Raw genomic sequence first — 72,089 nt, 5'->3', positions numbered from 1 at the left:
TTGGCTCTTGAGAGAATAATGAAAAAAGAGAAATGTTATTGATAATCTGAAAAATCATAAAATTGATTCTTGAAGCAAGAAAAAGCAGTGAACAACACAAAGCTTGCGAGAAAAAAAGGGCGAAAAATAAAGAAAAAGAAAGAAAAAGAAAAAGCAAGCAGAGAAAGCCAATAGCTCTTTAAACCAAAAGGCAAGAGCAAAAAGCCAGTAACCCTTTAAACTAAAAGGCAAGGGTAAAATAGATCCAAGGCTTTGAGCATCAATGGATAAGAGGTCCCAAAAGGAATAAAATCCTGGCCTAAGCGGCTAAATCAAGCTATCCCTAACCATGTGCTTGTGTCATGAAGGTCCAAGTGAAAATCTTGGGACTGAGTGGTTAAAGTCGTGATCCAAAGCAAAAGAATGTGCTTAAGAACTCTGGGCACCTCTAACTAGGGACTCTAGCAAAGCTGAGTCACAATCTGAAAATGTTCACCTAGTTATGTGTCCGTGGCATTTATGTATCCGGTGGTAATACTGGAAAACAAAATGCTTAGGGTCACGACCAAGACTCATAAAGTAACTGTGTTCAAGAATCAACATACTAAACTAGGAAAATCAATAACACTATCTGAATTCCGATTTCCTATGGATGCCAATCATTCTGAACTTCAAAGGATAAAGTGAGATGCCAAAACTGTTCAGAAGCAAAAAGCTACTAGTCCCGCTCATCTAATTGGAACTAAGCTTCATTGATATTTTGAAATTTATTGTATTTTCTCTTCTTTTTATCTTATTTTATTTCTAGTTGCTTGGGGACAAGCAACAATTTAAGTTTGGTGTTGTGATGAGCGGATAATTTATACGCTTTTTGGCATTGTTTTTAGGTAGTTTTTAGCATGTTTTAGTTACTTTTTATTATATTTTTATTAGTTTTTATGAAAAAATCACATTTCCGAACTTTACTATGAGTTTGTGTGTTCTTCTGTAATTTCAGGTATTTTCTGGCTGAAATTGAGGGACCTGAGCAAAAGTCTGATTCAGAGGCTGAGAAAGGACTGCAGATGCTGTTGGATTCTGACCCTCCTGCACTCAAAGTGGATTTTCTGGAGCTATAGATGCCCAATTAGCGCGCTCTTAATTGCGTTGGAAAGTAGATATCTTGGGCTTTCCAGCAATGTGTAATAGTCTATACTTTGCTCGAGATTTGATGGCCTAAATTGGCATTTAAACACCAGCCAGAGACCCTTTTCTGGCGTAAAACGCCGAAACTGGCACCAGAACTGGAGTTAAACGCCCAAACTGGCGTTTAACTCTAGAAAAGGCCTATGCACGTGTAAAGCTCAATGCTCATCCCAAACACACACCAAGTGGGCCCCGGAAGTGGATTTCTGCACTATCTGCACTTAGTTACTTATTTTCTGTAATACTTAGTAACTAGTTTAGTATAAATACTAGTCTTTCCTATTGTATTCATACCTTTAGAATCTTTTGCCATTTTTCATATTTGGAGGCTGGCCACACGGCCATGCCAAGATATTTTTCTCTTATGTATTTTCTACGATGGAGTTTCTACACCTCATAGATTAAGGTGCAGAGCTCTGCTGTTCTTCATGAATTAATGCAAGTACTATTGTTTCTCTTTCAATTCACGCTTACTTCTTCTCCAAGATATACTCTCGTACTTAACTCAGTTAAGTCAGAATGAAGGGGTGACCCGTGACAATCACCCACTATTTTCGTTACTCGCTTAGCCAAGATCCGCGTGCCTGACAACCACAAGTGGTCTACATGATGTTCAACGTAGTCATTGGACGACAGCCGGAGTATAGTCTCTTGGGTCTCTGATCCACAGATTTGACTTGCCTCTCCTGACAACAGAGCATTTGAATCTGTGAGATTAGAACCTTCGTGGTAGAGGCTAGAACCAATTGGCAGCATTCCTGAGATCCGGAATGTCTAAACCTTGTCTGTGGTATTCCGAGTAGGATCTGGGATGGGATGACTGTGACGAGCTTCAAAATCACGAATATTGGGCGCAGTGACAGTGTGCAAAAGGATAGAGAGATCCTATTCCGACACAAGTGAGAACTGATAGATGATTAGCCGTGCGGTAGCTGTGCATGGTATTTTTCATCCGAGATGAGAGATCCGACAGTTGATTAGCCGTACAGAAACCGTACCTGGACCATTTTCACTGAGAGGACGGATGATAACCATTGACAACGGTGATCCACCAACATATAGCTTGCCATGGAAGGGAGAACGCATGACTAGATGAAGACGATAGGAAAGCAGAGGTTCAGAAGCAACAAAGCATCTCCAAACGGTTATCTAAAATTCCCACCAATGAATTACATAAGTATCTTTATTTTAATTTACGTTTTATTTATCTTTCAATTATCAAAACTCATAACCAATTGAATCTGCTTGACTAAGATTTACAAGATGACCATAGCTTGCTTCAAGCTGGCAATCTCCGTGGGATCGACCCTTACTCGCATAAGGTTTTATTACTTGGACGACCCAGTGCACTTGCTGGTTAGTTGTACCGGAGTTGTGAAAAGTGTGATCACAATTCCGTGCACCAATGTCCAACCATGTTTGATTATAGATGGTATAAAGATGTTTTTATGTCAAAAGTTATGATAAGAGATGATGCACATGCACCTTTATGGAAAGAAAGATTCGTATCAGCTCTGCAAAATTATTCTCTGAAAAAGTATTACAAAAATTACAAACACAGTTTGGAACCCATATTCCCTATAACTTATTAACTTTTGGACAATTGCATAACATAATAGTGCAAACACGCATAGTAGTATGCACAGATACCAAGATACAAAAAAAAAAAAATAAAACAAGAAACTATCACGGGGAAAGGAGAACTTGGAACGTTTTGTTATCAATACGGAATAACTCCAGAGAAGGTACCCTGTAACACCCTACCACACAAAGTCTTATGCTTAAGTCATAAAACTGAGGTGTTGAGGTATTACGACCTCATAAAAAAATATAATATAGTTGAAAAAATTTTATATCTAGGAGCCTTTGAAGGAAAGTTTAAAACAAAATTCGTAATACTCACGTAAACGAAAACTTGCATATGAAGAAACGTAAGATATTTGTGTATGAATAATAAAAAGGGAGTGTCAAAGGTATAATTAACAAAGCTTCCAACTCGGTTCGCAAAGATAAATCGGCCAGAACATACAAGTATATATATATATATATATATATATATATATATATATATATATATATATATTCTAAAATGACCCAAAGCAGAAAACGACAACCTGTTTCTCCGAGTCAACTTCTAAGAGGGACAAACATAAAATACAAGGTGGAGAATCTATATACATTCATAAATATAAACAAAGATACGACCCTGAATCCCAAGAGTTCTTCGCTTCGTCAGTGTCTCCAGAATACAGAGTGGTGCTTCTCAACCTGCATCTGAAGAACAACAATATTGTATGGGATGAGAATCGGAGGTTCTCAGTATAGTTAATGTGCCCACATATATAATAAGCAAGGTCCCGGGAAAGCCAAAGGCAATCCTAGAACGCCGACAATCGGATTATAAATCTTAAGGAACTAAAGCTAAAACCATAAACGAGGGTAGGTCTCTAAGGTTCTAAACTTGATCAGCATCTAATCAAAATCCTCAATCTCTTCGCCTTTCCTCCGTTTCTCCAACTCCGATAAAATTGCATAGACAGACAAAACAGACAAGTCAAACACATACAGAAAGCATATATAACAAGTAGGCAATTAGCAATTAACGTGAATAAACAATTAAGCAAGCCAAGACAATGCACGCTCAAACAAAATATACAAATGTACATGATGCATGCCTTTCCTAGCGCAGGCCATGAGCTCATGCGTCGGTTGTCTACCCGCAACCCGACGTTACTTGGAGTGAAACCCGAATATGGTACCTTTACTGTGTCAATTAGACACTTTGGCATCACGGTTACCCGTGTCAGTTAGGCCTCATCATAATAAAATTTTAATGTGTATCACAATAAGGAACAGTGCTATCAGTTAGGCGAACATTCCCGCATTAGCAATCTCAGGCTATCCGTTAGGCGGGCACTTTCACATTAGTAGTTTGGCACAAGACCCATTCAACATACACTTTTCATAATTTACTTATTCGTTTCAATTATCTCTTTCATACATGGTTTCTCATTTACTTTCTCTTTATCATGCCTCCGCATCACCAACATTATAAAACATACCTCCGCATCACCGCCTAGATAAACATACCTCCGCACCACCGTCTAATTATACATACCTCCGCATCACCCATTAACCTTAAACCTTCTTGGGGACAACTTACACATTTTCATTTAACTAAGTCCCTAAACTTTTATAGAAATTTGGACATAATCTCCTCTAAAATAGCACTAAAACCACCCTTACGGGTTCCCTCAACTTTAACAACGTTCAAACTTTCCTTAACAATTTACCAGGTAAACATTCTTAATTAGTCATTATACTCTCATTAATCCCTTTAGTTATTGTAAAATCATGGGTTTAGAAAATAAAACTTGGTTCTGGGACATTCCGACCATAATTGAAACTTGTACAAATCTTTTAAAATTTTGCTATCATTGCAGAAAAACAGCAGTAAGCAGTAAATTTGTTAAATTCACTAAAAATCCAGTTCTTACCCATTGCCTTTCAAAATTCATGTACTTAAACAAGACTCTTCCTGATTTCCAGAAAATTAAATTTCAGATTATTACCATGTCACATAAAAAAGTTATGAGCTTAGGAACACAGCCTTGTCTTTTAGAATTCTGTTTTCAAAATCCAACGAGCTATCCTTACTCTTTGCAACATAACTAATTGGTTAAAAAGAGTTTTGACATGAAATTTAAACTGAAGATTTTAAACACTTAAAGCTTGAGACTGCCATTAGTTTCAGCCCAAATACTCATTATAATTGTAAATTAAGTGGATTGGAAGTTGTGCTTCTACAGTAGAGAAACAGAATTTCCTGCAGAAAGCATCAATCTTTAAAAATTCATTTCTTCCAAACCACTTATCAATAAATTCTGAATTTTTTATGAGACGCTCATAACACATTAAAATTTCATAGAAAAATAGTTTCATTCAAAAATAGGGCCTGGTCTGCTCCCAAAAACTGGTTTATTCCACTGTCAATTATGCAGAAAATTCTGCCTTGGACCTTTTCAACAACTTTACATGCCATAACTCACATTTGAACTTATATCCTTTTCCAAAGTCACATTTCCAACCTTTCCTCAGTTATCTAGGGTTGCTTTCACAGCCAACATAACCCAACAAGATCATCAATAATTCATTACATATATATATATATATATATATATATATATATATATATATATATATATTCATTCTCATCATCCTCATCATTCATCATTAAAATCATCATGTATCAATACATTCTCACTACAACATCAGTTGCCAAAATTCATATTCAACCCAAATCAACAATTTAATTCAGCAACCGACAATTAATTCAACTTATCCTATGGGTCAACTAGCCTAAGTTTTTACGATACATTACATATTATATACGAGAAACCAAAACTATACCTTGGCCGATTTCTCGATAACCCGGAACACCTCAAGCGTTTCTAAACCACAAGCTCCACAACTCCAATCCCCTCACCAATGATACCCAGCCTCCAAAGCTAATCCTCTAGCTTTCAATTTCTCAAATTGACTCCAATCCATAACCAATTTCAATCCAACATCATAATATTCACTACAATCAACATAGAATCCTCTGACTCAACATTTCATAAAGAAATTAAGGAAGCTTACCTTGTCCACAGCCCAAGTGAGCTAAACCCAACAAAACCCGCAAGCTAATTAGGTCCTAAGATACCAAAATCACAAAATTCTTAATACCCAAAATTCCTTAAATTCGAAACTGAAGAGGAAATATTCGGGTAAGAAAAAGTGAATTTCTTACCAAATTGATTAGTGGGCTTTGTAGAAAATTTTAAAACGAATGCGTGGCCACTGATGACTCGTCAATCGGAGCTCCGGATCAAAAGTTATAGGGAATGGAAGTTGGAGCCAAGGGTTGGAGATTTCTTCTCCCCCTTTCCCAATTTCAGCGTGATTTTGATGATGAATGAGGGGAAGAAGTGGCTGTGTCCCTCATTTAAATGGGTTTTGGGTTGGGCTTTGGGCCCAATACAGGCCCAGTTCGACCTAATCTTGGGCCAAATTCTTTAAAATTAGTATCAAAATTTTTATTTTAATTAGTTCTACCTTATTAAACCATAAAATTCTATTTTCTAATTTATTTGATTAATAATTAATTTATTAGCTAATTATTCACTAATTACTCGGAGTTTACATACCCGGTGGTCAACATAAAATTAGAAAGAAAAAGTTCTATAAAAACCCTAAATATAATATAGATAAACCCCTTTATTATGAACAGAAACATTATAAAAAATTCTATAAAACTCCTAAAGAAAAACCTAAATCTTCTAGTAAAAAAAAATAAGTAACATGTTGGAAATGTAAAAAATAAGGACATTACGCTAATAAGTGTACAACAGAACAAAAAATAAATAAATTAAACATGCTTTAACAGCCATATTAATCAACCCAGAATTAGAAAAAGAATTAATTTATGAGGACTCTTTTGAAACTGAAAATTATTTTATACAACAATTAGACCTTATGTCAGAAGAAGAAAGCACAAAAGAAAATGGTGAAAAAGATGAGCAGAATAATTGTTTAGGAATAGGATTATGTAACTGTAAAAATTGCGAAAAAAACTGTAAATGTTTTGACTAAAGAATAGACTTCTACACTAATAAAAATAATTGACAAGTTAGAAGATACCCCATTAAGAGGCGAATTCATAAATCAATTAGTTGAATTAGTTAAAAAAGAAGAAGAAAGTAAGTAGGAAATAAGACCAATAGAAATAAAGGAAATTTATAATCGGTTTAAGAACCCACAAGAAGAAGTCTCTTTTAATTCCTTTAAAGAGGAGATCAAAAAGTTAAAAAGAAAAGTTTCAAAATTAAAACAACAAAATATTAATATGAATTATAGACTACTAAAGATAGAAGGAGAAAATATAATAAAAATCCAAGAACAAACTTCGTAAAATAGTGCTAGTAAAACAAAAGGAACTAGTAATATAATAACACCAGAAAATTATATTAACATGGGTTCAGAAAATTACATAAATATACTAACTCTATTAGTAAACCAAAAATGGTTCACTACGATAACCTTAATTGTAGGAGAAGAAAATTTGATTTCATAGCTATGGTAGATTTAGGAGCTAATGTTAGTTGTATACAAGAGGGATTAATACCTACAAAATATTATGAAAAGACTACAAAAAAAGTTCTTAAAGCAGAAAATGACAGAATGACTATAGACTATAAACTATTCAAAGCAAAAATTTGTAAGAATCGAGTTTGTTTTTCCACTACATTCTTTTTAGCAAGAAATATATCTCATCAAGTCATATTAGGAAATCCGTTTACTATATTATTATATCTTTTTAATGTTGATATAGATGAAATTACTTGTTTACGTATTTTAAATTATCCTGTTCATTTTGAATTTTTCACTAAACCTAAACAACATGAACTCAATATTTTACAACATCTATCTACCCAAGTTAATGTTATAGAAAGGGAAACAAAACAAATTAACTATTTAAACCAGTAAAATATTTTACAACATCTACCTGCCCAAGTTAATGTTATAGAAAGAAAAATAAAACAAATCAATTATTTAAACCAAGAAATTATATATAAAAGAATAGAAGAACAATTACAAACTTCTGAAATACAAAATAAAATAAAAGGAATTAAAGAAAAATTAAGAAAGAATTATGCAGCCTAAACTCCAAATCTTTTCACCATAGAAAATTACATGAGATATCCTTACCATATGAAGATGGATTCAATGAAAAAGATATACCAATAAAAGCAAAACCAATACATATGAATAAAGAATATATGGAATATTGTAAAAAAAAAAAAACAAGAATATCTGGATAAAGGATTAATAAGGCCTTCAAAATCACCATGGAGATGTACATGCTTCTATGTGATGAAAGCATCTAAAATAGAAAGAGGTGCTCCGAGATTAGTCATCAATTATAAACCTTTTAACAAAGTACTAAAATAGATTAGGTATCCCTTACCAAATAAAAGCGATTTAATTAAAAGATTAAATAAAGCAAAAATCTTTTTAAAATTTGATCTAAAATCACGATATTATCAAATTGCAGTAAAAGAGGAAGATAGATATAAAACAACTTTTATAATGCTCTTTGGACATTATGAATGAAATGTAATGCCCCAACGATTAAAAAAATGCTCCAAGCGAGTTCCAAGAAATAATGAACAATATATTTTACCCGCATATAGAATTTACCATAGTATATCTTGATGACGTATTAGTATATTAGAAAGAAATAAATCAGCACATATATAATCTAAAAAAATTTATGAATATTATAAAAGAACAAGGATTAGTTTTATCAGAAAAGAAATGAAAATTTTTATAACTTAAGTAAGATTTTTAGGATATGAAATCTATCAAGGGACTATAGTACCTATTAAAAGAGCCATTAAATTTGCCGATAAATTTTCAAATGAAATAACTGACAAAAAATAACTACAAAGATTTTTAGGATGTTTAAATTATGTAGCAGAATTCTTAACGTGTGAATCTCTTTATAAGAGATTAAGAAAAAATCTACCTCCATGGACAGAAGAAATGACTTCTATAATAATAAAAATAAAGAACACGATAAAAGAAATACCCTGTATAAGTATACTAGATCCATTGGCTAAATTAATTGTAGAAACAGATGATCAGAATTAGGATACGGAGGAATTCTTAAACAAATACCTCCTAATAGCTCAAAGAACAAATAGTAAAATACCATTCAGGAATTTGGAACCAAGCTCAAAAGAATTATGCAACAGTTAAAAAAGAAATACTTGCCATAGTATTATGTGTTTCAAAATTTTAAGAAGATTTGTTTAATAAGACAATTATAATAAGAACTGATTGCAAAGCAGCCCCAAGCGTTTTGAAAATGATGTCAAAAATTTGGTTTCAAAATAAATATTTGCAAGATGGCAGGCTATTTTATCATGTTTCGATTTTACTATTGAACATATAAAAAGTGAACTAAATTCACTCCCTGACTTTCTTACTAGAGAATTTTTGCAGGGAAAGAATGGATCAAAAACCAGCCTCCAGTGAAGATTATGGTCAACCTTTTGACCAAATAAAAGAGAGAAAATTACCAATTACTCATGTACCAGCAAAAACATTATCATTAAGACCTATGACTATGTCACAGGTTGTAAAAGCATCATAATCATCATCATCTTCTAAGAGCTCTTTAATTACTACGAATAATAAATTCACATTACTACAACCATCTGACTTTTATAGCACTCAACCATTGAAAGAACAGTTTCTATATTATGAAAAATCAAATCCTATCAAAATATTAGCCATCCAAAAAGAGTGGTTCAAAAAAGATAGAAAAATCCTATACAAAACTATCTTCCCAAATACTTTTCATTATATTCCTGTTAACCCATAAAAAATCCAAAAATTTTATGAATTCATATTAGTAGATGTAACGACCCAATTCCCAGTACGTCATGATCATACTGGAAACCAAGTGTCACCAACTTGTTCTCCTAATAGCTAACTAAATATTTATCATTAAGCCTTTAATCGTATTAACGCGCGAATCGAATTTTTGGAGAAAAAATTTTATTTTATAAAAGGATTTGTGAGGATAGCTAATTAAACATACACAAGCCATAAAGGGAATCAAATAAAACATACACAAGGGCAACATCATATATAAACGTAACATATTGCATAGATCATACATACATATAAAGGTACTGTCATATATATATATATAAGGGGGGAGGGTATCTGTCGTTGGGGTTTGGGAGGGGGTCACAGGTGTGGGGTCTTGGGCAAGGGTGCAAGGGCTTGGGAATGGGGGTAGGATAAAGGTTGATTGGGAATATGTGGGGAATGGAATAAGGGAAAGGGAATCAAGAGGGGATTTGATTGGGACTATGTGGGATTTGGTTTAAATTTGGCCAAACTTGATAAGCTGGCGCCAAACTTGGGTGGATGGAAGGTTGGCGCTATGGCACCCGAACTGAGTATCCTCTCCTGGCGTCGAACTTGGTGGAGCACAAGTTTGGCGCCAACCCCAATTATTTTTTTTTACTTCCACGCCAAACGCCAAGGGAGCCAAGTTTGGCGTCCCCCTGGTAGTGTGCAATGCTCCATTGTATGCAACTCCCACGCCAAACTTGAAAAGTTCAAGTTTTGGCGTCAACTCTTCTCGCTGTGCTTCTTTATAAGGCGTCGTTCCTGGCGCCAGACTTAGAAAAGCCAAGGTCTGGCGCCAACCCTCCAGGGAGAAAACTCTATTGTGCACGCACACACAACGCTAAACTTGGATATCCCAAGTTTGGCGCCACCCAGTCCAAAACTTACATCTCCAGGGTGGCCAAAATTTTTCTAAGTATCTGGGTTCCTGTTTTTAACATTCTGCATGATCAAAATACATGTAAAATAAAGGAAAAATAGTAAAAACTCAATGAGATTCAAATAAATAATAAAATCAAAGCAACAAAAATTAAACTAAGGATACGAAATTATCGGGTTGCCTTCCGACAAGTGCTTCTTTACCGTCAAGAAGGAGGAGGACCATAGGGACTCAGTTCTTCACCCCTCACTGTGAATCTTCTCCCTATGTCCCCATAAAGTAACTCAATATGCTCCAGAGAGAGGATTCTGTTTACTGTATAAGTCCACACTGGATTGCAAGTCAACACCACCTTCATTTCTGGGGAGAAACCTTCAGGGGGGATCTTTTTGTTTCTCCATCCTATGGGTACTTTCTTTTTAGGACCCTCTCCCTTGGTGGATGATGCATTGTCAACACCAAACTTAGGTTTGATGTCAGAGGAAATTTTGTTGTTTGTCACCAAAAGAGGTTTGAGTTGTAGATCCTGTTGTGCATCATCAGGGGTTTTTGAAGATTTGGATCAATAAGCTTAGTCTGCATGCACCTCTCTTCTTCACCTGTTGAATGTATATCTTTGAAGACATGAAAGACCAGTTGCTTATTATGCACTCTAAGCACTAATTCACCTTCTTCCACATCAATCAGAGCTCTTCCAGTGGCTAGGAATGGTCTTTCTAGAATTATAGAGGCATTCTCATCCTCCCCTGTGTCAAGAATCACAAAATCACCTAGGAGGAAGAACTTACCCACTTTGACCAAGATATTCTCCACTAATCCATATGCGGGCTTTAGAGATTTGTCTGCCATCTGTAATGCTATCCTTGTGGATTGTGCCTCTTGGATTTGCAACATCTTCATCACAGACAAGGGCATTAAATTGATGCTTGCTCCCAGATCACATAACGCTTGCTTAAAGGTTGTGCTCCCAATGGTACATGGAATTTGAAAGCTCCCTGGATCTGGCATCTTCCTTTGCAAGTTATTCAGAATGATGGCACTACATTCTTGAGTCAGGACCACTGTCTCATCTCCCTTTAAAGGCTTCTTATTTGACAACAATTCCTTCATGAACTTAACATATAGAGGCATTTTCTCAAAAACCTCAGCAAAATGAATATTAATTTGTAACTTTCTGAAAACTTCCAAGAACTTTGAAAACTGCTTGTCCTTGGTCTCTTTTTGAAGTCTCCGAGGATATGACATCTTAGGCTTATACTCGGGAGCTTTAGGCAATATAGGATGAGTGTCAAGAGAGACTGAGGAGGGGTTGTCTGCACGCTTAAGAGGGGCATGTACTATTGTGTCTTTAGTCTGCTCTGGAGCTTCTTTTTCAACCGGCTCCTCGGTAACTTGTGCTTCCGTACTTGCCACTTGTCCACTTATCAAGGTGATAGCCTTACACTCCTCTCTTGAATTTGGAATTGTGTTACCAGGAAGGCTATTTGCAGTCCTCTGATCAATTTTATTAACTTTTGTGGCTAATTGACCCATCTGAATCTCCAAGTTCTTGATTAATGCTCTACTTTCATGTATAAAACTCGCCATTAGTGCTTCCAAATCAGTAGTATTCTGAGACTGAGGAGTTGCTTGCTGAGATGACTGAAACTGGTGGTTATTAAAATTCTGTTGAAAACCACCCTGAGAATTATTATTAAAATTCTATGGCCTCTGAGGTTGCTCTCTCCACCCAAAATTTGGATGATTTCTCCATCCCTGATTATAGGTCTTTTAGTATGGATCATTATTAGGGTGTCTAGGAGCACTCCCTATGTAATTGATCTGTTCAGAAGAAGACTGAGCATAATTATAATTCTCATTTTGCATAAAATTACCTGTCATGGCATAAGGGACCCCTTGAGGTGTATTCTGGGTGTTGACAGCTAAAACTTGCATTCTTCTCAACTGTTGAATAATTAGACTTATTTGCTGAGACAAAAATTTGTTCTGAGCAAGAAGAGCATCAACAGCTTCCACTTCTAAAACACCTTTCTTCTGAGGGGTTAGAGAGGCCACAGGGTTCCTGTTAGAGGAATATAAGTATTGGTTGTTAGCAACCAACTCAATAAGTTCAGTGGTCTCCTCTGGTGTCTTCTTCATGTGAAAAGAACCACTGCAGAATTATCTAAGTGCATCTTGGGCATTTCACATAAGTCCTCATAAAAGATATCCAGCTGAGTCCATCTAGAGAACATGTCCGGAGGGCATTGCCTAGTCAGTAGCTTGAATCTCTCCCAAGCTTCATAAAAAGTCTCAACATCTTTCTGTCTGAAAGTATGAACCTCCACCCTTAGCTTAGTCAGCTTTTGAGGTGGAAAAAGTTTAGTCAGAAATCCAGTGACAACCTTTTTCCAAGTATCCAGACTCTCCTTGGATTGAGAATCTAACCACAACTTTTCTCTATCCCTCATTAAATGGGAAGAGCATGAGTTTGTATACCTCAGGATTCACTCCATTGGTCTTCACAGCATCACAAATCTGCAGGAAATCAGAAATAAATTGATTCGGGTCTTCCTGAGGAAGTCCATGATACTGACAATTTTGTTGCACAAGAGTAACTAGCTGTGGCTTCAGTTCAAAGTTGTTTGTAGCTATAGGGGACACCACAATGCTTTTTCCATAAAGATCTGCATTGGGAACAGTGTATGAGCCAAGCACTCTTCTAGGTTGCTCATTCTCAATTGGATTTGCCACATTGGCATTAGCAGCATGATTATGATCTATGGTGGACTCTGCAGCCTTGTAAAGTCTTGCGTGTTGCAAACGCCGCCTCAAAGTCCTTTCAGGTTCAGGATCAAAGTCTAAAAGAGGTTCCTTGTCTCTGTTCCTGCTCATAAACAGACAGAAGACAAGAAAAGATGGGATTCTCTACGTCAGAGTGTAGAGAATTCCCAGTGAGGTAACCTGTGTAAAGAAATCAAATAAAATACTTACTACTTAATGCAAGAAAAATTCGAAAATAATGATCAAAAGAAAGCTAGAAAAATTCTAAATTTTCAGGGAAATTAAATAGAAAAATTAAAATAAAATTAACTAGGTAACACCAAACTTAATTTCAGAAATAAAGGAAAAATAAAGCTAGAGGAATTTGAAAATTAAGATACAAAAATTAAATAAATTTAAAGCTAAAACGTCTAATCTAAGCAATCAAACAACTAATAGTTGTCAATTATAGTCAATCCCCGGCAACGGCGCTAAAAACTTAGTACGGAATTTATAACCCACAAACTATTCGGCAAGTGCACCGGGTAGTACCAATTAGTACCTCAAGTGAATGAGGGTCGATCCTACGAGGATTGATGAATCAATCAACAATGATTGAGTGATTGGCTTAGTCAGACAAACAGAAAATAGTGATTGGGTCTCAATTGTATCAAACAGTAATTCAGAGAATCAGAAAAACAGGCAGTAAATAAGTTGTGAATAATATATGGAGAAACAGTTAAGGCTTCAGAGATATCTATCTTTCGGATTGACTTTTCTTATTAACTATTTTAATCATTCAAGATTCTATTCATGGCAAACTATATGTGACTAAACCCTAATTCTTTAGACCTTTTTAGTCTCTTCTAACCTTTATCAACCGCCAATTCCTTGGTCACTTAATTCATATTAGAGGGTGAAGTTCAATTCTAGTTTATATGCCACAGAAACCCTAATTACCCAAATATAAGAGGATTATATGTCACGTATCCCGTTAAGTCCAGATAATTAGAAGTTTAGGAGAAATTATTTTCAAGCTATTGTTCAGGTAAAGAGCTTTTCCAAGTTATACAAGAACTCAATTAGAACAAGGGTCATACTTCCATTCCACCCAAATTTATAAGATAAAGAACGAAAATAATTCTTGAAATAGAAATCAGTACATGAATTAAAATAGAAAAATAATAATATCAATCCATATAATAGACAGAGCTCCTAACCTTAACAGTGGATGTTTAGTTGCTCATGGTTCAGAGAGAAAACTAGGATTTAGAAAAACTGTAAATTGCAGAATAAGGTAGGAGAGAAGAGAAGAGCCTGAAAGGCTTATTCTTTTCCCTTTTATATCTAATCCTAATTAATGTAAAATAAATTTCCTAAAACTAAATAATATCTTTTCCTAATTATAAATAAAATAAAGTTTTAAATCAAAAGTTAAATAAACAATTTGTATGAGCCTATGGACGAATGAGGACCACTTGCGTTCTTAAGGTGTGGCACCAAACTTGGAAGGATCCAAGTTTGGCATGAAGTAGACAGAGTTGCTTCCATTAGAGATTCTTCATTGGCACCGAACTTGAGGTGCTGCAAGTTTGGCGTGGAGGTCACGCATTGCCTTTCTTGGAGTTCCTTAATGGCGCCAAACTTGGAAGGATCCAAGTTTGGCGTGGAGGTTGTACGCACATCCTTTCCTTGAAGGCTTTTGAGTTGGCGCCAAACTTGAGCTTTCTCAAGTTTGGCGTGAAGTGGTCTATATGAAATGGAAGAAAAGGGTATACTATTATATATTGGAAAGCTCTGGAAGTTATCTTTCTAATGCCACTAGAATCACGTCAATTGGACCTCTGTAGCTCAAGTTATTCCTGTTTGAGTGCAAGGAGGTCGGGGTTGACAGCATCATTTGCTTTCTTTCTTTTCTGCTACAAAACTCCGTCAAATCCATCCGAATGCTACTTGAAATAAACAAAAATTGCAAACAACTCAAAGTATCATTCATAGTGGCTAAAGGTAATTAAATCTTGATTAAACTCAATAATTTGAATGCAAATTCACTAGGGAAAGATAGAGAAGATGCTCACGCATCACAACACCAAACTTGAATTATTGCTTGTCCTCAAGCAACTAAAACTAATACATGATTAAGATGTGAATTTTCGGAGAAATGAGAGTTCAATTAGACTCATGTCTCTTCTTGAAGTGGGGTTTATCTATTACAATACTGAATAGTTTTGGCATCTCACTCTCCTTTGAATCAGAGGAATGTCACTGTCATTCGGAATTAGAATCCGGATAATATTATGAATTCTCTAATCTTTTATACTTCAGTTTAATCCTTGAACACAGCAAATATCCTTTAATTCTCTTCTCTCTGGTGCTTTGCACCTTGACCCTAGCCGTGACTTTAAATGTTTTGTCTCAAGCTTCACTTGACACAAAAACACCACAAGCACTTAACTGGGGAACTCTCTTGAAGTTATGATTTTTCTTTCAGTTACTCCCAAACAGTGGTGCCCAAAGCCTTTGGCATACACTGTTAACTGCATTTAATTTTGACTCTTAGTGTTCTGTCTCAAGGGTTAGTCGACACATCTACACCACAAGCATATGACTAGGGAAACAACTCTTTGAGATTTTAATCATGTCTGACCTCCCTAGTCATTGATGCTCAGAGCTTTGGACCTTGCCTTTATATATATATATATATATATATATATTCTTTTCTTTTGCTGTTTCTTTTGCTTCAAGTATTAAGCTCTCACTAACTTTAGAGAATTCATAATAGTTCTCTAAATTCCTATTCCTTATACATCAACATCCCTTGATTCAAATTCAAATATGCACGGTTCATGTCATGCATTCAGAATCACAAAAAATACCACCACATTTAAGTAATTAAGACTATTCTTTGTTATAAACCCTTTTTCTCATGCAATACATCTTTTTCTTCTTCCTTTTCTTTTGAATTCAAGCTCAGTGAGCAATACATGAGACATCTTTCAGAATTAAAAGGGTATACTATTATATATCGTTGGAAAGCTCTGAAAGTTAGCTTTCCAATGCCACTAGAATCATTTCAATTGGATTTCTGTAGCTCAATTTATTTCTGTTTGAGTGCAAGGAGGTTGGGGTTGATAGCATCATTCGCTTTCTTCTTTTTCTGCTACAAAACTCCGTCAAATCCATCTGAATGCTACCTGAAATAAACAAAAATTGCAAATAACTCAAAGTAGTATTCATAGTGGCTAAAGGTAATTAAATCTTGATTAAATTCAACAATTTGAATGCAAATTCACTAGGGAAAGATAGAGAAGATGCTCACGCATCAGATACCCAACCTCGTCCCTTGACACATCATCATCATTAACTTAAATAATCATCAAACCTTTCCTTCATCTTCAATTGAATCACCAAAGTCAAGAAAGAAAATAGAGTGAAAACCGAGAAAAGCCATGGAAGCCATAACCTTCGTAACTCCAACAAAAAATCTAATCCGATTAAAGTGTTCGTATCTCAAGCTTTTAAATATTTATTTTTTAAACCGACATTTTATAAAATTACTAATTTAACTTCATATTTATAAAATTACTAATTTAACTTCATGTTTTTAGAAATAACCCTGAACTTTTATAAAATATCCGGTTTATCCCGGAACTTTTACTTTTTGCTCAAAATACCCCCAAAACTTATTATATGATTACTATTTTTATCCCCGATCTTTTAGAACATTAAAAGTTTCTATTATTATATGTTCGTGAGTTTGGAGGGTTAGCTGGTGTCACGGTGTTTGTGGTAAAGATGGGGACCTGAACGTAAACTTTCGTTGGGAGGAGCTGCGTCTGTAATTCGTTGGTTGGTCAGCGGGTGGGGCCACCTGCAAGGACACTCTGATGCCAAAGTTAGAGTCTGTACAATAAGGCGGCTAGATTAGGGTTATGGTGACGTACCTCTGGAGAAGGGTAGGTCCCTCTCCTTTATTTCCATTCGTCAGGTGGACCCTCCTGCTTGGACCTAGCTTCCTAGAAGCTTCCACCAGCTGAACAGATCTCTGCTAAAAAGATCATGTCACGCGATGGACACTTTGTCGTGAGAACAGGTCATTGATCTTCCGGGTCGTGGATCCTCCTGGTGGACCTTTGGTTCCTGTTGGGCTGGGTCAAAATAGTGCCCCAATGCGTCAAGTCGTGGGATTCACGATTGGTGCATTAGCTTAGCCCGTGTTCTCGTGTGAAGTAATCTTCGTCCAACATGACTTCATTGGTGAGGCTCACGCCTCTAGTGTTTTCCTCGAGCTTGCGAGTTGCCCCTAATCGTTGCTCGAAGGCGTCACTTTGATTGCCATTCCCAAAGCATTAAATTCCCCTTAATTGATTTGAAAGATCATGGAAAAGTCCATTATACCCCTGACTTTTCATGCTTCTTCTTCCTTAACAACCGTTACCACCCCTGCATTACTTTCATTTTCTTCCTTCCTTATTCCCGCAACTGATATCATCATTAACCCCTTTTCCTTCTTACTAAAACTACCATCACTCTCCTTTCTTGCAAACTTCTTACCATTGCCGCGATGAGCCTGTCATTTCCAACTTTCAACACCTTTCTACACTGCAATTACTGGTAAGTGATCATGTATTTGTGTTATTTTACTTACTTTTCTCCATTACTACTTTGGCTTTCTTGTTGTTATTTCTTTTTACATCAAAATTGATGCTTGCTAGATAGTTGCTTAGGGGAGTGTCGTAGGTGTTCTTTTTGGTAGTTTAAACTAGGGTGATTTAGTGTAAACTGACTTAGTTTAAGGCTAGGATATTCCTTCCTCCCTGTGATTAACGTAAGTAGTGCCTCCAGTATAGGTATGGCGAGGGGACCTCCCGTAAACCATTACGTGTGGTGCACATTTGATGTGACAGGTACCTCCTTTAGGGTGACTGCAGAGGACTTGCAAGAGCTCCATTACTCGGGAGTAGTATGTGGATGTGGTCCCGAGGAGGCAAACTATGAGCTCCTAGTCCCAGGCCCCCAGGAACGCGTCTACCATCTCAACCTCAAAGCCCCCCATGTCCCGAACTGGATGTGGATATACAAGCCCATGTTTACTGTCTTGGGCATTCGGCTTCCCTTTTCTCCCTTTATCCTGGCTCTCTTAAATTGGTGTGACGTTGCTCCCTCGCAACTTCACCCTAATAGCTAGGCTGTCATCCGGTGCTTCGAGATGGTTTGCGAATATCTGGAGCTCCTGGCAACCGTTAGTCTTCCTCTTCTTCTTTCTGCTCACAAATCCTTCCCTAGAGGGTAAGCATAAAAAAGGGTACCTCTCTTTTCTAGGCCGTGCAAAGCTGGAGGATCTTCAGCCTCTTCGAAGATTCCTTTGACGAATTTAAAGAAACCTTCTTCAAAATAAGGACAGCGCGAGGTCGTCACCCTTTTCGGCTTACCGTCGAGGGCGAATGCGCATTCCAACCTACTGAAGCTTTGGCGCTGGCTCCAACTACCTAATTAAAGTGACCTATGATGGTTTAGGTAAGCAGAACTAGCAGATCACTGACGTTTTTCTGTCGTGTTCGACTCTAATCCCATTAACCCTCACCTTCTGATGGGTGATTGGGACTCTGGTTAAGGATTGCGTAGGTAAGTGTAGTGGGCTTGGTTCCTTTTATACTTCCATTTTCCCGACTTGTTAGCAACTTTATTTAACTTATTCAATTCTTTCTTGTAGTTGGGATGGCTGCCGGGAACACTACCCTCAATCGTTTAATGACTCACTTTTTCTCCGATGGGGATGACAACGCCTCTAACTCTCCCACCCTTATGCAGAGATCCCTTAGTCCGGGGAACTAGAGGTCCAATCTGTGCCTCAGCCAAATCCCCAACCTAGTCACAATGCAATCAACGAGGTTGACCATGGTAACAGAGCTGTGGTTGAGAACTCTCTGAGAGCTCGGGTTGAGGATGAAGACGTACTTGTGATCCCTAACCCAAAAAAAAAGGAAAACTGGCTCTAGCTCGGGACAGACTCTTTCCGTTATGTAGAAGCACTTCAACACTGGTGGCTTCACTGATTCCCAGATACTATCGGGTACCGAGAACTTCTTTTGCGAGGAGGATTTAGCTACCCAAGCTAAGTTGACATATCAGAGCCTCCTCCGAGCTGTTGCTATAGCAAGAAAAGTGGATCCAATCCTGTCCCAGTGTTAGGTTCTGGAGGGGAAGTAGAGGGTTGCCCAATGCGAAATTGCTAAGTTGAAGGCTGACGAAGAAACTATGGGGACCAATCTTGGTGGAGCCGAGAAAAAGCTAAAGGATGCTGGCAAGGAGATCCAGCGCTTCGTTGATCGGGATCTCTTTCCTGTTAAGCAGATCAACGATGCTCAAGGTTGAACCATCGCTACGGAGAACAAGGTAAAGAAGCTTGAGAGGGAGCTGGCTGAGGCCGTGAACTCGGAAGACATGGCTTGCCTTGAGGCCACTAACATGCGGAAGAAGAACAAGGAGGTCATCAAGGATGCTCGGGGTGCCATTACCGCTACCAAGGAGGCGATTGAGGCCCAAGTTCTTTTGGTGGCTCCCAATTTCGACACTTTTGCTATCGGCGCTTTCAAGAAGATCCAGGATGGTAAGATTGTGGACCTGCCAAGGCCATAGGTGCTCTCCTTCCGTCTTTATAACTTGGTTTACTTTTGTTGTATTTGAACTCTGTTTTTAGTTACTTATAATTTGAACTCTCTAGTAGCTATTCGAGTTGTTGGACCGATGTGTTACCTGATAAACCGCTATTTTATGGTTTATTTTGTTTTGAATTGAGTGGATTTTATCCATTATTCTCACACTTATTCATAGAATTCGTATGTTTTACATTTTCCTTCCTAATTTTATGCTATGATTGAAAACATACTTCTTTGGTCTTAAATTTGCTAATTTTTAATCCTCTCTTATTACCATTTGATGCTGTGATACATGTATTCAGTGTTTTCAGATTTTATAGGGGAGAAATGGCTTAGATGATGGAAAAGAAGCGTGGAAAAGTGGAAGGAACACAAGAGATTGAAGTTTGGAGAAGCTGGCAGTGACGCGTACGCGTGGTTGACGCTTACGCGTGACCAGCGCATCAGGCAATCGACGCGTTCGCGTGGATGACACGTACGTGTGACAAGGGATTTGAATAATTTGGAGACTCTTGAGTTGTCAAAGTCTCTTGTTGATTGGTGATTGAAAGTTGCTAGTTGGCTTGAGCTTCACTAACTCTAGTCTTTGATTAGGACTTGTGAACTCAAATTGAATTGCTCACTTGACTTACCTTTAATTGTTAGAGGTTAACTAAGTGAGAGCAAAAGGCAATTGCCATCACAAGTGACTATGATAATGGGGATAGGAATTCCAATTCTCAATCCTTGCTAGGACTTTTCTTAGTTGTTATTTTATTTCCTTGTTATTTACATTACTTGTCTCTTATCACAAAAACCCCAAAAATACTTTTTCGTAACCAATAATAACTACACTTCTTTGCAATTCTTTGAGAGACGATCCGAGGTTTAAATACTTCGGTTTATTTTTATTGAGTTTGTATTGTGACAAACAATTTAAAAGTTGGATGAGGATAATTTTTTGGTTTAGACTATACTTGCAACGCGATATTTTTTGTGAAAATCTTTACCGACATTTTTCCTCCGTCAATTTTTGGCGTCGTTGCCGGAGAATTGCAAACGTGTGCCTTATTATTGGTTATTGTATATGTTTACCTTTTGCTTGTTTATTAGTTTTTGTTAGTTTTAGGACTTTGTTGCTTATTTTTATTTGTTTCTATTTTATTTGCTACTATGAATTCTCATCCCTTTGGCTATGAGAGTGGTTACAACTATGTTGTAGGGAATGAAAGCTACAATGAGGATATGCACCAAGGATGGAACCATCAAAGGTGGGAGGAGCCTCGAGCATATGATCAACCTTTTTGGCAACAACCTCCACCAACGTACTATGAGCACGAGTCATTCCAGGATGCATATCAATCCAATAGCTGATACCAACAAGCCCCACCATATGCCTCTGAACCCCCTCCTCAACATAGTTTTGAACTACCATACTCACAAGTCACCTACAATCAAACACTTCCTTATGACCCAAACCCATATCCACCATACCAACCACCATATGAACCATATGAACCATACATAGAACCACCCACATTCCAACATAATTACCCCCAAGAACCACCACCTCAATATACACCATCTTCATATCTGTATCAAAATGAACCACCTTTCCGTTATGAGCCCTTTCTCCCAACAAATGAACCCTCCTATCCACCCCAAACTCCCATAGATGATACATTTAGTGTTATTCACCAAGGGCAACAGGAGCTTCAAACCGCACTTACCTCTACTCTCACCGGTCTCACCTCTACTCTCCAAGCTCTTATATCTCGTGTGGATCCATTCTCTACCCCCAATACTCAACCATCAAGCTCTAGTGCACTTCCTTTTCACCCATATCCATCAATCCAAGAGCAACATGATCCCAATTATGCTATTGACATGGAACAAGAGAGAAGGATCGTCTTAGGGACTTAATGGATTGGGTTCATGCATCCATACTTCAAGAAAAGCAAGAGGAGGCCCAAAAGGTGGAGGTAAGAGAGACCCTTGAGGAAAGTTGTCAAGAGGTAGAAGTCATCAAGGATGAGCTGAATTTTGTACTAGAGCAAGTAGAGAAAGCCAAAATTATCGAAGAAGAGGAAGTAGTTGAAGACTTAGGAGATGCGGAACCTCCATGGGAACTTCAAGTCATAGAGCATCCTTCCAAGACATTTGAATTTGATATTGAGGAGGGTGTACAACCTCCAAGGCATGTCATGGTTGAAGACTTGGAAGAGGTTGATCATGAGATGGATTTGATAATTGATCAGTTTTTATCGACAATCAAATCCTCTCACATTGGACTTAAAGAAGAGGTTAATGTTGAAGAAGCTTGTAAAGAGGTGGAGATCATCAAAGAGGAGTCCAAGAAAGTGAAGCATACATTGGCAAGGCCGCCATTGGAGACACCTCTCCCCAAGCCATTACCATCCAACACAACATTCAAGTGGGTAAAATTCTTATCCTTAAACTCTACTTTCCCACTTAAATATTGCTTGAGACAGATAGACAACTTAGAGCTCTTTGTGGTTTTAAGAGTAAAAGGGGGATGGTTAGTGGTTGGCAACATAATTCTAGGTTTGTTATGCTTGGATGTTCAAGTCTAAGTGCAATGGTTGATATAGTTCTCAATTGATTGGGTCTAGGAAGTTTTTGGGATACTTCAGTGAGAATTCGGATTACTTGCCACCTGGTTGGAACAATGATGATCAACTTCAAGACGGGTGTAGAAACAAGATTTGGGATCCCAGCATACAAGAGGATCAACTTTAGGAGCTCAAAGCTTATGGAGAATTTCATCAAAGCTTGGTGAATTCACTTGGAAGTGTTGGAGCTTATTGGAAGTCCAAGCATTGGTGGAAGTTTCAAGATGAGTTCAAGCACAAGCCACCATGACAAGGAGTTCACAAAATGTCCAACTTAAGGACCTTAACTAAAAGTGCTAGGTGGGAGACACCCCACCATGGTAAATTCTTTCATTTTTCCTCTTTTTATATTGGTAATAAGTTCAATTTTCATTTTTAGTTAGGTTTATTTAGTTTCCAGTGTGATTTTGCTTGTTTATTAATGTTTCACATTACTTTGGTAGCCTGTTAATTTAAAAAAAAAAAGCTGTCACGCGTGCGCATGACCGATGCGTACGCGTCGACGCCCAAATTTGGTTCGTGCCCAAACCGTGCTGGAACGGTGCGGCAGCGCGGCCTGGACAGAAAGTTATGCCAAGACCACGCTGGCACAGTGCTAGGCGCATAGCCAATCCCACGCGTACGCGTCACTGACACAGACATGTCATTTGTGATTTTCACTACCCACACGTAGTAGTGGACAACGCGTGCGCGTCGAATCAAAATTTTGCTTTTCAAGTACTTCAAACAGAGAGTTGGGCTGCCACTTTGCGAGTGTTGTGCGCGAAGCACAATTCACTTCCACGCGTACACGTGACTGATGCGTACACGTCACTTTTCATTTTGGGCGATCCACGCATTCGCGTGCACGACGCTCATGTGTCGCATGCATGTTTCTTTTTTTACGCGTACACGTGACCTATGCGCACGCGTCGCATTCACATCTTGTTTATGCCTTTCGTCTTCTTTCTTTCTCCTTTCTTCTTCTTTCTTCTTCCTTTCTTACATTCTTCTTCTCTCACTTTTCAAAAGTTCACTTATCATTTTTCTTATCCATCATTCTCTTTTACAAATTGCATTTGCATACTATCATTCATTGCATTTTTACTTTGTGTATATTTTTATTTTCTTTTCTAAGTTTGATATTATACTATTGGTGTTGACTGTTCTTACTCAACTGTTGCATATTTCTTGCATTGTTTTGGGTGCTTCTTGACTTGTCTGCTATTTACTTGAAATGCCCTTCGCTTCTATTGTTTTCTCACTTGCATGTTGTAGCTACCATGTAGTTGAGAACCTTATTATTATTTGGCATTAGCCCACCATATCTTATTTGTTTGCATATCTTTGTTTGTGGGTTATTCTTCTTCCTTTTTCTCTTCTTTCAGGATGGCCACCAAGAAGGGGAACGGAACACTTTTAAATGGGGGCAACAGACAAGTCCATCCGCACAATTTTTGGAGAAAGCACATCAGTTGTAGCCACCCGTCCACTTGTACATCTTTGCATGCATCGAGGATGGTGCAATCTTTAAGTGTGGGGAGGTCGATACCGACTTCCATGTGTTAGTTACTTTCTTTTCAACACCAATATTTAGTTCTCTTTATTACTGAGTTATTGCATTGCATGATAGATTGCATGTTCAGTTAGTTGCTTGCATTTAGCTACTACTTGGTTGAAGTGATGAATTCTTTTTTAAGAAATTTTTTAGAGTATTTCACTAGTTTGAATTAAAATTTGTATTGAACTTGCTTGAAGAAATTTATTTTAGAACTTGAACACACAAAACCAGTGAGATTTTGAGCCTATTTGATTGGTTGCATTTTATTAACCAATGTTTTATTTTGGTATCTGTTGTTCTCTTTAAAATTGTGATCTTTGTCTTGCTGGATTCTATATTTCCTTTGTTTGATGTATGCATATATTTATATGATTGAGGCCCTTGTTTTACTAAGCTTACATACCCATATGGCCTTACCCTTTCATTATCCTTTGCAAACCAATGTTGAGACTTTTTAACCCCATTTGTTCTTTACTTCAGCTTATCACTAACTCTAAGCAGAAAACAATAATGTCCTTAATTTGAATCCTTGGTTAGCTTAGACTAGTGAGAGTACTCATGAATTAAGTGTGGGGAAATTGGGTTTGGAAACGTTTGGTTTGGGAATTGGGTATTGTATATTTTTGGTGAATTTGTGAAAAAGATAGTTAAGCACATATTCTTGCATTCAATACCTTAATCATATGCATTAAGAAAAACAAAAGAAAAAAATATTTAAAAAAAAGAGAGAAAAAGAAAAAAAAAAGAAAAGAAAAAGAGCATATAATAAAAGGGGACAAAATGCCCTAAATTAAATGGTAGTAGCAATACATATGAGTTGTACTCAAATTCGGATGCATGAATATGTGATAAACATGGTTAATGGATAGTTAGATTTTGTATTTTGATTACATGGATTGTCTTAAGTTAGGTGGGAAGTTTAGGTTAATCAAGGATTCATATTTTAGTCCACTTGACCAAATACAATACTACCTTTGCCCTAACCCCATTACAACCCTTAAAAGACCTCTTGATATGTGTATTTGTGTATTAAATTTTTGTTGATTGGTAGAAGAAGAGCAAGACTTAGAAAGCAAGGTTAGTAGAGAATTGAGAGAATCGAACCTTAAACACTTGAGTGATTAGAGTGTATTCACTTCCGGTGAGGGTTCGAAGCTCGATTCTTTGTTCCTGGCTTTCACGAGCTTTCTCCTTGCAAGTTTATGTGTACTTCATTTTATGATTTAAATTAGTGAAATCCAGTTCATATTTGTTTTTGGAGAATTTGATTTACTTTTAACCAAGTGGGTAAAAAGTATTTTTCATTTAGTTGCATTCATATAGATAGGTTGAATTTCATAAAAGCTACCATTCCTCTTCACTCCTTTATAGTTTCTCTTGAGCTTAGCATGAGGACATGCTAATGTTCAAGTGTGAGGAGATTGATAAACCGCTATTTTACGGTTTATTTTGTCTTGAATTGAGTGAATTTTATCCATTATTCTCACACTTATTCATAGAATTCGCATGTTTTACATTTTCCTTCCTAATTTTATGCAATGATTGAAAACATGCTTCTTCGGCCTTAAATTTGCTAATTTTTAATCCTCTCTTATTACCATTCGATGCCGTAATACGTGTGTTCAATATTTTCAGATTTTATAGGGCAGGAATGACTTAGAAGATGGAAAAGAAGCGCGCAAAAGTGGAAGGAACACAAGAAATCAAAGTTTGGAGAAGCTGGCAGCGATGCACACGCGTGGTCGACGCGTACACGTGACCAGCATATCAGGCAATCGACGCGTACATGTGGCCGACGCGTACGCGTGACAAAGCGTAGGGGGAATCAATCATTCACACATTCATTCACATAATTTTAGGATTAGATGTAGTTGTCTAGAGAATGAGGCTCTCTCCTCTCTCTAGGTTTTAGGGTTTTAGTTTTATTTCTTCTCCAATTCAGAATTTTATCTTGCTTTAATTTAGTTTCTATTCTACATTCTATTATTCTAGCATCTTAGTTTATCTTCTCTTGTTGATTTCTCTATTTGTCCCAATTTAGTTTATGAACTCTTCATGTTAGATTTAATTCCATATTAGTGCAATTTATGTTTTCATGTTTATGATTGGTTTCTTTAATTTGTTGTTATTGTTCTCTTGCAATTGTTGGTCTTAGATTTTATATTCTCTTTTACTTTTCTTTTGCTCCTACCAAGTGTTTGATGAAATACTTGGTTGGATTTTAAATTAGCTTTTCATGTTCTTAGCTTGGATTGAATAATTTGGAGACTCTTGAGTTGTCAAAGTCTCTTGTTGATTGGTGATTGAAAGTTGCTAGTGGGCTTGAGCTTTACTAACTCTAGTCTTTGATTAGGACTTGTGAACTCAAGTTGAATTGCTCACTTGACTTACCTTCAATTGTTAGAGGTTAACTAAGTGAGAGCAAAAGGTAATTGCCATCACAAGTGACTATGATAATGGGGATAGGAATTTCAATTCTCAATCCTTGCTAGGACTTTTCTTAGTTGTTATTTTATTTCCTTGTTATTTAAATTACTTGTCTCTTATCACAAAAACCCCAAAAATACTTTTCCATAACCAATAATAACTACACTTCCCTGCAATTCCTTGAGAGACGATCCGAGGTTTAAATACTTCGGTTTATTTTTATTGGGTTTGTATTGTGACAAACAATTTAAACGTTGACTGAGGATAATTTGTTGGTTTAGACTATACTTGCAACGTGATATTTTTTGTAAAAACCTTTACCGACATTTTTCCTCCATCGTTGCCCCTGTAGTAGACTTTGAACTCGTGACTTGTGGGCTTTTGGACTTGTGGACTTATATGGTTTTAAACTTATATATTTGTTGTACGTGTAATCACTTTGGCTATTTAGCTGTGTGACGTTTATGCTAAGTTAGTCGCTTAGTCATTTTCCGATAGATATCTATTTTTCCGCGTAGGGGGTTCTCGAATTGACCAGTCCCGGAAAACCATAGCCATAACTTAGCGATAATGTTGATAAGAAAAATAATTTAAAAAATGGACCTCGTCAAAACCCCTTGCTACCGTTCCGTGCTGACGGCAAGGGAAAAGAGTACCCTTTCTTTTATAAACTACAACAGTATAAGCAGGCGTAATAAATGCAAAATTGAAACAAGATGGATAATAAAATAGACACAAGAAATAAAGAAGAAAAATAACCAAACAAGATCGGGAGGCCGACTGATCCTTAGAAGCGTTGTTCCTTAGGAGTAAAATCTCCTAAGATTTGCCACATTCCAAGTCCTTGGTATCTTCTTCCTATCTAATCGCTCCAGCCTATATGCATCTTTTCCCTACACATCTTTTACCCTGTAAGGTCCCTCCTAGTTAGGGGACAACTTTCTTTCTTCCGGGGTCGGTGGACCGATGTCGTTGTGGCGCAAGACCAGGTCTCCTTCCTCGAAACTTCTATTACGTACCCTACGATTGTAATGCAGTGTCAGCCTCTGCTTCAGAGCTGCTTTCGACAAGTGGACCATTGCCCTGGTCTCATCTAACAGGTTCTTTTCGCTCGTCTCGTTGCCTCCTCCTAACAGCAGTCTTGGGCTGGGTTCTCCTATCTCTACGGGGATAATGGCATCTACTCTATAGGTGAGTCAGAAAGGCGTCTCCCTAGTAGCATATTGTGGCGTTGTTCTGTAAGACCATATGACCAAGGCTAGCTCATTTACCTACAAGCCTTTCTTTTTCTCCAAGCACTTCTTCAATCCTTTTAGGATGACCTTATTTGCATACTTGGTAGCACGAATCCCCACACCTTTGTATTGTTGTACCGGCAAGTGCACTGTGTCGTCCAAGTAATACCTGAGTGAGTCACGGTTGATCCCACGAGGATTGTGGTTTGAAGAAAGTTATGGTTATCTTGTAGGTCTTAGTCAGGTAGATCAGAAGGTTGTTGGAAGAGTTGTTGAACTAAGATGATCATGAAACTATGAAGACATATAACTAATAAAGATACTCTGTAAATTAAATAGAAATCAGTGATAAGGATAAGGTAAAGGATTGGAGTTGCTTTGTCTTTCTGAATGAACTCTGGTATTACTGTCTTCTTTGCTTGTGAATGATCTTCTTCTATGGCAGGCTGTATGTGATCAACGCCATGGGCCATGGTCATTGATCTCCTCTGCTACAGATTGAACGCCATTGGCCGTGGTCATCCAATCTGACGAAGGGTGAAGCACATAGCAGTCCATTCTCTTGGCGATCCTACTTAAAACGCCACAGACAAGGTTGAATCTTCCGGATAAGAGGATGCTGCTTCTTAGGATTCTAGCCTATACCACAGAGACCCTAATCTCCCTGGAAATTGGCTGAACTGGTGTCTCGAGAAGTCCCCAACGAAGTCGTGGATTAGCCGTCTGAGAGATGTATAAACATAGCTGTTGGCTCGTGCTTTCCAGTCACGTATTCACATGAACCCAAATAGACGCGGGTGTTTGTCAGGCACGTTCGTCTTAATGTGATGAATAGAGCTAATTTGTCAGATCATCCTATTCACCACGATGAAGATTGGATATACATCTTAGAGATAAATCAAACACGGATCGAAGAAGAAACATTAATACTTTTATTAATTCATAGGACTCAGCAGGGCTCCTCCCCTCAACCTAAGAGGTTTAGAAACTCATACTGATACAAGTAAACCGTGAAAAAATGCTGAATGGTAAAAATATTGTTTCTTGTTCGAATAATTATGTAAAATACACTTTAAATACTAAACAGATGACTAGTAAGGGTAAAACAGTCTGTTTAGTGCTAAAATTCACTTCTGGGGCCCACTTTGTGAGTGTTTGGGCTGAGCTTTGATGAGACCCACGTGCTATGAGGTCTCTAAGGCATGGAACGCCAGCTAGGGGGTCCTCTTTGGGCATTTGTACATTGGTCTCTACTCTTTTGTGCGCTGGACGCCTGGAAGGGGGCAGGAAGCTGGCGTTAGATGCCAGTTTTGGGCCTTTTAATCCGAAGCAAAGTATGGACTATTATATATTGTTGGAAAGCTCTGACATTTTATAGCCGTTGAGAGCACTCCATTTGGACTTTTTTATCTCCAGAAAAGCTCTTTCAAATGCAGGTAGGTCAGATCCGGACAGCATCTGCAATACTTTCTCTGTCTCTGAATCAGACTCAATTTCAGCCAGAAAATACCTGAAATTGTCCAAAAACACAAAAACTTATAGTAGAATCTAAAAATGTGAATTTAACACTAAAACCTATAAAAACTTACTAAAAACTATATGAAAATGATGCCAAAAAGCGTATAAAATATCCGCTCATCAGTACTCTACTTGCCTGTTACTCCGAGGGTGTTCTATCAAGAAGAATCTTTGCTTGATACCGAGACCTTCTAGGAACTCTCCAAACTTCTTGTCAGAGAATTATGTCCCGTTATCCGATATCACGACTACAAGAATTTTAAATCTGGCGATTACCTGCTTCCATAAGAATTTTTGGCAGTTTGCTGATGATATTCTTGCCAACGGCTCTGCTTCTACCCACTTGGTATAGTAGTCAATGGCAACAATTAGGTACTTGACTTGTCCTAGGGCCATTGGGATAGTCCCAACAGGTCAACTCTCTACTGGGAGAAAGGTCAGGAGGCTATGATGGAACTCAGATCTTCTGCCGGTGTCTTATAAAAGTTTGCATTCTCCTGGCACCTGAGGCACTTCTTCACATACTTTCTAGTGTCAGTCATCATTGTAGGCCAATAATACCCATCCCTAATGAGCTTTCGGGCTAGGGATTTCTCCTCGATGTGATGCCCACAACATTCCTCGTGCACTTCTTTCTGGACGTACTTTGTTTGCTTGGGTTGCAAACATATCAACAAAGGTTGGTTGAGTCCTCTCTTGTACAGTTGGCACTGTACTACCTGTACTTGAAGACCTCTCTTTTCAAAAGCTTAGCTTCTTTCGTGCTTTTGGTAGGTCTCCTTCTTCTACGAATCGTTGGATCGGGTCTATCCAGGAAGGCGGTTCTATGTGACCCTGGGTCAAGCACAAGGCTACTGATGGCTCCGTTGGTGTCAGGGTGTTTGGGGTGAAGATGGGGACTCGAACGTGAACTTCCGTTTGAAGGAGCTGCGTCTACAATTTGTTGGTTGGTCGGTGGGTGGGGCCACCTGCAAGGACACTCCGATGCTAAAGCTAGTGTCCGTACGATAAGGTGGCTAAATTAGGATTATGGTGATGTACCTCTGGAGAAGGATATGCTCTTCTCTTTTATTCCCATTTGTCGGCTGGGCTCTCCTGTTTGGGCCTAGCTCCCTGGAAGCTTCCACCAGCTATCCAGATCTCTGCTGAAAAGATCGTGTCACGCGATGGACACTTTGTCGTGCGAATGGGTCGTTGATTCGTCTGGTGGACCTCTGGTTTCTGTTAGACTAGGCCAGAATATTATATTTTTAAAATGTTCCCTTAGGCACAAGTTAGTTAAATCAATTTTTTATTTTATAATTTTTTTTGTAAAGATTCACGGTTTGATGTGAAGTTAATAATTGAAAACTTTTAGATAATACTTTAATTTTGATGCACTCTCAATGTAAAGTTATTTTATAAGTGCACCCAATCATATATCGTCACATCAGAAAAAATAACTTCTTTTTACATTTTACTAGTTGAGTGCATCAAAATTAAACTCTTTAGATAATTTAACATACAAATAAATCCAGGCGTCCAAACTTTTTTAAACCAAGGATTTAACCAAGTCACATCGCGCTTCTTTTTTCTTGTCCTCCTCCTTCATTATTGTTTGTCGCCGTCGTCATCGTCATCTTCTTCAACAACATCATCGTTGTTCTTCTTCTCTTCGTCTGTCATTATCAGCATCATCGTCGTCTTCTTCTTCATCTTCTTCTTCTATATTTGTTCAAAAAAAAATTAGAGCACATAATAGAAATTTTGATGACATCGCAAAAAATTTTGATGTACAGCACAGAAATTTTTGAAAGACCACATGTTCAAAACATTGATTAATCCAACCAATAAATTATATTTATAGCAAAAATTTATATGCTATGGGTAAATGCAAAAATTTCTGTGATATATTGATAAATTTGTGCTTTGTACAAAAACTTATGTGTTATGTGTAAAAATTTTTGTGCTATGTCAATAAAAAAAATCTCTAATGCTAAATCTAATTTCAATTTGATTTTGAGTCCTACAAGATGACACATAAAATATTTATGGGACTACTTGTCATAAATAGTAATTTGAAATTGAAAGTTAAATTTGTCCCTCCAATGCTTAGTCTTAGTTCAGTTAGAATTTTATATTATTTTTAATTATTTCATCAACGTAATTATATTAGTGACAATATTTTATTGGTTCTCTATCAAAGTGATACCATATCTTTAAGGTAATGTCAGTTTTATTTCATCAATAAATTCCAATGCATATTTCAATTTTAAAGCAATTCATCTCTTGAAAATATCAAAAGTAATACTCTAAACACACTCCATTGGAGATTCTCTAAGTTTTTATGTTCTTCAATAAAAAGTTATGTGTTAAAAAAGTATGAAAAAAAAAGAAACGATGTCACAACACATTTTTTTTAATTTGTGCCAACTTAATTAAATTTGATTAAAAGAATTTATATATAATATATCATAGTTATCAGAATTGGATCGGATTTGTCACTTCTACCAAAAATCTAATGAACTAATAGTCTGACCGATTCAGTTGTTGATTTGGACCGAACTTGCAGTTGACTCAATCAACAATGGTCAAACCTATTAAAAACTAACCGGTTCGTGTTTGGAACCGTTGTTATTATTACATGTTTCTTACCACTCTGCCAACATGTTTCTTATTATTACATGTGACAAAAGATAATTATATAGTAAACCTCGAACGATTTTTTTTTTTATCTTTTTAAACATGGATTCAAATGGATATCAAATTTGATATATTGATTGTGTTATGTTTTTTTCTCTCTTTTTCATTTAAATTGAGAAAGTATTTTATACTAGTGACTAATTTATTATCTCTTTTACTTCATAAATTATATCTAAGAATTGATACTTGATTGTTATTAATATATTTGTAAAAATATGTATTTTAAATTTCAACTTTTAATTTTAATTATGACCAGGTCAATTAGGTGAATCAACGACTCACCGACACCTGATTGACCTAGTGACCCAATGGTTCGATCATATGATCGGATTAATTATCAATTCAATTCTGATGGTTATGTATAATATCATTGTTTAATATATTTAATTAAATTTTTATTGAATTCTCAATTATCAACTTTAATTTTTTTTTATTTTGATAATTCAAAATGTAGGCATATACATTATACACTAATAATGATTAAAGGAAAGAGAAAAAAAAAAGAAAAAATAGATAAAAGTATATATAAATTTTTATTCAGTGGACAGATGTACATTCTAATTATTTAATAAGTCATATGTACACACCAATATCAAATTCATTAGTCGTTTCTACCCTTTTGTTGCCTTAGTAACTTTTTTCCGACGGTGGTTATTGACTTGTTGCTAGGTAGTACCTTATTTGCCATGGTGACATTGTGTATTGTGTGATGTGGCCCTTTTGATAATACAGTAAAAAATAATCGTTAAATTAGAATAAAAAAAAGAATTACAAGTTACAACGTCTCTTCATTTTCTTTCCTTTCTTCTCAATTTCAATGAACCCAATTTTTAATGCTCTTCAATTCTTGATTAATCCCATTAATTATCTGCAACATCTTCTTCATCTCTTCTTTCACCTTCCATTTGCTTTCTTCTATAGACTTCCATTTACTTTTTTCACTCCGCTCCTGAATCCTCCAATCTTTTCGAGTATCAACAACTTCATCAACCCAAATAAAATAATCACACCTCAATTTAACCTTCTACTTTTTACATTCATGAATATGAAAAAAATTTTAGCTTTTTCACATAAGATGCATAACATTTATTATACAAAAACATAACAAAAAATCATATACCTCCCATAACAGATAATGATGAAACAATTTCTCTGCATTCCACTCTATCGCAGACTCAAGTATCACTGCGTCTAGTCATGCAGACACTTGCCGTTATTGTAGTCGAACTTCTTCTTCCTATTCTTCTACCTAAAAGAGGAGTCACCATAATCACTCGCACATGTTTTTTCTTCGTTGAGATTGTGACATTTTGGTAATTTAGAGTTTATAAATCCCTATTATAAGATACACAAAGAAAGTCTAGAGAGATAATTTTTTTTAATCTTATAGAATGAAGACCACAAAGAAAGAGAATGAAGGATTTCTTGTTTATTTATTGTGCACTGTTCAAAATCAAGAGGAAAGAAAAGAGAATTAAGAGACATAACCTGTAAAATTTTTTTATTCTAATTTAATAAATTTAATAATTTGACAATTAATTTTTATTATATCATAAAAAAAGTCATATCACATAATGTACAATATTATCATAACAAACAAGGTGTCACCTAGTAGTAATTATTATCGAAAAAATTATTCAAGTAATAAAAAATAGAAATAACGAACTTGATATCGCTTTTTAATTTTGATATTGGAGAGTAGTTGGTGTTAGGCGTGGATATGGGGTGACTGGGTGCTTAACAAGGGTGTGGTGTCAGGAAGAATGCCATAACAGGAATCGGACCCAGCGATTCTCCCCCCCCCCCACGAATCGGACCCAGCGATTCCCCCCCCCCCACGAATCGGACCCAGCGATTGCGCCCCCTTCCACGTGTCGGACAGCAGCTTCTCCCCAGGACGGTGCCCCAACAGCCAGCATACCCCCATTCCCCCACTCCCTCAGTCCGAAACATCATTTTCAAGCCTCAAACCCCATTTCTTCCTTTCTGTGTTCATCCTCTTCCTCTCTTCTTCTTCAAAAAATTTGCATGCAATAAAATCTGTGGAAATGGCCAAAAAACACAAAGCTAGAGATGTTGATCGTCCTGAGCTTCACATTGTAAATTATTTGTCTGATCCTGATTATGTAAGTTAAATTTTTTAATTTTTTGCAAATTTCTGTATTTTAATTAAATTTTGTAAGAAATTTTTTTATATTTTATGGTTAAATGTTGCAGTTAGGTAGATAGATATGTAAATGTTGATTGTTACAGATTTTGTAAGAATTTTTTCGGAGTAGTATTAGAAATTTTAATTAATTAATAAAATCTGATGAATAATTTAAAAATTATAATATTAGCAATTATGATAATTTTTTGTTATTATGTTTAGATATTTTTAGTTAATTGGAGAATATGTTAAAAAAATTTTTGTAACACGGTTAGAAATTTTAATTAATGAATAAATTTTGATGATTAAACTTATAAATTATGATTGTAAATTGTTTGTTATTATGTATGTATAGATGTTGTTAGTTAGTTAGAGGAAAGGTAAGATATTATTTTTCGAATAGATTTAGAAATTATAATTAGTAACTTAGCTTTTATGATTCATGTTATAAATTATAAGTTTAGGAATTATTATGACACATTTTTGTTGGAAATTATATATTTAGGATTTATTATAATTTTTTGTTGGAGAATATGTTAGAAATTTTTTTGTAATACGATTAGATATTGTAGTTAACTAATTAACTTTTGTGATTAATGTTGGAAATTATAATTCTAATTTTGTAATAGATTTAGAAATTAGAATTACTTAATTTACTTTTGTTATTAATTTGAGAATTTATAATCTGAAACTGCATCATTAATAACGATATTTTTTAATATTAATTGCAAGGTCAATTTACTTAATACATAGTTCATTTGGGAAGAAAGGTAAATCATAAGAATTCAATTGTAAATAAAATAAGAATACTAAAGTAACGTTAATTTTGTATGTTGTTAGTTAGACAATGTTTTTCAAATGTTGTTTGTAAATAGCTGAGAAGTTATAATTAACTAATTAATTATTATGATTAATTTTTGGAAATTATAATTATAGGACTTATGATAATCTTTTGAAGTTATGTTTACATGCTGTAGTTTGATCATTTGGTAGTTTTTTTTTTTTTTTTTTGTAATTGGGTTAGAAATTATGATTAATCGATTAAATAGTATGATTAATTTAAGTTGTAAATTAGTAATCATTCATGATTTGACTAGTAACATGTTATGTTCTTGCAGAGTTTACGGATGATGACATGTGACCACCTACTGCCCCCTGATCGGTACCATCCGAGTGTAGAGGATCATTTACGGGTTACTGGGTTTTATCATGCCTCTCAGATTGGAGTAGTTCAATGCCAGAAAGCATTGATAAATGCTCTAGTGGAGAGGTGGCGGCCGGAAACACACACCTTCCACCTTCCGATTGGTGAGTGCACAGTGACGCTGGAGGATGTAGCCGTTATTTTGGGCCTCCCGACGAACGGCCTTCCGGTGACAGGGATGACCTTGAGCAGCTTCGAAGCATTGGAGGGTGAGTGTTTCCATCAGTTTGGGGTTGCACTGAGGAAGGCCGACTGCAGAGGGAGCGGCATAAAATTGACATGGCTTAGGAATCTGAAAGAACGTATACAACTAACTGACGAAATCAGTATGCAGAGGTACGTCAAGTGCCACATTATGTTGTTACTGGGTACTATCTTATTTGGAGACAAGTCAGGGGCATCTGTGCACTGGAAGTTTCTACCTTTGCTCCGGAATTTTCATAGTATCAGTCATTTTAGTTGGGGATCGGCATGTTTGGCGCACCTATACAGGTCCTTATGCCGGGCATCTCGTTTTGATTGTAAAGAAATCGATGGTCCGTTAACACTTCTGCTAGCTTGGTTCTAGATCCGCCTACCCTATCTTGCGCCCCCTACTAGGGAACCCCGCAGTTTTCCGCTTGCGAACAGGTAACATTGGCAACTTACTTGGTATGTTCATAATTCTATTTAAGATGTGCTACTGACATAAATAATTTCAGGTGGCGTAACTGGGAGCGTGGTGACAATCGGTATAGATATCTTAGCCTCGCCCACTTTAGAAAGGCATTAGATGAGGTTCAGGAAGGGCAGGTGTGTTTTTATTAGAAAAGTATTTGTCTCGAATTGAGGTTGACTGTTATTTGGCTTGTAATCATGTGTGTCTTGTGCTGTGTGCAGTTCGTGTGGGTTGCTTATGGTGTGGATCGCATTGATCCGGGCATAATCCCAGAAGACATCCTCATGCACGCAGTAGTGTGGAGTGCTACGGTTCCGTTGATTTCATTCGAATCTATTGAGTGGCATGCAACGGATAGAATTAGAAGACAGTTTGGTTTTGTTCAGGGAGTTCCACATCAAGAATGGAATCCGGGAAGGGCACACGGAGAAACACTGGCTGGTCCTAAGAATCTTGACTGGGCCACAGCCCCGTCCCATTCATGTTGGATTATGCACTGGACAAACAAGTATAATAACGTTCTGACTGAGTATCTGGAACCTTCACAGCATCCGTTGGATGTTTACATGCACTGGTATCGTAGAGAATATGGCAACCATTTAAACTTGTCAAATGTTGGGTTCATGGCTGCGGATGCAGGCCAGTCACAATTTGGCCATCAACCTGAATTTATGCCCGGTAGGTTTTCTTTGGACACGAGGATTCCATGCCACACTGCCTCAGTTGCTTCTGGAGGTTTGGTTTCTGGAGATTCTAGTAGAAGTGATGGTGGTCGGGGGATACTTAATAGCCGGAACCTACGGCGTGTATCAATGGGTCAGATTGAAGAAAATGCCGGGGCAGATGAGCATGAAACGGATGAGTATCTCATGGAAGAACCGGATGATGAGGATCAAGACGAGAGCGACGATGAGGAGATGGATGAGGATGAAGAATCCCGCAACAATGCCCCTGATGATGGGGATGATGCAGGTCCGACTTGATTTCACTGTCCATTGATTATATTGCATTAATTTCAGGACTTGTGTCTTTATGATTATGTTATGAACTTGTTGGTGTATTTTTTTTTTTGCTTGTTTATCCCGTGTTTGCATCATTTTGGATAGTCTGTTTCATTAAATTATGTACAGGTGAAACAGGTAAACATTACAATCTCAGGGTGGACCCGCCACGTCGTAGCGCTAACCGATACACCCCGTCCTTGTTCAAGAAGGCCAAGAAGAAATGCAAGAACTTCGTCGAAGACATAAAATGGGCAATAAGAAAGTAGTTGTGTGGGTCACATAAGTATTTTGTGTATGTATGTTGGAAACTTGTAATTTGAACTTAATATTGTGTATGTATGTTGGAAACTTGTAATTTGAACTTAATATTGTGTTTGTATGTTGGAAACTTGTAATTTGAATTTAATATTGTGTTTGTATGTTAGAACCCTTTAAATGTGAACTTCCTATCGTCGATTATGCTACAAATTAAAGAAGTTTCAGGTGTCATAAAGAAGTTTCATGAAAGTACAATGTTCCGATAAGGTGGTTAGCACAAACGGATAAACATAAACAAGCAAATGCCATAAAGTACTATAATGAAACATGAAAGGCATAAATCTACTGTCCTGGGTTGCTGGGACCTACACCAGCTGACCGACAGCATCTACTTCGGCTGTGTCCCTCGGCTCCACATTGCCTACAACGCCTAGGAGCACGTAACATTCGTGTGTCCATTTCGTTCAAGAAACGTGTCATCCTCGGGCGACCTTTCGTCACCCGTCTCAGGTTCGGATTCGGGACAAATCGAGGGCCGCTGTACACAGGCCACGTTGTGGGATTCCCCAGTGGCCGAAACCTAGCTCGGTAAACCCTCCGAACTTGGTCCATCTTGTAAACTTCGTGTACATACACTCGCCAATCCAGTCGCTGATTTGCACAACATGCAAAAACATGTCGACAGGGAATCTGATCCACCTGGAACTCACCATAGTCACATCGTTGTCGACGGAGGTCGACGGCATACTCAGTTCCACCTGGCATCTCACGAACCTCGAAGACCTCATTCATCCTGTCGAAGCAATTAACTTGGATGTTTGATGATGCAAGTTGATTTGCATTCAATTTCGACGTGACAACCTCAGAAAAAACATGTCCAGCTGTTATCCGCGACTCCGCCTCGGCTCTTTTTCTAGTGAACAACTCGTTAAGCCTGTAGAATGTGGCTTTGACAAGTGCAGTTATCGGAAGATTGCGTGCACCCTTCAACACTGAGTTGATGCATTCCACTAGGTTTGTCGTCATGTGACCCCAGCGGTAGCCACCGTCATACGCCAACGCGTACTGTTCACGTGGGATTCGGTTAAGCCAGTTCGTATAAGCCTCGCCCCGTTCACGTAAACGCTGGTAGCGCACTTCGTACTCGCGCACCGTCCTCGAATAACCTGCACAACAATCAAAGCCACACAAGAGAAGATTTCATGAGAAACACTGCTTGAAGGTAACTCGGTTAATAAGGAAATTCGAATTATTAAAATTTACCTATATTGACCACAAGTTTTTGCAGGTACGGTGCCTTGAACTTTCTCAAAAATTTCGACTCTATATGCCTGATGCAAAACATGTGGAATGCTCTCGTGGGTGACCAAGCTCCATTGCTCCGGGCCACAGCTGCATTGATGGATTCGTGCCTGTCAGAAATCAGTCCCACACCATCCCGAGTCACAACATGTTGTCGCAGGTTACTAAGGAAAAAATGCCATGCATCAGAAGTCTCCCCCTCCACAATTGCAAACGCAATAGGGACGATATTATTGTTACCATCCTGTGAAACTGCGACCAACAAACAACCCTTATACTTTCCGTACAAGTGAGTCCCATCAACCTGAACAACTGGCTTGCAGTGTCTAAACGCTCTAATGCAGGGGTAATAACTCCAGAAGACTCTGTGCAATACCCGGATATCAGTTACTTCCTCATCACCTTGATATGCAGACATAGTCTCGAAATGGACGATTGCTGATGGCTCCTTGTTACACATGGCCTCAAACCATATAGGCAAAGCTTCATATGATGCTTCCCAACCTCCAAATATTTTTTCCACTGCTTTTTGCTTCGCCAACCATGCTTTCCGATAGCTGATGGTGTAATTGAACTTCGACTGCACTTCCGTAATAACTGATTTCACCTTTATCGACGGGTCAGCCTCAACCAACGGCTTTATTGCTTCTGCAATTGTGTTTGAATCCAGCTTCGAATGATCCTGAGAAATAGTGGCTCTAGTACAAGTGTGAGAACCGTTGTACCTCCTTATAACCCAACAATACTTTCTGCTGATCATGCTAACCCTGATAAGCCAATCACACCCTGATCCATACTGTGTACACTTCGCATAGAAGGTCAACGGCTCCGACTCATACACACGGTAGTCTACGCCTCTTCGGATGGTATAATCTTTCACCGCCATCATAACAGCTTCCCTAGAACTGAATTCCATTCCGATTGCAAATTCACCATCTGCGACCATAGGAATTTCTACCACAACGACAGCCAAATCAAAATAATTTAACACAAATACATTTAATAACTGAAATTAAGACTACGTCAATGCTCCCTATATCCACATCAATATAAATATTATTCCTATCATGTTGTCATCCCACTTTTAACATCATACAAACATAAACACATAAAAAACTTTGGCCGAATGCACACAAATTAATATTCACGTGACTTATATTCTTATTTACATCACTCAACATAGATTATTTCCCAAAGTCTAATACTTTCTATATTTATATGTTAATACGTACCGGCACTCATATATTCCGGAAACTCCGGCGCATGCATGGCTTCCAAGTCCAGAACCCGCATGAAAGACGGCTCCTCAAAGGGATCTTCGTTTGCGAGTGCATTTGCAACGTCTCCCACATTTGGAGCCACCACCCCGTCACCTTGATCTTCTTCTCCGTCTGGAACAACAGCTTCGTAATTGCTTTCAAACTTTTCCTCACTGTCACTATCATATTCTTCCCCTTCAATATTTCGGTCCGCTTCAGATTGTTCGAATTCGACGTACAACTCTATCACCGATATCTGACCGCGAGTTTCAAAATACATTGAAAACATCTCCTGCATACTCGCTTCGTCGGTTACATACTTGGTTTGATACTGCACGAAACCACCAAATACCGGTATGGGATATCTGTATACCATACATGATATTTTTTTTGATATCTGAAAACCTATCTTCTAACAAATCACACCTTTTAGCTCCTCAAATGAGATTGTGAACGGAATAACAATATCTAACGGCTTCTCGCAACTAAATCTCACTCCTTCAGATGTTTGTAACAGAATCTGACCAAAATAATATACTCTAAGTGCAACTCTATCATCCATTTTTCATACTCTCATATATAAATATCGACTATACTCTCAAAGAGACACAGAGAGAAGTAGAAGAGAAACAGGGGGAAAAAGAAGACGCAGAACAACGAATAATCAGATCTGGGGAAGAAGATGAACACACACACACATATATATGTATATATATACTCAACTCGGACCCTCCGCATCCTATAAAAAAAAATTTGTGCAAAAAAACGGACCCAACGAGTCCATAAAAAAAATATATATTTTTTCCTGAGGAAAACGGACCCAACGAGTCCATAAAAAAAAATATTTTTTCCTGAGGAAAACGGACCCAACGAATCCATAAAAAAAAAAATTTCCTAAAGAAAACGGACCCAATGAGTCCTTCACAAAAAAAAAAAAAACCCCAAACGTACCTTGCGATTCCACTTTCATATACAAAATAAAAAAATCTTAATTTTGGTCCCTTAACGAATCGGACCCTACGATTTCATACACAACTTCAATCTTTTTTTCCCGCGCAAGGCAATCGCTCGGTCCGACTCCTCCTGCATGGCTCAGAAAAAGCTACCCCACACCATTGTCTAACACCACTATATTCCATATCCCTGCACAACTCACCAACCCCTCCAATATTAAAAAAACTGAGCCACTTGATATTAGTGTATATACATAATTCATTAAAAAATAAAATATATATTTATCTATTGTATAAAAATTTATGTATACTTTTAATCTTTTATTCATTCTTCCAAAATAAAAAATATAGAATATAGATACAGTCAAGACTCAAGAGTGCACACACAGACTTTTGCAGAGCACGTACTTTCCTGTCTGTGATCAAAGCATAACAAAATGCAGAGCTTTCTTCGCAAATTGGTCGCAAACCACAGCCACAGCCACCACCACAACCTCTCCGGCACTCTCCACCGCAACATATTGCACTCTCTCTCAAAACCTCCTCTTTCTTCACAACCACAACAACAACTCGTACTTCAACTACGCAACCGCATTCCCACCACCTCTTTCTTCGCTACTCTCCCACTTCACCATTCTCACTCATGCCGCTCCTTTCTTACCCAAATTCGAGGGTTTCTCTCCAACCCGCTTCTTGCCTCCAATTTCCGCAGATTCTCCAACAGAAACCAGCTCCTCAATTTCAGGTCCAAGCTCCCCACACCTCAATTTCACCGCCGCAGCTTCGGCTTCAACCAATCTCCTGATCTTTACCGTGGCTGGTACTTTTTCTATCCATTCCTCCTTCAAAATGCTCAACTTATTTATACCCTCAACCTTAATTTCCATTTCTCTTCCCCTTTATTTTTTCTAATTTAGTGATTTTCGCATCTGACTGCTCTTTTATATTGTAGTTACCAATTGGATAACCATAATAATCGATAGGTTTTTTTCTGTATTTTTTTTCCTGATCATAGTTCTTGGCGAGGTTTAATTAGGGTTTATGAGGGGTTTTGCTTGTGTGTGTGGCTTTCTTTCCTTTTTTTATTTTTGGGGACATGACTAGCAAAACTATGTTATTTTTATGACTTTGACTTAAAAAAATTGGTATTTTTGAAACTTTGAGTTGATCATTTCAAAATTGTTTCTTACAAATTACAATTGATTTTTGTTCAAAATTTGCTTCAACAATGACGCTTGCAGCAGCCTTGTAATTTAATTTCTTCTGTGATATAGTATGGGGAAGTTTAAGTGGATCCATTTGCCTCTCAAGTGTTAACTATGTTTGGTGACTATGGTGGTGCCATAGAGGAAGAACTATAGAATTTATACAATCTTGTTGGAGGATTCCTCTTTCTCAGGGATGGGCTTCTGTCTACTCTATGGTCCCAATCATGACGCCATTACCTTGTGTGGAAGCATTGGAGTAACCAAAGTATTACTTCCATTTTTTATTAGGTTGCTAGAGTTTAAATTTTGTGGATCTCAACTCATTTCAACTTTTCAAGAGTTTTATTTTATCCACTGTAGCCTGTCCTTGTATTCTTCGAATTCCTGCATGCCTACATTGATGTACATAATATTTTGTTTTTGATGTTTTACATTTGATTTTGATATGCTATGGTTCAAAACTCAAATGCATTTTTGGTACTTTGCTATTTTATTGTTACTTTTGGCTTCAATTCCTTCTTGTAAATAGAATTATTTCCACTAATTATAGCGTACATATTTGTCTGCTTACATATATAATATGGTAGCCTTATTACAATTGTATATTTTCTTGTGTTTGCAGGAGATCATGGTTCAACAGGCTAACACCTAATGATATGGTTCTAGGATTGATTATAGCTAATGTTGCTGTTTTCTTATTATGGAGGATAGGAGATAAAAAGTTTATGATAAATAACTTTACTGTGAGTTTCTTGAGTTACAAATTTTGATTGAACCGATGATACCACTTGTAGACATTATTTGCTGGTGCTTTCTTTGCATTGAACTCTCACCTGTGTTACTTCATCTTGACTGCTAATTCAATTATTTTCTGTGAACAGATCTCCCTGGACAATTTCAAGAGTGGACGTTTCCACACTTTGATAACCAATGCATTCAGTCACATAGAATTTGGGCATCTGTTTTCCAATATGATTGGACTCTACTTCTTTGGATTGAATGTGCGATTGCCTGCTCTAGAGTTGTATTTTTGGTCATTATTTCTCTCGCCTCTTTCATTATTCTTTTTCTTTTATGTTACCTTGTTATATTTGTCTTCACAATATATTGTTTTAGGTTGGGTTATGTACTCTTTGTGGTAAATAAGTTAGGGTCAATCAGTGGATAGTTACTTTGTAATAATATGTTCGAGAGGGGAATATAAGAACTGCAGTCAGCTGTGTTGCCTTTGCAAAAGATAAAAAGGGGGAGAAAATTGTATTAGAGAAGATAAAGTAAACGATTGAAGATCCCTTAACATTTTAGATAAATCTGAGTTTATAGTTCAATTCATGTTGCTGCTTGTCAAGACTTTTGGAGCATAAGATTTGAAGGTTGATTTTACCAAAACGAAGAAAGATTATGTTGTCATTGGCCATCTCCTAGAAATCTTGTCTGTAGGATCTCTTCAGTTTCTTGTTTTTTATTGTTTTTGTTTCTTTTTTTTTTTTTTTTTTTTTTTTTTGTTAATGCAATATCTTTGGAAAAGGAGAGTCTTGTAGCAATGGTTAAGTTGTCTCGTCTGACTTCTAGGTAATGGGTTCATGCCTTGGCAACTGATGCATTTATCAAATTAGGCTGCCTACATTATATTCTTCGGATGCTGCCTTTCCCAGATCCTACCTTTACGTGGAATGCTTATGCCCTTTCTCTAACTAATGTCTTTTGCATTTATCTATCGTCTTTTGGCATACATTGAAATAGATTTATTATTAACATATGGTTTAGCTCTTTGGCTTGTTCAGAACATTAGTTTGAGTCAGTCAAATACCGTCAGTTCATTGTATATTTCTGTCTTTCTTCCTTATTTTATTAAACAAACTGCTTGTTCCATTTTCTTCTGTTGCTCATAACTTTTTTTTACCTTTGGATTTTGGCAGGTTGCAGGAAATTTTGGCCCTGCATATTTGCTGAAACTATATCTTACTGGGGCAGTTGGTGGTTCCATTTTTTACTTGGTGCATAAAGCCTATAAGTCACAAACATCAAAGGTCCAATTATGATTAAAACCGAGTACAATGCCCTTTTAGAAATTAATCAATTTATTGATTTGAAGCCTACCCTAGTACCCTTGCAATAATATACTAGAAAAAATTGCTCTCTCCAATTACAGTGTATTGGAATATGAATTTCTAGATTTTACTTTCATGTTGGTATTGCTGTAACTTTTAAAACTTACTGAGATAAAAAAGTGCATTTGATTTAGAAATGTGATCTATGAACTATTATTTGAAAGATGGAATGGAAATATTCAATGTATAGATAGATATATTTGTGCCTAAGGATATTTGTGATAAAATTCACCAACATAGTAATAATTAATGAAAGTAAATACTTGGTTTCTTTGCCACTAGAACTTGCAAATATTTGGTTGAAATTTCCTTTTCTAATCTTTTAGAAGTCCTATAAACTTCTTTTAATGAGTCTTAATGTTTCTCTAAATTTTGTTTTCTACAGGACTGGGGATTTATGAAGCATTCAAGGGATATAGCATTGGTGAGCATTTAGTAACTATCTGTAGAGAGTATAGGCCCTATTTTGTGATAGTAGATTTTCTTTGTTTGACAAGTTGATGATTTCATTTTACTTGTGGTTCTAAACTTTCTTCTCTTTTTCCTTTTTTAAAATTTTGTTAATTTATTTTTTAATACTTTTGTGAGGATTATAATATTATATAAAAGTTCTCCTAATTCCAGAAAAAGCCAACTTCTGTTGGTATATATTAAAACATTTAAAAATGGTTCTATTGACTTTTTTCAGATTATCAAATTATGTTTGTATTAGCATAAAAAAATATTATTTGCTTGTAACCATTTAAAGACACTGCTTGATATTCAAGTTAACTTGAACTTGGCAATGATTAAGGGGGCAAGTGCAGCTGTAAATGCAATTGTGCTGCTTGATATATTCCTCTTTCCCAAAGCAACCATTTACTTGAACTTCCTTATACCAGTTCCTGCAATCCTATTGGTAAGCTCTATACAACAATTTTTGCTTTCTCAAAACTGTGAAAGTGGATAAGTGAATGGAAAAGATATATTTCTCATGCATGTTTTTCTTTTGTTTGTAAATTTATGTAATTAAGGGCGCGCTCTATATCGGAAAAGATATGCTAATCATGTTCCAGGTATGGTGAACTCTCTCCAGGCTTACTTCGTTACACTTGGAGGGTGTTTGCGAGTTTTAACTTTGAAGGATAAAATCTCTGTTGCTCTTCAAACTCTTCCATTCCATCAATTTCTCTCCAAAATTTGAACTCGCAAGCACACTCTTCAAGTAATTACCTTGTTGGTCCTTGTACATTTTATGAATAAAGAGCTAATTACAAACTTTTAAAACATTGGTACTTGGGATATACTTGGTTGGACCATAAAGAGTTGAAAGTTGTTACGAATGAACTCCATGTGTAATTTTACATTTTACTCATGGAAATCATCCATAAAAATATTCACCTTATTTTTTCTTTACACCACCAATCAAACATACTGTTTTTGAAATTTTCAAACAAGAGTTACTACGGATGCTAGAATACTTTAGATACATTGTAATATCCATTCATTTTATTTAAACCCCATTCCTGTTTATTAATTCAACTAAAAATTATTGTTGATTTTTCAAATTTTAGGGAGACAGTTACGTAGCAGGATCTGCACATTTGGGGGGTGCTGTAGTTGCAGCTATTGCTTGGGCAAGAATTCGGAAAGGCATATTCTAATTTTATTAAAATAACTTTTTTTTCTCTCCTTAATTGATGTTGATGTTGATGTTGATGTTAGGGGAAGTAATGTTATTATTGTGCTAATTGTGAATTGCTAACTGGAGCAAGTGCAAGTGCCTCACAAGCAGCTTATCGGTTAAAAAATGTGTTGGTGCTTTTGCATGATATACTTAATATTTTAGTCTCATTATAATATAAAAATGAAATGTATTCATTTATTTGGATACAACTAAATTTAGGTTCAAAAATTCTCCGCATGATATTTAGGTCCCTTTGATAAGTTCTCCTACGCATAACAGAAGCAGCTACTGCTGGATTCTCTAAATCAAAGTACAAGTGTTATCTACGTTAAAATAATAAAAAAAAAAAAAAACAGTTCAATTACACATCCAAGTATTTTTGTATCCAAGTTGGTTCAAACTTAACAAAAACCACTTTCATCACACCAGTTGGTATCACATGTGCGTTTCAATAATGCAACTGCTTTGTCTTTATCTTTTCTTTCTATTTCTCCGTTTCTTCCTCCTTCTTTTTTAAATTCGTGCACGTAGGTTCTTCTTCTTTTCTTCTTCGCGCATTTCATTATCGTAATTATCAACATCAATATTTTGTTAACAAAAACAAACATTTTGAATTGAATTTGAATTTATATAGTGGACAATGTTCGGTTCATTTAGTATTATACAGTGGTTTCGCTTTAACAATATTTTCAATTCATTCTAGACGCATGTGTTTTTGAATTCGAATTTATATAAGAAATAACATAAGTATCCAATAAAAATGAAGAAAAGAACAATGTTTATAGAACAATAGTTGGTTTTATATTGTGATGATGGCAAAGTAAAGTTATTTACATATTCTCTCATTTTATAGTGCAATTAAAACTATGCATGATTTGAAGAATAAGAAGCAAATAGCTGGGAGACAAAATCTTTTTTTTTTTTGAAAGAGGAGCTCAACACGTAGAGTGGAGCATAGAGAACACACATAGGTAAGACAAATCAGACAAAAAGACCAACACAACAATGAATAGTAACATATATCCCTTTGTTATAGTTCAGAAAGGATATGTTGATAATCTCCTCAACTCCTTTGTCTTTATTCTAGAAGATCCTCCTGTTCCTTTCCAGCCATAAGTTCCAAGTAATCGCACAAAAGCACACCATCCATTTCTTGCACTCCGCCTTCCTTTGTGATGTCTCTGTCCAACTTAAGAAGTGCTCCTTCAACGTACCCAGGCAAGACCATTGTCTACCAACATACGATAGCCATGCACACCAAACCTGCCAAGAAAAACTACAGCCAAGGAACAAGTGGTGATCAAACTCGACATCTGTGTTACATAAAACACACAAGGTACCTTGTTGGTTAATAGCCCCAAGCCGACTCAGTCTCTCCTTTGTGCTGACTCTGCCAGTCAAAACAAACCAAACAAACAACTCCACTCGTGGCGGGACTAGACCTTTCCAGATAGTTTTAGTAAAGCTATAGCTTGTGATATCCTCCGGGATCATTTCCGCCTGCATTACCTGCACAAATGAGTTAGTTGAAAAAATACCATGTTTATCATATTTCCACACAACTCTATCCTCTCTGTCTTGTGCAAGTCTGACCAGCCTTAATGCATCGTGTAACTGGTTCACTAGATCCAACTCCCATTGGAACAATTGTCTTCTCCATTGGAAGTTCCATATCCACTCTAACTCATCCCAAAACCCATAATCCCCTATCACTAATCCTTTTTGGTTTGAAACAGAGAAGAGTCTTGGAAAGCGACCTTTCAATGGACCTCCAATAAGCCAGACATCTTCCCAAAAGCGAGTACCTCTCCCATCTCCCACCTCCATGGACAAACCAGTAATCATCTTCTGCCTCACTTCTTGATTCGTGAACTATAGCTGACAAATATCCCTCCACGGTCCCCCCCGAGAAGGTAATTATTGGTTGGCCAAAGGCACATTTGGATCCAGGTTATTACATGAACAAACGACCTTCTTCCACAACGGACACTCCTCCTTCGAAAAGCGCCACCACCATTTAAACAAAAGAGCTGTGTTGCAGATCAAAGCATCTCCAACTCCCAATCCGCCTAGCCTTTTAGGAGCCTGCACCACTTCCCACTTAACCATAGCCATACCATTCCTCCCATCCTCCTTACTCCAAAAGAATCTTCTCTGCAAGGAAATCAACTTCTCTGCGACAGCCTTAGGCATCTTATATAGGCTCAAATAATAAACTGGAAGACTATTCAACACAGATTTTATAAGCACCAGCTTACCGGCTTTATTGAGAGCCTTGGCCTTCCAAAGGCAAAGCTTTTCCTCCACTTTGTCTATTATCGGCTTCTACGTCTTAACCAATCTCGGGTTTGCTCCTAGTGAGATACCCAGATATTTCACTGGAAGAGTGGCTTCTTTACAACCCAACACCCTACACATACGTTGTACCCACTGCTCGTTACAGTTAATAGGAAACAAGCTAGATTTATCAAAATTAATACTTAAACCTGACATCAACTCAAAGCAACGAAGCAGCCTCCTGTAATTCTTGATGGTCTCTTCCTCAGGTGGGCAAAACAAAATTGTATCATCTGCGAACTGAAGGTGCGACAATTCTATATGATCTCTCCCAACCAACAACGGTGATATACGATCATTTCTAACAGCCTCTCCAATCATCCTATGTAGCACATCAACAACAAGTACGAATAGGAAAGGAGACAGTGGATCACCTTGTCGCAGTCCCCTTTCCATCTTGAACGGCTTAGAAGGCGAGCCGTTAATCAGCACTGACATAGAACATGTACCAACGCACTCCATTACCCAACCCCTCCATCTTCGTCCAAACCCCATCTTTTGTAGTACAAGGTCCACAAAACTCCACTTGACCCTATCATATGCTTTCTAGAAGTCTAATTTTATAATTGCCGCTTCCTTCTTCTTCAGTTTGATCTACTGAACAGTTTCGCACGCGATAAGGGCCCCATCATGAATCTTCTGTCCTTTAACAAAAGCACTCTGTGTCTCTCCCACTAGTCTTGGCATAACTGCTCGCATTATCCTAACCAGTATCTTCGAAATCACCTTATATACACACCCCACCATGCTAATCGGTCGCAGATCTTTGATTTCCTTTGCACCAGTAAACTTAGGGGCCAGCGCCACCCACGTAACATTAGCATCTGCTGGTAACTTTGAATATTGGAAGAAATTCAGAACTGCTGCTGTAAATTCAGAACCAATAGCATCCCAGTACTTCTTTATGAAGTTCATGTTTTAGCCATCACATCCTGGAGCCTTAGATGATTCACAGTCCCACACTGCCTCTCTAACCTCCTGAGATCTCGGTTGCACCTCTAATGCCATAGTATCCCCCTCACTGATTACATCCACCAGACCATCTCTGAACCCCACCAACGATGACTTCTCTTGATGATACAAATTTCTATAAAACTCGTTGATGGCAATCTTGATCCTAGCTTGATTTCTTATCAGACGTCCATTAATAACCAGTGCATCAATTCTATTATTCCTCCTCCTTTCAGAAGCTAAGTTGTGGAAGTATCTGGTATTTTTATCCATGTCCCTCGCATGTCTAGACCTCGACATCTGTTTCCAATGTAGTTCTTTCCTCACATACCATTTCTCACAGCACACAACTAATGCCCTTCTTCTTGCCTCTACCGTTCCATCATAAACCCTGTTACCCACCATGTCATCTAATTTCTTTATCTCTTCCTCAAACTTCAAAATTTTCTTGTCCATGTCCCCAAAATTAGCTCTATGCCATCTTCCCAGAGGACCCGTCAATGCCTTCAATTTATCAGTAAATTGTACCTCTCCTAACCCTCTCCATTCCTCTTTAACCATCCTCAGAAAACCTTCATGCGTGAACCACAAATCTAGACTTCGAAACAGTCTCGGGCCGTCCCTTAACCTCTTATCCTCCACTATAATAGGACAGTGATCTGACAAACCCCGTGGCTCCCCTCTTAAGCGAGAATTAGGGAATACATCAAGCCATTCCAGGCTAACCAGGGCTCTATCAATAGGGCTACAAGATCGCCCTCTAAACCATGTAAACTTACGGTCAGTAATCGGCAAGTCCACTAAACCCATGTCATTTATCCAGTCCTTGAAATCTTCTGCCGATGAAGGTAGCCTATCAGTGCCGGGAGACAAAATCTTGATTGCTGATATTAATTATAGTTATAGTTATTATTAGTGTATAACTTGTTGTGCGGAAACTAATATTATTGACAAGTCATTTAATTTGGCAGCAGTTTTCTACACATTCATTCCCAATTTTTATTTCAAGCTTGCTTGAAATTTGTGGAATCCAGAGTATAGTTGGGTGAGATTCATATATGGTGTTTGATTCATTTAGTATTATACAATGATTTTGTTTTAATAATTTTTTTGGTTCATTTATAGTCCAGGTGTGTTGTTGATGAATAATTTGTCCCAATAGTTAGAATGGCTTTCAAGATAAATTGAATAGAATGGAATAAAATCTAATACAATTGAATAAAGTAATAATAAATAATTTCATTCTTTTTTGCTAAAAAAGACTCAATCATTAACAAAAACACATCGAATTTATTTTTGGATTCAAATGAATCTCAATTAAACTAAGAAATAAACCGAAATTACTTAAGGAATAAAAAATTTGGTCAATACTTATCAGCAACATCAAGTGAACCTCAATTAACACACAAATGAATCGAAATAAATTAAGAAATAAATCGGAATTTTTTAATGATGGCAGCAGAGAAAATCAGAACTAATAAAGATGTTCGCAAAATGTTGGTATTATTGGTGATGACGATAACGAAAAAGAAAAAAAAAGAAGACGCAACATTGAAAAAGAAGAAGAATCTGCGTGCGCGAATTTGGAAGGAAAATGAGAAGGAAGAGGAGGACAAGAAAATAGGGAAGAAGGAGAAGGAAAAAGAAGCATATAATTTAAAAAGTTGTTATAACAACTTGGTTAGACTTAGTTAAATATTTTGCTTAGCTTAGATGCAGAACTTTATTCTTAAAAAAAAGTGTTATGTGCATTAATATTATTTCTATGTATAAATTTAAAATAATCATTATTACTGCATATGATATTTGAATAACACTATTTACCAAAATAATAGAAAATAGATTTTTTTTTTATAACTTACAAGTATATTTATTTCGATAAAAATGTACATATTATATTTTATTAATTTGTGTTGCATAGGTAAATGATTTTTACTCGTGTTAAGTATATGTTTTAACTTTAATATTTTCAACGTTTTTAAAGTTTATTCTTAACGTTTAGTTTAATTTTATCTTTATGTTTGAAATATGTTGTGGTAATATTTAAAATTAAGGTGGAGAAGAATTTGTGAGGTCCAAATTCTTTTGGATAAAAGTTTCAATTTATTTGTCAAAACAGTAGATTATTCAACTTCTTCGCCTAAACGATGGTAAAGTATTCTGTAAAAGATTTTAATGCTTAAATTAAAAAGAATTTATATCAGAATTGAATGAATTAAAATTAAGAAATACTTCAATTTGATAAAGTATTTATTTTGTTGGATTTGTTAGACTTCTATGGACCCTTTATAAATTCAGACTAGTAAATTTGGATCATAGTATTATCTTTAGACCATGCAAAATACATTTTACCTGTTAATTCTATTTTTATTTTAATTTTTTTTTATCATGCGCATGGACGCATGGTACATATTCTTTATAAATTCAGTAAAAAACTTTACTATTTTCCAATTCTCCTTTTCACTAAAAAAAATTATACTCCAAATATTATTTCTTGCTCTCTCCATTTTTTCTAAAATTTCTGAACTAATTCTACGATCTCTCTACTTTTTTTGAAATTTCTAAACAAATTATTTGAAAATTCTATCGAGGCTCTCAAAGTATAAAAGTAGGGTTATGTTAGGTAACTAACGAGTTTCTTGAACAACATTAACAATGGCTTTAAAATTGGCCCAATTTAAATAAAACACATTACACCCCAAATTACTTACCTAAATCTTAATATTAGAATAACCATCTGCACACCTAATAAATTGAACATCCGATATATCCATTATTCACATTGTTTAATATTTTCATTGTCTACCTATACTTTTTTATAAAAATATTGTGATATAAAAAGGATTGAATTGTAATTACCTTTAACTTTAATGGATTTTTAGTAGAAAGCTTTATAATCATATACACAAATTTTAAGGATGAATTAAGGTAGGTAAAATTAAATTTAAGATGTTATGTGTTACGGACTGCCAAGTCCAGCTCAAGAAGTCACCGGGTCGGGACACTGCCCCGCCCAGGCCCAAACCTCTAGCAAAGGAGTTCAACGGGTCGGTTCTTAAGACCCGACCTAGGGCCCGACCGACCTACCACTTGGGGCGTACCATCGCTCGGGTCGGTACCCTCGGGGCAACGCCCAGCCTCCCGACTTGAAGTCCGGGACGACCTGCCCACATGGAATACGACAGCTCAGCTCCTCGATCACTGGGCTAGGCCATCACTAGGCCCACCCAACGTAGTATATAAGGGGAGAGGACAACTCTCCCCCCGAGGTACGTCACCATTCTTACCTAATATAGCCACCCTCTGGTACGGACTCCGACATGATCGTCGGAGTGTCCTTGCAGGTGGCCACCCCCCTTTCTTTTCCTGCTTCGTCCAGCCTCCGACGTCTCCAGCACGTTCTGATCCTCGCTCCACGTCAGCTCGGAGTCTCTCCCTCTCTCCTACTCATCACTACCCGACAACCCGAGAACTCCAGGTAACGAACATTGGCGCCATCTGTGGGGAACCCCGGCAGACATGGAGCGACCCATCACTTCGGAAGAGCTTCGCGAAGGAGGCGGGGCTCGTTTGAGTAGGGCGAGTTCGACAGCCCGAGCTGCCAAACATACGAGATCCTCCATTCAACCCAACCAACAAATGTACACCAAAACCCCCGAAAGGCGCCCCTTCGGGCGGACGGGAGCCGACAGCGCCAAGATCATGCAAGAGCTCAGGCATAGAGTACAAAATCTCGAGCGGGAGTTGGCGGCGAGGGGCCAATCCCACGGAAACGCTAGCCACTCGCACGGCGGTGCTAGCCAGTCCCACACCCACACCCGCTCCCCCACCCGAGCACACGATAGCCAAAGTATAAGCCTAACAAGGCACGAAGAGGCACACACGCAAGCAACTTCCAGATCCACTCGAAGCAAGTTGGAAAGCCACTGGGGGTCCCAGAAGGAGGAGGCCAGGAGACAACAAGATCCCATTATGATGGGAGCAACCCCTTTCCACCCCTCAATCCTCAAGGTTCTGCTCCCGAGAAACTTCGACAAGCCGACGGACATGAGGTATGATGGGACCAAGGACCCCCAGGAGCATGTCACAACCTTTGAAGCAAGGATGAACTTGGAAGGGATAGGCGACGCGATTAGATGCCGAGCATTTCCCGTGACACTGGCCGGACCAGCGATCAGATGGTTCAACGCCCTCCCACAAGGGTCCATCACAACCTTCGCAGACATATCCCAAAGCTTTTTGGCTCGGTTCACGACGCGCATAGCCAAAGTAAAGCACCCAATCAACTTATTGAGGGTCACTCAGAAACCCGGGGAACCGACCAGGAAGTTTCTGGATAGGTTCAATGACGAGTGTCTGGAGATCGACGGCCTCACAGACTCAGTCGCTAGCCTATGCCTAACAAATGGGCTACTGAACGAGGACTTCAGAAAGCACCTCACAACCCAGCCCGTATGGACCATGCAGAAAATCCAAAGTGTAGCCAAAGAATACATCAACGACGAAGAGGTCAGTCAGGTCGTAGCAGCCAATAAACAGCTACTCCCTAACCCGCCAGCCCGGCAAACCCATCAAGTCGACAGGCACAAAGAAGCTCCCAAGGACGGCACCCTAAGCAAGTTACCCAAGCACCCATGGGTAGGAAGGTTCACGAACTACACGCCACTTACGGCGCCCATAGTGGAAGTCTACCAGCAAATTGCGGATAAGGGAATCCTGTCCAGACTTAGACCATTGAAGGAAAGAACGGGAGGCAACAAGAGCCTTTACTGCGATTACCACAATGGGTTCGGTCACAAAATACAAGACTGCTTATACCTCAAAGACGCCTTGGAACATGCCATCAGAGAGGGGAAACTGAGGGAATTCTCCTGGCTCATCAGGGAACTGAGGAGGCGGGAAAGAGAACGCTCCAAGGAAGACCGGAGCCGAACTGTTAAGCCAAGACAAGAACCCACAGGAGATGCCGGTAACCCCCCAGCTTTCGTGGTCACAGCCCCCCAAATCCGAGTTGGCAACAAAAAAGGATACCCGCGTACTCTCCATCTCGACAGATGGTCCCACCGCCAGCAAAAGGCATCCCACAATATCCTTTGGCCCAGAAGACAAATGGTTCAATGACCTCCCCAAAAACCTCCCTATGGTAGTTACATCAATGGTCGGGATGGGACTGGTTAGGCACATCCTCGTCGACACGGGAGCCGACTCTAATATCTTATTTAGAAACGTGTTCGATGCCATGGGACTCAGAGAATCCGACCTCAGAAATCACCAACATGGAGTTATGGGGCTAGGCGATAACTACATCAAACCTGACGGGACGATCTCCTTCCCAATCAGTCTAGGAACCGGTGACACCAGGAAATCGGAAATCGGTTATGGCAGACTTTGTAGTCCTCAGAGATTCCACTGCTTATAACATCATCCTAGGGAGGAAAACTATCAATGAATTCTCAGCTGTAATATGCACCAAGTTCCTAACAATGAAGTTTATAACGGACAAGGGAACAGTTAGTTCCATAAGGGGAGACCTAGAGACGGTAGTCGCTTGCGACAGTGCCAGTCTCTCCTTAAGGAAAGAGTCTAAGAAGGCGGCCGGCGTATTCCTAGCAGATCTGGACGTTAGGATGGAGGACAAGCCAAGACCTGAACCAGAAGGGGACATGGAAAAGTTCCAAATAGGAAAATCGGCAGATCAGTTTACTTTCATAAATAGGAACCTACCCCACAAACTCAAGGACCCCCTCATAGAGATCGTGAGGGCAAACGGCGACCTCTTCGCATGGACCCCATCAGATATGTCGGGATTGGATCCCGAGGTCATGTCCCACCGGCTAGCCATAAAGCCCGAGGCCAAACCAGTAGCCCAGCGGCGTAGGAAGATGTCGTAAGAAAGAGCCGAAGAAGTCGCCAAGCAAACAGCAGGACTGCTAGAAGCAGGGTTCATCAAAGAGCTCGAATACTCGACATGGCTGTCCAATGTTGTCCTAGTCAAAAAAGCTAGTGGAAAATGGAGGATGTGCATCGATTACTCCGACCTGAACAAGGCATGCCCAAAAGACTCCTTTCCCCTCCCCAACATTAACACCTTGGTTGACTCGGTGGCGGGATATCGTTTTCTCAGCTTCATGGATGCCTATTCCGGCTATAACACCAGGGGGCACCTATTGCTACAATGTAATGCCCTTCGGGCTGAAGAACGCGGGAGCCACCTACCAAAGGTTGATGAGCAGAGTCTTCCACAACCTCATTGGCAAGACGGTAAAGGTATATGTCGACGACATCCTGGTAAAAACAGCAGAGCCGAACAAGTTAATAGACAACCTCCAGGCTGTCTTCAAAGCACTAAGGAAATTCAACATGAGGCTTAACCCACTTAAATGCGTATTTGCCATGGAAGCAGGAAAATTTCTGGGGTTCATGATAACACAAAGAGGAGTAGAAGCCAACCTGGACAAATGCGAAGCCGTCCTCAAGATGGCAAGCCCTGGGTGCATCAAAGATGTGCAAAGGCTCATCGGAAAGCTCACGGCTCTGTCTCGGTTTCTCGGAGCCTTGGCTGAAAGGGCAATCCCATTCTTTAACCTAATGAAGAAATGAATCACTTTCGAGTGGACCCCGGCATGTGAAGAAGCATTCAGCCATTTCAAGAAGATACTCTCGGAACCTCCCGTACTCAGCAAGCCCAGAGAAGGGGAGCCCCTATACCTCTATTTGGCCGTGATTACGCAAGCGATGGCGGCAGTCCTAGTCCGGGAAGAGGACAAGGCTCAGCACTCAATATACTTTATCAGCAAAATACTCCAGGGCGCAGAGATGAGGTACACCAAGTTGGAAAAACTGGCCTACGCTCTACTGATCTCATCTAGAAGGCTAAAGCAATATTTCAAAGGGCACACAATCTTTCTGAGAACCGACCAAGCCATTCGACAAGTCCTCCAAAAACCCAACCTGGCAGGAAGAATGATGGCATGGGCAATAGAGCTGTCCCAATATGATTTGCAATACGAACCAAGATAGACAATCAAAGCCCAAGCCATGGCAGACTTCCTTGTAGAAGTCACATGGGAGACTCCTGACACACTGGACACACGGTGGAAACTCCACATTGACGGAGCATCTAACCAAACGTTCGGAGGCGCCGGGATCATCCTCAAAAACTCGACAGGAGTAGCCTACGAGCAATCCATCAAGTTCGAGTTCCCGGTCTCCAATAACCAGGCCAAGTATGAAGCACTGATAGGGGGACTGATACTAGCCAAAGAAGTCGGAGCGTCAAAAGTGGAAATCAGTAGCGACTCCCAAGTCGTCACCTCCCAAGTAAATGGCAGCTACCAAGCCAGGGACGCACTGCTACAAAAATACCTGGAAAAGGTAAAAGAGCTATGCAAAAGCTTCGAAGAAGTCACAATCCAGCACGTCCCAAGAGAAAGAAATGCCCGAGCCGACCTCCTCTCCAAGCTCGCGAGCACCAAACCCGGAACGGGGAACATATCCCTAATTCAAGGGCTGGCAACGGAACCTGCAATCGTCATGTGCACAACCCAGGTGCCAAATCCACCTTCATGGAAAGACCCCATCTCTTGGTATCTGGAGCATGCAAAAACACCCCCAGATGAGAAGGAAGTACAGGCTATTAAGAGGGAAGCCCCCAAATATACAATTATACAAGGACAATTGTACAAGCGAGGGCTTCACCAACCCCTACTCAAATGCTTACATCCCGACCAAACGGACTATGACCTAAGAGAAGTCCACGAAGGGTGTTGTGGTCACCACATCGGGGGAAGATCTTTAGCAAGAAAGATCATCCGAGCAGGATACTACTGGCCCACAATGATGTCGGATGCCCAGGAGTTCGTGAAAAGATGCAAAAAATGCCAAGAAAATGCCAACTTTCACAAAGCACCTCCCGAGGAGCTCAGTTTAATGATGGCCCCCCGACCCTTCGCTCAATGGGGTATCGACCTCCTGGGGCCATTCCCACCAGGGCCCGGATAAGTAAAGTACTTAACAGTGGCCATAGACTATTACACCAAATGGGTGGAAGCAGAACCACTAGCCAGCATATCCGCAGCAAATTGCCAAAAGTTTGTGTGGAAATAAGTGATCACTAGATTCGGGATCCCAGAGACCGTCATATCAGACAACGGGACACAGTTCACTGACAAAAAGTTCAAAGGATTCCTAGAAGGCCTAAGGATCAAACAGAGGTTCTCCTCAGTCGAGCACCCCCAAACCAACGGCCAAGTCGAAGCAGCCAACAAAGTCATCCTAAAGGGGCTGAAGAAGTGACTTGAAGGGAAGAAGGGCTCATGGGCAGACGAGCTAGCCTCAGTCTTATGGTCGTACAGAACCACCCCCTAGTCATCTACCGGCGAAACCCCCTTCCGACTCACATATGGAGTAGACACAGTCATCCCAGTCGAGGTCGGGGAACCAAGCCCAAGGTTACTCCTCGGAGGAGGAAGTGAGGCGATCGAAAAGGACCTGGCCGACGAGACGAGGCAAATGGCACACCTAGCAGAAGCAGCAATAAAGCAAAGAATAGCCCTAAGGTACAATGGCAAAGTACTGAAGAAAAGCCTAGGAGAAGGCGACCTGGTCTTACGACATAACGACATAGGACCACCAACCCCTGGAGAAGGCAAGCTAGCCGCGAATTGGGAAGGACCTTACAGAGTAAGAGAAGTCCTTGGCAAAGGAGGCTACAAGCTAGAAAAATTGGATGGAAACGAGGTGCCGAGAACATGGAACATGGCAAACCTCAGGAGGTTCTACTCGTAAGAAGGGACGACCACACGACCTGACAACCTCAACCCCCCTCCTATGTTCCACCTTTACATTCTCTTTTTATGTCTCTCTCTTCTACAATCATATCATTTTCTTCTATTATCTTTCACTTAATTACGCATTACATTGTTTCCTTGACTCAGAATCCTAACAATATGATAAGTTTACTTTTTGCAAGTCTCAAATCGGAATAACAAGCGAGACAAAAAAGGAGAACGGTCGACCTAACGGAAACTCGGGACTGATCACCCCGGGAACCATAAGGGACCAAAAGAAAACAAATCAGCTCAGATAAGCAACAACAAATAAATACCACGATAACAGTAAACCAAAAGGCCGCGACGGCCCGAGCAAACAAAAAGTAAAAGCAAAGCCACGACGACCCGAGTAAAACAAGCAATAGCCAAAACGGCAATTCAAAATAAAGACAAAGTATTCGGTACAACCAAAGGGCGCCTTGTAATAGACCCCAAAATAAAAAGCAAGTTACAAGATAAACCAAAAGAACATGAAAGTTGGAAAATATCCATCTAATGCTTAAGGATGTCAACAATCTTCCTGCCCTCCACGGTCTTCATTGAACTAACTTGAGAGAGGTCGAGGTCGGGAGCCAGCATGACCACTTGAAGCTTAATCCCCTCCTCAGTCAGCTTAACGGCCTCACGAGCCCCCTTGGCGAGCTCTTTGTTCTTTTTCTTCAGGGCGGCCATCTCTCGAGTAGTAGCCTCCGCCGAGCGCTCTGCCAACTTTAGCTTCTCCTCCAATTCTTCAACCCTCTTCTTGGTAGCAGCAGTCTCACCACGGGAGGCATTCAGATCCTTCATCAAATCCATGTCCTGATCTACCAGCCTGTTGATCTCCCTGGCATCTTCCTCAGCGTTTTTCTCCTGCTCAGACAACTTTGTCTTAAGGGACTCCTCCCGAGACCGTGAATCCGTCAGATCTTTTTGCGAGTTCTGAAGCTTTACTTCCATAGCATGATAATTGCCCAAGACAGGCTCCACTTTCTTGGCAATAGCAGCAGCTCGGAGAAGACTATGGTAGATCCACCTCGTCTGCTCGGAAAGGTTGGTTTCATGGAAAAACTCCTCGGTTCCAGGAAGCAATTGGGACTCAATAAAAATTCCAGCATTAAAGTTTTTCTCCATAACCGAAAGCGCCTTTCCGGTATCTCGCTTCCTCTTCTTTGGGTTGCTCGCAACCTTTGGCTCGTCGTCACCAAAACCAAAGTCCTCCTCAAAAGTCTCCGTCTCCACATCCTGGGCCCCCACAGTGTTCTCGGGAGGAACCACCTTCTCTGGCTGAACCTGGTCAGCCCCGTCTGCCTGACCGCTGGCCTCCCTGGTTTCTCCCTGCTCCTGACTCGCCGTGGGAGTTGCCAAGGAATCGTCCTCACCCTCATCATCTCCCTGGATGAGGTTCATTAAATAAGCCAAAGTCTTCTTCCCACCAGCCATGGAAACTACGAACAAAGAAAAAGAAAGCAAAGCTGTGAATAAGAGGAATAAAACTTGAAAAGGTACAAAGGGAAAGGAACTCACCAACATACGACCGACCAGCCTCCCGATCCCCCATAACCATTCGGAGATTAAGGTTCCTTTCACCAAAGATGGCTAATAGGATATCAGCAATATTACGATCTTCTGGACTCAGCCAATCGTAAGAGACCTTTATTAGATAGTCGGATCCCGCCCCAAAACTCCAGTAAGTCGGGATCCGCCTAGCTCCTTCAACCGTAAGCCAGAAAGGTTGGTGACCTTCAACCGGCCTAACTTTGAAGTAGGTAGACTTGAAGCCATGATAAGAATCCTCGAAGAGGCCAAAGATTCTACGACCTTGTTTGGCCCTAAAAGACATATATCCCTTCTTAGCCTTCCCCTGGCTAGAAGGGTTCATGAGCAAAAAGAGATAAAGGAAGACATTCACTGAAGTCGGCAGCTCCAGATACTCGCAAATCATCTCGAAGCATCGGATGGAGGCCCAACTGTTTGGGTGAAGCTGTGACGGAGCAACATCACAGCGATTTAACAATGCCATGACGAAGGGGAAGAAGGGAAGACGAAGCCCCAAGGTCGTGAACATGGACTCGTAAACCCACAACCAATCAACAACTCTAGGAGAGGCCAAGTTCTTTTGACACACACGCTCCCGACCAGCAAGGATGTATACTTGATAAAGCGCCTCCTTGGGACCTCCTCCACAAAGGAGCCCTGATTGGCGTAGCTTCTGGAGCCCCTCCTTTGTCATCCTAGAAGGGGTATCCTTAACATCGGAGGAAACCCAGGCGTAGTGGTCGACAAAGTCGGCTAAAGGGCGCTGAGCCTTACTCGAGGAAGCAAGACGCTCGGCCATACCTATAGCGGGGGCACCACTTAGTCAAGACGGAAAGTCGGAAACCCTCAAAACAATAAAAGCGAAAAGGAAAACTATGAATTACCCTCTAAGCCCCCTACACTAACCTAGAATACAAGAAAAAACAACGAACCCAGGAAAAACCCAGTGGCACCCCCTCTAGAAGAAGAAAAAGCAAAAGAAATACAGAAACACAAGCGTACACAAACAAGAATGCACAAAAATTAAAGAGAAGCAACAAAAAGGGGAAAAAAGCCATAAAAGCTTACCAGGAAAAGCAGAATCTGTAAAAAGCAGACAGAAAGAAAGATGGGGCACTGGAAGCAAGAACGATCAAAGCACAGCAGAAGCAGGAGCAGCAGCGGATGAGAAAAATGAAAAGTAAAAGGGAGAGGAAGTTACGAAGTAAAAATAAGGGAGAAAAACGTAACTGCCGAGGAAGAGCACCAAAGGGCAGGGGCATATTCGTCACTTCACCCAAAAAAATTTCAAATCAATGAAATGATGGGCATTCAATGCCCAGCGCCAAAACCAAAGAAGTAGCACAAAGATCGAAGTGACCAAGCGTGAGAAACATGAAACGCCATCAATGGGTTCCTGAAAAAGAAGAAAAGTTTGCCGCCCTGGCAAATAAGACAAACGCGCCCAGCCACGAGCCCCAGACCTCAAGACTGGCGCGTTAGGGGCACTGTTACGGACTGCCAAGTCCAGCCCAAGAAGTCGTCGGGTCGGGGCACTGCCCCGCCCAGGCCCAAACCTCCAGCAAAGGAGTTCAACGGGTCGGTTCTTAGGACTCGACCCAGGGCCCGACCGACCTACCACCCGGGGCGTACCATCGCTCGGGTCGGTACCCTCGGGGTAGCGCCCGGCCTCCCGACCCAAAGTCCGGGACGACCTGCCCACGTGGAATACGATAGCTCAGCTCCTAGATCACTGGGCTAGGCCATCACTAGGCCCACCCAACGTAGTATATAAGGGGAGAGGACAGCTCTCCCCCCGAGGTACGTCACCATTCTTACCTAATATAGCCACCCTTTGGTATGGACTCTGACTTGATCGTCGAAGTGTCCTTGCAGGTGGCCACCCCCTTTTTTTCTCCTGCTCCGTCCAGCCTCTGACGTCGCCAGCACGTTCTGATCCTCGCTCCATGTCAACTCGGAGTCTCTCCCTCTCTCCTACTCATCACTACCCGACAACTCGAGAACTCCAGATAACGAACATTATGGCATTTTAAATTTAAGATATTTATTTACAAAGAAGGCATAACTTTCTTAAGATGCACTTTTGTTTCTTAAATCTATGATCATGACCAAGAATTTTCTTTAACATGTATCAAAAAATAAAATAAAATAAAATAAATTCTATAACTAAAATTATTGAAAATTATTCTGGACATATCTATGTATTTACTAGAATTTAAACTTGTTGTAGCTGTTGGGAATAAGTAGTATGACCACAATCCAATTAATTATGTGTCAAATAATTTGTTATTGTTATTATATTAAAATGTTAACATAATAAGATGCTTGATTAAATTTAGAGATTTATCATTGTGATAGTGATAATAATATTGAGAGATGAATCTTTTATAATTTAATCTAAATTGTTTTTGGTTATAGGATTATTAAAAAGGATATTATAATTCGAAAAGATCAATATATATACAATGGTCTTCATTGGATGAAGATTAATAGATCTCTTTTATTAAATTATATATATAGATGGTGCATATAAAGATATGACCATTGAACTGACTCACTTTGAGAATTCCTAATGTTTATAATTACCGCATATTTGTCAATAGGATATTCTTAAGATGAACATGGTAATATAGTTTTCTTTGACCTGCGACTATCATAATAATTAACAAAGTATTTATTATACTTTGATTCCGGACACCTAATACCCTAGGGTGCTAGTTGAATGGATATTGGGTATGATTTATATACTTGTAGAATTAATTATTAGTCAATAAGAAATCCGTCAACTCTCGGTAAAGAGTTTGAGCTCTATGATTATAATGACTAAAATGAATAAAACTTTGGCCAAGGGAATTGAATGAATGAAGAAATGAGTTTCTTAGGTCATTCACAGTTCATTATAATAATGGTAACAAGTTAGAGTTTGACAATTAAACCATACTCTAAGGGTTAACCAAGAGCTGGAAAGATGGAGAAATTACACTTTGTTCTTCTGAGGTTCTTAGTAAAAATAGATTACTTCATACTATTGGGTCGTTGATGAGTGTTGCTAGACGCCAACCTTGATTAGTAAATTTAGTATGACTAATTTACTACCCGCTTAATATTGAACCTATGGGTCCACACACTAATGAGTGTTTTAATCTTTACTGTAGAATTATTTAATTATTATTTTAATTTGATCAAATAAATAATTATATTAATTCAAATAGAATATTATTATATTATTTGCTAGGACCAAGAATATAATAATAATATGATAATTGAGAATATTAAATGAGATTTGAGAATAATTAGTTATTCTATTCTAAACTTGAATTCTAAATTTGGATGAGATTCTAACTGATACTGTTTCAAATTTAGTTATGATATGATTCATAAATTTAAAAGATTCAAGTTTAAAATAGTAAAATATGATTCAAATTTAAATTGAGATTCAAACTTAAAATCAGTAATAAATCTCATGCTATATATATGTATGCAAGAGAAGAGAAAAGAGAAGAGAATAAAACACAAGAGTTTTATTTCTTTATCTCTACACACATAAACATATGTGAGCCTAATTCTTGGAGAAAAATTTTATGGCATGCAAAGAGTTGTAAGAGGTTTCTCAATTTAGATCAGATGTCTATTGGTCAAGGAGTTGACAGCAAATGTTGATCTCGGTGTGGATACGCATAGCGCCTTCGTATAATCGAAGGAGAAAGTGATTTTTACTAGCGTACGTAGGTATTTAGATCTGATCTATACATATATACTATATTATCAGAATAAAATTTAAGTACAAAATAAATTTTTATGATTACTTTATTTTCTTTTGCTGCGTGTTATAAACACATAGTAATTCTTCCTTAGCTACTTAGACTAAATTCCTATTTTCTTATTTATCTTTTAAATACGACTGTTGATTTGACTTAATCAATGGTTAATGTTTAATTAATACTTTATATGTAATTCGTTTACTCTTTTTATAAAAAATTATATACACATAAAAAGTGATTCTTTCTCTATATTAATTTATGATAACAAATATGTAACAGAAGATAGAAAAAATATGATTTAAACAAAATAAAAATAAATAAAATTTCTTCTAACACAGAAAAAGAATAGAATATCTCTCATTTTCTCGACGAAGGCGACGAGTTAAACAAAAACTTTTTTTAGTATCCAATTTTATCCCTCAACTTGCATTGACTAAATCTTATATTTTCATCAACATGCTTTTCAGATAACAAAGTTTAATTATTCGGTTAGTTTTATATAATTTTTATTAAAATTTTAGTTATTCTGTAAAAATATTCATTTTTATGTTTAATATAATAAATGGTAGGATATTTTATAAGCAAATATTTTAGGACTCTTATAATTTTTCTTTAAAAATAACTATTAATAAAGACTTAAGAGAAAAGGATAAATAGGTTCCTGATCTTTTGTTCTGCGGATATTTTTGTCCCTGACCATTGAAAAATACTTTTAAGTCCCTGACATTCACAAAACTTGGACAGATCTATTTGTCCTTTTTAAAATTTTCACCTATTATAAAAATTTAGTTACAAATTTTTAAAATATAAAAAAATATTAAATAATTTATAAAACTATAATTACTAATAACTAAACTAGTAAAATTTAATTTATTTCCAAGTGGTATTTATCTGTCTAAAAACTACTAAAATGGGTATAGACTGTTATGATAAGTATGAATGTCCATCTCTCCAATCAAATTAATTTTGGGCTGTGCAATATCAACTATGAGCGGTGCTTTGTTTCTCCATGATAGACTTTATATTAATAAAGTTTGAAAAGGAAAATTTTGGACAAGTATAAATAGGACATGGATTTATGATAATACGTACACACAAAATTAATAACAATTCTTTCTCTCTTTATACTGTCACACAATAATAAACATTCTCTTCCTTCTTTCTGCACTATTAATATCTCTCTATTTATGTTACTACATATATTAATAAATATATATGAATCATTCTTATTGAGTTAGTTATAATATTAGAGTCTTCTATTTACACATCTTTATTTTATATTTAGTACATCTTCCTTATTTATTTTACAACACGTTATCAGCACGAGACTTTGACCAAAATTTAGGAAGACTAAGGTAACAAATTTTCATTATGTCGAAGCTCTCTCATCTTGAATTCAATGCTCTTGATATATCTAGAAACAATTATTTATCATGGATATTAGATGCTGAAATTCATCTTGATTCAATGGATCTTGGAAATACCATTAAGGCTGAAAATAATGCATCCCAGAAGGATAAAGGCAAAGCCATGATTTTTCTTCGTCGTCATCTTGACGAAGGATTGAAAAATGAATATCTCACATTAAAAGATTATGCAGATCTTTGGAAAGACCTTGAAGAAAGGTATAATCATCAAAAGACGGTGATACTTCCTCAAGCCTGATATGAATGGACGCACTTGCGTCTACAGGATTTTAAATCCATAAATGAATATAATTCTGCAATGTTTCGAATCACCTCACGAATAAAATTATGTGGGGGAAAAGATAACTGATAATGATATGTTGGAGAAAACTTTCTCAATCTTTCATGCCTCGAATGTGCTCCTGCAGCAGCAGTATCGAGAAAAAGGATTTAAAAAATATTCTGAGTTAATTTCTTACCTTCTTATTGCTGAACGCAACAATGAGTTGCTTTTAAAAAATCACGAAGCACGCCCAGCTGGCGCTGCCCCATTTCTTGAAGTAAATGCGGCAAATCATTACCCCAAAAGAGGTAAATGGCAAAGCTTTAGTAATAAGAAAAACTATGGAAGGAAAAGGAATTATGTTCAAAAGAGAGGATCTCACCGGAAGTGGGATAAAGAAAGAAATATTGGGCAAAATAAATCAACAGAGGATAAGTGTTTTCGTTGTGGTGGAAAGGGCCATTGGTCACGTACCTGTCGTACCCCAAGGCACCTAGTCGATCTTTATCAAGCATCTTTGAAAAAAGACGACAAAGGAAAAGAGTCGAATTTTGTTTCGAATGATGTTGAAAATTTCACCACTCATGATGATGTTTCTGACTTCTTTGAGGATCCTGAAAGAAATATTGGCCATTTGATCAATGATGGAATAGTTTAATATGTGAGATTGTTAAGTATTCATGTAAATAAATAATGTAAAGAACTTCTTATTAAGTTTTATTTTCTATGCATATGAATAATGTATATAAATAATGTTTAATAAAATATTTATGAATTTCAAAATTATTGAATGTGTCAAATTTTAAAATAAAATTTTAGTATATGAAATTATGTGCAGTGTTTCTTAGAAAAATAATTTCAATCAAGAATTCAATTTGACTGTGCATGCTACCCATTTTATTATTATTTATCTTTGAAGAAAATGGCAAGAATATATAATGAAGATGTATGCCTTGTGTATAGTGCAAGTTCACACACCATTCTCAAAAATGATATATATTTTATCCATCTTGTGCCAAAAGAAGAATATGTTAATACTATTATTGGCTTAGGCAATGTGATTGAAGGGTCCAAAAGAGCTATAATTTTATTTCCCGGAGGAACAAAATTCATAATAAATAATGCACTATTGTCTACCAAGTATCTAAGGAACTTATTGAGTTTCAAAGATATTCGCCGAAATGGATATCATATTGAGATTATGAATGAGGGAGGTCATGAGTACTTATGTATCACAACTCATGATTCAAATAAAAAGGTTATATTAGAAAAGTCACCCTCACTTTCATCTGGGTTATATTATACCAAGATTAGTACAATTGAATCACATGCCATTGTAAACCAGAAGTTTACTAGCCCAAATGAATTCATAACTTGGCACGACCGATTGGGTCATCCGGGAACAACCATGATGCGGAGAATTATTGAAAACTCCTATGGACATTCACTAAAGAACAAGAAGATTCTTAAATCTAGTAAATTTTGTTGTGCTGTATGTTCTCAAGGGAAGTTAATTTTAAGGCCATCACCAGTAAAGATTGGATTTGAGTCCTCTGAATTCCTAGAAAGGATTCAAGGCGATATATGTGGACCTATTCATCCACCATGTGGATCTTTTAGATATTTTATGGTCCTAATAGATGTATCTTCAAGATGGTCACTTGTGTACTTATTGTCTTCTCGCAAACTGGCGTTTACGAGATTACTGGCTCAAATTATTCGATTAAAAGCATAATTTCCAGAAAATCCAATCAAAGCAATTCGTCTTGATAATGCTGGTGAATTTACTTCCCAAGCTCTTGATGCTTATTGTATGGCTAACAAAATAAGTGTTGATCATCCAGTAGCTCATGTTCATACACAAAATGGGTTAGCACAATCACTTATTAAACGCCTCCAATTAATTGCTAGACCCCTTACTTATGAGAACAAATCTCCCAACTTCTATTTGGGGCATGCTATTTTACATGCCGCAGCACTTATTCGTTTGAGGCCAACGAGTTACCATCAGTTCTTTGATGAGTCCATATTTGATGATATAATTTGACTCAAATTAGATGGATTCTAGCACATAAACTCACACTTAAGCGCCAAAATAGCATACTTTTATGTTTTGTCCCCAATTTGATCCTAAATGTGAAAACATGCAATTTTGTACTTGAAATGAGCAATTTAATTCCACTGTTATGCCATTCGATGCCGTGATATGGTTTGTGAGTGATTTCAGGCCTTGGAGGAAAGAATGGATAGTCAAAAGTGTAGGAAAGCATGTACAAAGGAGAAAATATGAAGAAAACAAGGAAAAGCACACACAGCGAAGTGTGCATGCGCACAGCCCAACGTGCATGCGCACAAGCGAGAATTTCCATGTGTGCGTACGCACGCACCTGTGCGTACGCACAGGTCAATTTTCAGCCGAGTGTGCAGACGCACACGTCTGTGCGTCCGCACAGGTCCCTGCACGTGATTACATTAATGAAACACGTGCTGCGCGAATTTGGAGGCCCTTGGCTCATTTTTGGAAGGCTGAAATGTTGTTTTAGAGTGCTATATAAAGGAGACTTCAACACATATCAAAGGGGAGAGCTTTTCATTAGGTTTTAGTTTAGTTTTTCATAGTAATTAGGAGTAGGAGTAGGAGTAGTGTAGCTTGCTCTCCTAGGCTTTAATTTCCATTTCCATTGTAGCATTTTATAGCAAGCTTTAAGTTTGGATTTTGCTTCTTTTATTGTAAGTACTCTTGATCTTCTCTTTAATTGCATTGCTTTTGCCTTTATTTTCTTATGGCTCAAGTTACTTTGTTTATAATTGTAATTTTGGGTTTCTTGAAGTTTTGGTTGATGAATTTTATGTTTCATGCTTCCTTTATGTTTGATTGCTTGTTTATGTTTGGTATTGTTGATAGTTGGTTATAGTTTCCATTTTACTTTGCAATTTTCTCATGTTTTATTTTTATGCACACAAGGTGTTTGTGAAAATGTCAACACTAGAATTTGAGTAGATTTTTCCATCTTGGATTGTGGTTTGAGTTCCTAGGATACTAGAGTCATAATGTTCGATATTTAGTGGTAATTCTTAGGTAGTTAGTTGACTCTTGTTTCCATTGACGCTAGCTTTTTATCAACTAGTTTGGTAAGTTAGCTAGGACTTATGGATTAAGGTCAATTATGCTTGCTTGACTTACTCCTCGATAGTTGGGGTTGACTAGGCGAGATCGACTCATCATAATTATCATAGTTGTGGTTATGGCGATGATAGGATTCCTTGGATCCTCATTCCCAAGTCAAGGCTCTTTATTGCATTCCTTGCATTTTCACTAGTTTTGATCTCATTTTCTCTTTACTTGCATTAATTACAATTTTGATCATCTCTTGGTTCTTTTATTGCTTAGTTCTTTTAATCTTTCATTTCTTGCTTGAAAACCCCCTTTCCCTCACAACCAAAAGAGAAACACTTCCGATTGCTTCCTAGGGAGAACGACCCGAGGTTTGATTACTCTCGGTTAATTTGAATTAGAAATATTAAACTTTGATTTTGAGGATTATTTGTTGGTTTGGACTATACTACCAATGAAGAAATTGTTTTGCTAAATTTCTGAACCATCGTGATCCTTTCCATCAAGTTTTTTGGCGCCGTTGCTGGGAATGCAATTGAGTGCTATCTTTTGCTTTCTTGTTTTATTGATGTCTTTTGCTTTTATTTTCTATTTTCTTTATGAGATATCACCCTTGTTGCTTGGAGCTTGGTTGTGAATATTTTGTAGGGTATAATGAATCCAAATTGGGATTACTTCATGGAGTGGGAGAATCAATTTAGGGAGGAACCAATTGCGTATGAGCAACACTCATGGCAAACACCTCCCTCATACTACAATAAGCCAAACTCTCCCCTATGTGAATACCAAATCCAAGGATATGAAAGATACCCCCTACCTAACCCTCAACCACCAAACCTTCAAGCACCACACCATACACCCCCATGGGATTCCAATGTCTATGCACCTTGTTACCAACCATATGAACCATCACCACATTATACACCATCTCAAGACCCCTACCCACATGATACACCTTCCAACTTTACAACCTTCCAACTTTTGAACCTTCTCTTCCACCTCAATGCAAAATTTTCCAACCCTTGCCCCAAGAAGAACAAGACCTTCAAGCATTCTTTCAAGAGCAAGAAGGATTCCGAAGGACGCAAGGGGAGTTTACGGCTATCATAGCCGAAGCGATGAATCGCTTAACCTTGTTACACTCAAGCAATGAAGACATCCCCCTTGAAGAAGGTGGAGGAGTAACGAGGGAGTGTAGTGAGGTGGAGAATATGGAGCCTCAAGGAAAGGAAGAGGAGCCAAGTCTTGAGTCATAAGAGGAGGAAGGTAGAACTAGCGAACCGGAAGAGGCAATTGGAGAATTGAAGGAGTTTGATCAAGAAGTGGATTGCATCATCAATGATTTTTTGTCCACCTTGGGCAACCCCCTCAATGATTTAGAAGAACCCCTCTCTTTTGAGTTTGAAAGAGATAATGAAGAGCTAGAAAAGAGTGGTGAGGAAAGGGTGGTCACCCAAGAAGTGGAAGCATTCATACAAGAGTTTGCAAGAGTGACTCCAACCCAAGGACAAGTTGAATGGGTAACAATATCTTCAATGATCTTCATATGCCCATACCAATATGCTCTCTTGGAGACAGATCACCAACTTAAGACGCTTCTTGGAGCATTAAATGGTGAAAGATTGGATGTTAGTTGGCAATGGAATTCAAGGAACAAGTGGTGCAAGGTCCAATTTGGAGAAGTCCAACATTCAAGTGGGTGCTTCAAAGGTACTTGGAGAGGCTATTCATCAAAAGGTACAAGTGCAAGTCAATAAGAGGGTGATAGAGAAACCAAAGTGTGGGATCCGGGCATACATCTCTACAACCAACAATTATGGATCCCAATTAATTACTTGAGGTTGCTTGGGAGCTTAATGTACTTCATTTGGGATCTCGGAGGATTCTTGAAGAACAAACATGGGTGGCAACTCAAGGACGAGTGGAAGCATAAGCAACCAAGACATAAGCTTCACTCAAAAGTCCAACTTGAGGACTTAAAACCAAAGTGCTAGGTGGGAGACACCCCACCATGGTAACATCCTTTCAACTCTTCTTTCTTTTAGTTTTTGTTTATTGAATTTTGTCTCTTGGATTAGTGTAGTTTGATTAGATCCTAGACTTGATTTAGTTGCATTTCATGTTTGATCATGTATTTTTGATGAATGATATGTTTTGGACTTGAAAAACTTTGATTGATATCTTGGTTGGTGCCTTAAAAGCTTTAAAAATGCTGCAGAAACAGATTTGTGTGCGTACGCACAGCCTTGTGCAGACGCACACTTCCCCTGTTTTTCACTACCTATGCGAGCGCACAGCTGTGTGCATACGAACACACGTTGTAGCACGCTCTGTTCGCAGCGTCCGCACCCTCTATGCACGCGTAAGCCCCAACATTTTCATTCTGTCATGCGCACGAACCTTTGTGCGTACGCACACGTGGTCTTTGCAAAAAAAAAAAAAACCTACTACCTATGCGTCCGTACAGCCCGTGGCAACCCCCTGGTGGCAGCGCACGCACCCCTTGTGCATGTGAACACAACCCCCTTTTCCCTTTTTGTGTGACTGCACACAACCTTGTGCGTCCGCACGGGTTGCGGTACATCTTCTGGTCGCAGCGCTCGCACGCTGCAGTGCGCTCACATACCCTCTCTTTTCCCTAGTGTGCGTCCGCACACGACCTTGTGCATCCGCAAAGGTCTTTTTTTCTTCTCTCTTCTTTCTTTCTTCTTTTTCTTCCCTCTTTCTTCTCTTCTCCGGCAAAGTTCCACCGCCGTGAGCCTCGCAGTGGCTAACACAAGTGCCACTGTTACCTATCCCTCTCTTTTCTATTCTTCATATTTTCAATTTTCTTGTTTTAATCTTCCTTTCTATGCTTAGTTGCTTACTTAATTTCTGTTTTCTTTATTTAACTTTGGTTATTTAACTTGAGTTTTGCTTAATGCTTTAATTGTTTTTACATTGCAAGTGTTCCTATTTGTTATTTATGGGTTGTTCATGCTTGAATTTTTGCTTGGATTTGATGAATATGTGCACTGTACTCCATGTGTTTGACATAATGCCTGAATGAATATTTTGTTTAATGCATGTGTTGTAGCTACCATGTATGTTAGACTATATCCTTGTTTGGAATTCTAATCAAGAATTGTGCACCTTTAAATAATTATAATGTTGTTTTAGATTGGAATTTCAATCATGTACTTGATCATTGTCTTGAGTTGCTAGCACCAAATTGATTTAGAAATTAACTTTTTTGTCTCTTATTTGGTGTAATTTTTTTACAAGTACATATTGAATTTAGTGAATTGAATGGAATTGCTTGTTCATCATAGTCTTTAAGTCAATATAGTCACATCACAAGGTATTTTCTCCTTGTTAATGCTTTGTATTTTTTTTGAGTTGACTTGACTTGATTCTCATAAAGACTTATCACTTTTTGTAGCAAGCACCTTCCCATTTGATTATTTGTTTATTCTAAGGATGAATAGGTAGTTCTCTTCATCATTGCATTGGCTATTATTTGTTGTGCTATTTTTATCAATTTTGCTCTTTCACTTGCACAACCTCAATATCCAATAATCTCACATTCAATTCACTCCTATTGTAGTTGCTTAAGTTGCATGTGCTTAAATGTTGCTCATCCATTACTTGCATCTTAGGCCATTTAATTGAGGGACTCATTCTTACTTTTTGATTGTGCGGATGCCATTTTTAACCGGCCGTTATGTGTATTCTATCCTCGTGCACACTTGGAATACACACATGGCTCATCTTTCTATCATACCGCACTACTATGCAAAAATTCCTCAATTAGATGCTTAATTGCTCTCTCCTTTACCTTTTTATGCTACTTGCCTATGAGTTCTAATTATACTTTATTCATTCTATTTGAGGATGAGACATGAAGGCAAGGAGCTGGGAAAGGAGGAGGACACTGAGGATGGAGACGCCAAGAATGCGTTGGGCATTGGCGGTTTCCACACAACCCAAGCCCCCACATCTGCCAAATGAAGGTGGAGCTCTTAAGAGACATTTCCCCCCGGATCGTATTTGTGCACGGAGGACCGTGCAACGCTTAAGTGTGGGGGAAGATTCATCATTTTGGGGCGTAAACTTTCTTTTTCTCGAACACTTTGTACTTTATTTTTGTTTCTTTTTATTATATTTTTTGTAGATATTTGTAGTATTTTTAACTGTTGCATTGCATTTTC

The 72,089-nt window shown here is 38.1% G+C and overlaps 4 protein-coding genes and 1 non-coding gene across 5 annotated transcripts; 2 read left to right on the top strand and 3 right to left on the bottom strand.

Annotated features, from left to right (window-relative positions):
- The first annotated feature begins 12,742 nt into the window (after positions 1–12,742).
- LOC148578427 (small nucleolar RNA R71) lies at positions 12,743–12,849 on the top strand. Its single transcript, XR_015902942.1, has one exon. It is a non-coding gene; the product is annotated as a small nucleolar RNA R71 (small nucleolar RNA).
- A 24,694-nt stretch (positions 12,850–37,543) lies between these two features.
- Positions 37,544–40,324, bottom strand: LOC107611656 (uncharacterized). The gene is made up of 4 exons (XM_088503041.1): positions 40,301–40,324; positions 39,742–40,171; positions 38,465–39,457; positions 37,544–38,367 (listed from the first exon to the last, which is right to left on the bottom strand). The coding sequence occupies exons 1-4, from the start codon at positions 40,322–40,324 to the stop codon at positions 37,544–37,546; spliced, it is 2,271 nt and encodes a 756-aa protein (XP_088359167.1).
- Positions 40,325–41,055: 731 nt separating this feature from the next.
- Positions 41,056–45,928, top strand: RBL12 (RHOMBOID-like protein 12). Its single transcript, XM_016338128.3, has 8 exons — positions 41,056–41,535; positions 42,546–42,666; positions 42,805–42,924; positions 43,843–43,953; positions 44,420–44,458; positions 44,828–44,932; positions 45,048–45,089; positions 45,588–45,928. Exons 1-8 carry the CDS (start codon positions 41,153–41,155, stop codon positions 45,675–45,677), a joined length of 1,011 nt encoding a protein of 336 aa, XP_016193614.1. The 5' UTR covers positions 41,056–41,152; the 3' UTR covers positions 45,678–45,928.
- Positions 45,929–47,617: 1,689 nt separating this feature from the next.
- Positions 47,618–48,532, bottom strand: LOC107611646 (uncharacterized). Its single transcript, XM_016313554.2, has 2 exons — positions 48,121–48,532; positions 47,618–47,916 (listed from the first exon to the last, which is right to left on the bottom strand). Exons 1-2 carry the CDS (start codon positions 48,530–48,532, stop codon positions 47,618–47,620), a joined length of 711 nt encoding a protein of 236 aa, XP_016169040.2.
- Positions 48,533–48,955: 423 nt separating this feature from the next.
- LOC107611636 (uncharacterized) lies at positions 48,956–52,310 on the bottom strand. The gene is made up of 2 exons (XM_016313545.1): positions 52,289–52,310; positions 48,956–49,872 (listed from the first exon to the last, which is right to left on the bottom strand). Exons 1-2 carry the CDS (start codon positions 52,308–52,310, stop codon positions 48,956–48,958), a joined length of 939 nt encoding a protein of 312 aa, XP_016169031.1.
- Positions 52,311–72,089: the final 19,779 nt, after the last annotated feature.

The sequence above is a fragment of the Arachis ipaensis genome, chromosome B1 (assembly GCF_059453495.1).
Source record: "Arachis ipaensis isolate K30076 ecotype BB chromosome B1, ASM5945349v1, whole genome shotgun sequence".
NCBI classification, from domain to species: Eukaryota; Viridiplantae; Streptophyta; class Magnoliopsida; order Fabales; family Fabaceae; genus Arachis; species Arachis ipaensis.
The sequence above is the reverse complement of the archived record's forward strand: the minus strand, read 5'-3'. Positions and strand labels throughout refer to the sequence as shown.

What these genes read in the sequence shown, in the direction of transcription:
- RBL12 (XM_016338128.3), top strand. Translation starts at nt 41,153, where the DNA reads ATGCAGAGCTTTCTTCGCAAATTGGTCGCAAACCACAGCCACAGCCAC. An exon ending in ATAAGTCACAAACATCAAAG is followed by an intron (nt 43,954 to 44,419) that starts GTCCAATTATGA and finishes TGTTTTCTACAG; the next exon opens with GACTGGGGATTTATGAAGCA. An exon ending in ATATGCTAATCATGTTCCAG is followed by an intron (nt 45,090 to 45,587) that starts GTATGGTGAACT and finishes TTCAAATTTTAG; the next exon opens with GGAGACAGTTACGTAGCAGG.
- LOC107611646 (XM_016313554.2), bottom strand. Translation starts at nt 48,532, where the DNA reads ATGGGGTTTGGACGAAGATGGAGGGGTTGGGTAATGGAGTGCGTTGGT. An exon ending in TAACGAGCAGTGGGTACAAC is followed by an intron (nt 47,917 to 48,120) that starts GTATGTGTAGGG and finishes ATAGTCTTCCAG; the next exon opens with TTTATTATTTGAGCCTATAT.
- LOC107611656 (XM_088503041.1), bottom strand. Translation starts at nt 40,324, where the DNA reads ATGGATGATAGAGTTGCACTTAGA. An exon ending in ATGATAGAGTTGCACTTAGA is followed by an intron (nt 40,172 to 40,300) that starts GTATATTATTTT and finishes ATTTGTTAGAAG; the next exon opens with ATAGGTTTTCAGATATCAAA. An exon ending in AAAACTTGTGGTCAATATAG is followed by an intron (nt 38,368 to 38,464) that starts GTAAATTTTAAT and finishes ATTGTTGTGCAG; the next exon opens with GTTATTCGAGGACGGTGCGC.
- LOC107611636 (XM_016313545.1), bottom strand. Translation starts at nt 52,310, where the DNA reads ATGTCGGAGTCCGTACCAGAGG. An exon ending in GTCGGAGTCCGTACCAGAGG is followed by an intron (nt 49,873 to 52,288) that starts GTGGCTATATTA and finishes AATTAATATCAG; the next exon opens with CAATCAAGATTTTGTCTCCC.